This window comes from Plectropomus leopardus, chromosome 5 (genome assembly GCF_008729295.1).
Source record: "Plectropomus leopardus isolate mb chromosome 5, YSFRI_Pleo_2.0, whole genome shotgun sequence".
Lineage (NCBI taxonomy): Eukaryota > Metazoa > Chordata > Actinopteri > Perciformes > Serranidae > Plectropomus > Plectropomus leopardus.
In genome coordinates, this window is record NC_056467.1 from 6,776,613 (window position 1) to 6,848,701 (window position 72,089).

The window sequence follows — 72,089 nt, forward strand, 5'->3', positions numbered from 1 at the left end:
TTAGACTTTGGCCTCTAAATAATTCTGCCACTTCAGTAATTATTGTGGGTGTCCAGGATTTTGTTTTATAAGCAGATATGAGAGTTTGTCGTGCTCAGAAACAATAAGCCAGTCAGACAAGGTAAATTATCATTTTGTAGATGTAATGTGTCAAAGATTTTTCTAACACCAACCAGAAAAGAATTTCATATGAGAACATTTTTTGGCTCTCTTAAACATTTCTCTTACATTTTTTTTTTACTCTAGGGACATAATTTGCATGCATGAAAAATAACCCAGACGATGAAATATGTCTCTGTCAATTGATCAGTCAACTAATATTCTAGCTACACAGGTACACTTTGTTAAAGTATGGATCCAAAACTCTAAATATCTGAAGAAACTAGAGACTAAAGTTATCAACTCATCGTAGCGGAGTAAAAAAAGAATATTTCCCCTGATGTCCTGTGGAGTTGGAGTAGGAAGTGGCATCAAATTAAAATACTTCAAGTAAAGAGAAAGTACCTCAAAATGTATTATTTTACATACTTGAGTAAATGTACTTAATTACATTGGAGCACTGCCATCCAGACAAACAGAACCAAGTTTGCGTGCAGCAACTTCATGCCCGTTCTCTGGTGGCTGCCAAAAGACAAATGTAGGAAAGAAAAGGAAATAAATGCTGCTGACCAAACAGCAACAACATTTCCACCTCCTCCTGCTTATGGATTTTGCATTTTACCAAATAAAAAGAGAAACATATTGAATGTTAAGTTCAAACTAACCTTTATTTGTGTATCTGTCTGTTGCCTCTGCAGGTTGATAGCAGGAGAGGTGAACTAAACTCCTTGGAGAGGTGTTAACCATTCCTTGTTCATGACTATTTTAATAAGCCACTCTCTCCCACAATAAATGCAGCACATGTAAATTATGTTTGTAGAGAACAAACTTAAGTGGTGGTTGTTTGATAAAGGTAGAAAAGGAAACACTGTGCCTTTGTGTCTTCAGCAAAGAAGGAAGTTCGTTTGTCTTTCTCTCTCTCTCTCTCTCTCCCACTTGGTTTCTGTCTTGCTTCATCTCTCTATCACTTCTCAGTCAGCATTCCACACCTTCAGATGGGTTGTACCTGGCACAGTAATGTGGAGAGGCCCTAAATTCCTTCACACATCCTTACACACACTCATATGTACACACATACGGGCTTGGCACGACAAGTTGTGTAAAGAGGAAACAAATCACCGTTACTAAAGGACCAAATGCTGCACTGTGACTGATATTGACGGCAGTAGTTGTCCATTTGTCCATACACACACCTATGCACTCAAACACAACTAATCCTTTCACTCTAAAGGTAGAGAGTCCGCTTTATTTATCTCAGTGTACTGTATAGAGCCTCCTATAGCTATTACAGCATATGAATAATGCTGCCATACTTGTTTGTAACAGCCCTGAGAAAAGTTTCTCTATGTGAAATGTTTAAAATACACCGAGTGTATTGTAGCAACTTTTCATCAACTATTCAGTGCATAGACAGCATGTTGAAAAGACAGAACGACTCACGTTTTTGGCTGAAGGATAATGGTTACATACACTGTCTGGCCCCAACAATTTAAATCACCTTTATTAGTCCCCTCCAGTGTTGACAACAGAAGAACGGGTCTCTTGTTGACCAGAGTCGCCAGAAAGTCAGTAAAAAGGGGGATTCTTCATTGTGGCCGAGATGATTTCGGCTGAAACTGAGACCGCTCGACTGCAACCAGACAGAGAGCCCCTGTATCCACACACACAATACATAAAACAATGTAATGGCCTGTGTGTGTGTGTGTGTGTTGAGTTTATCTCCAACAGAGCACTGGGAGTCGCCATCAAACTCATGCAGATTACATAATGTCATTGCACACAATCCAACACCGTGGAACGCAGAAGTTGTGAAAGCTCCCAGGTAAGGCAAGTCCTTTAACTCAGCATCTATTCAAAAAGCAGAGCCCCTTCCTCTGTGTGGGAACTGTTACATAATACAGTTAACAGATACACTGTGCTTATGAATGGATGTAGGGAGGAGCAAGCCTGTGCCTAACTCTCTCTCTCTACATCCACAGAGATTTGAATTTTTGCAAGAAACATATACACAAAGTACAGCCAGGTAAAAGCATGAAGCAAAAATGTCTATGATGAAATTGCTAGATGTCTGTGTAAAGGTAAACAGTGATAAAACATTGCTTTCGCAATAATAATTTTACACACATTTCATCTTTATGATGCCTGAATCTCACTGTCTGGGCTTTCTCACAGGAATTATCTTCACATGGTTGGCAGTAAATTAAAAATTAGTTCTGCAGTTATACACTGAGAGTAATTTCTGTTTATCGCATGGCAACCCTACATTTCACAGTCACTTATTAGAGAGCCTCTAGATGCTTTTTCATTTTTATTTTTCAAGTTAGGGTACAATGTTTAACATGTGGAATAAACATATTCCTCAGTGATTAACTCTGCATCAAATGTGTTTTGGCTGCAGAATTTGCCTTTTTTCAGAGCACAGATTTTTTGCTCAGGAAATATTTTGTTTTGTATGCATGCCATTATACACTTAACTCCAACTAAAACATCCAGCTATAAAGGTAAGTCTGCTGAGAACTGAATCTGATTATAGTACACATCTGAAACAAACAGGTATTTCAGGGCCCAGAGTAATGGGGTTGCCACAACAAGCACTATAACTATTACCATAACGATTTGAATGTTCTGTAAACAGTGGCACAGGGCACATGCTGCAAAGTGCATACATCTTTTTCAACATAAAAACATACATTTTGTGGTCAAAAGTAGATATTAGGCTCTATGTTGAATATGATGTTTCAATAAGACACATTCTAATTGGCTGTTACTATTTCTATTATTCATGAAATCGCTCTCGGAGTGATCGTTTGCCACTTTCGTTGGCGTTAGTGTGGACTCCACAATCCACTTGAGTTGGAATGATTTTAAAAACTATCTTTTTACAATTACAGTTATTGTTCTTGGCGTGGATGGCTCTTAACAGAGGATGCAACTCTTTTTCGGCCAACACAACTACAGCTTGTTGTCAGGATGGAGGAGATGTTTCTGGCAGACCACATGGATGTAAAGAGTGACAATCCAGACCAAATTAAGGCATAAATACACTTCAAAAGGGGTCTGTATAAACACATAGCAGAGAGATAAAGCATTACACAAGACTGAGACTGAACCAGCAAAGGATAGAAAAACAAATACCGTCTCCCACTAGAGATAATTACATCAGTAAAGACAGGAGATTAGGGACAGGGATAGTGGAGTAATGGACCTAGAAATAGCAGGAGAGTCCCACAAGAGCATCGGTAGTTTTATACAGAAGCTGTCTGGGGAGATGAGGGGAGGACTGGGCCGCAGGCCTCCACATAGAGGGGTCATGAGGGGGATGGAGATGTGTAAAAAGAATGTGTGATATTTTAAAATGGTTTATGTTGACTGCACAGCCCATGCTTTTTTTTATTTTTATATTTTTTAAGATGTGTGTCAATGAGAGTCTCATGCTCTCATGATCAGCGTCATAAGTTCAACTTTGTAACTTACCAACATTATCTTCATAAGCTAATACATAGGAACATTCTTTGCCTAATTATCCTTAAAAGAACTAGTCTATTACCATTATTATTTTATTTTTATTGTTATACTTTGTCCAGTGACATATGATTTAACTATGTTATGGGCTACAGGTTGTTTTTCAAAAAAGGAGTCTATTGTTAATCTCCCTTTCACAAATTTAGCAATTTTATGGGAACTAAGGATTTAAATTATTTATTAGACCTATCTTATAATGGGATATTAAAGTCGTTGAAGTGCTGGGGAAGCAACTTTGAAAGCATAGCTTTTTAAGCTACCATTTACTTCCCACTGAACAGCAGAGCTACCCCAGGGAGAAATCTAGTTTGGTTAAGTAAATGTAGGGAAAGCAGTTCAAACAAGCCTACTTTTTTTTTTTTTTTAAAGAACCTACATGTGATACAAAATTAGAACAAAATATAATTTTAAAAAAGCACACATGCCTGCCACTTAATTGATTTTATTTCAAAAAGTGCTTGTTTACAGGTCATAATAATGAAAGATAAATAATTAATACTTGATTAATAGTGGTAAAAGTGGGTTCTATTAAAGAAGATAAGGTATGGTAAAATAAGACAATAATAATAATTTAAAAAAGTTAATTTAATTTAAAAAGTAATAATAATAATAAAACAATCAATCATTTATATTCATGGCTCAAAATTGTTTGTAATTTCAATAGTTTACAACGCAAAAAAAAGTCACAAAAAAATGAACTTAATTTCTTGAATCACTATGCAAATATAAATTTAGTTTAACTACCACGGAAATGAATGAAATAACCAGTTTAATTACATTCTGGCAACTTCTCCCAAACGCTGAATAGTCTAGTTGATATAGCCTAATATAAAAGTGAGATATAACCTCGCTGATTTATAATCACTGTTCGGTTACTACGGACGTCATAATTGCTATCCTTTCTTTATTTAAACCGAAAATTTAAATGTTGTTTTACTCCCAGTGATCCAGCGGCCACTTCCTGATACACCTGTTTGTCAGGTAGGATAGTCAGCCCGCAGTCTGCAGGCGCAGCGGAGAGACTGAGTCATGACTAAATAGATAATGGACGGAATTTTTCCAAAGCTTTGACGCAATTTGGACGTGTTTTTTGTTTATGGTCATGCGAGTGAACCCGTTTTCACATCTGAAAATGCGTCGACCGCGTCAGGGGAATATCGCTGTGAATGTGGTCTCGTTGCTGTATTTGGTCGGTGTTTTCGGTGAGTACACGGAGCTCCTGTTTCAACACAACAGCGAAACTCTGTATGACTCGATTGTTTGTTTTTGTACTTTTGGCACTGCTGGTAACAGTAACCGGGCTATATTTTTTCGATAACAGTGTCGAAACTCTTAATTTCTTGTCACGTTAACTCGCTGTGAGTAGTGGCCCACGTTTCGTTTCCAGACCTACATGAAAGCAGCTCTGCAAACACTATCAAACGCCATGATAAGACTGCCCATGTTTTATTTTTAGGTGGCTAAGGCAGTTCCCCTGCTTATAGCCTGATGCTAATATCTGGTGCGTTTAAAATGGCAACATAGGCTGCAGCAAATTCCCATGAGAATACTGTAAATATTAGCTCATTAGGGACTGTTCCTTATTTATGAGAGGGGAGCAGGTGAGGCACTTCAGATCACTTTTCAAGCACTGGGAGCAAGGTATGTTTTTTATTGGCTTAAGAGAGGGACGTTCAACTTTAAATGGTAGTATTTTGTATTTATTTCAGTACTATTAGAACTACAAAGCCCACAAGTGAGTTTTAAATGTATCCTGAAAAATAAATCTAAAAAAATCACGCAATTTATCATAGCTGGAAACTTTCAAAAATATGGTTAACATATGTACGATAAAGGGAGGGTTATGCAAACAAACAAACAAACAAAAACAAGCAACACACCAGCCATCCCCCTACTCTGATAAAGTACAATCCCTTATAAAGTTGTGTTCAACTCTACCTCTGACATGTTTATAGTGCGTGCCCATTAAATAATGATCTAATTTTGTAGGAATAAGTCAAAACAACCCATTTAAATCCTAATCTTAAATTTTATGAGAGCTGCCACTGTCGATACAGGATCAGGCCTGTGTAAAACGCCAGGCTCCGAGGGATTCTGACAACTGGTATGCAGTGAGTTAAGAGCACTGTCTTTTTGCCAGTTACATTACAAACATGGCTCTGAACTGGCTGGCTGTTTGCCTCGCTGTGAAATCATCTGACTTGTTTTTGAAGGAATAAAAATGACAGATATGTGCAGCAATGGCAACTGTGTATCTTAGAACTCGGGGGACATAAAGTATCATTATGGTTTGTCTTTATTTGATAAACACTTGAGCACAGTGTCTGCCAGGATGTAGCCAGTTTCTCCTGCCAGGGTCACATCAAGACAGATAGGAAACTCTCACAATGTGATATTGCCTTCTTCTGATTTTTGTTTTTTGTTTTTTCCTATGTTAAAAGTCCAGACTTGTTGTAGAAGCTAGGTGTCAACATGGCCACTGATGAGCTGCCAGCTTTCCCATCCCACCACTAATTACAAGATTGGCACTATCGTGTCTTCAAGTTCAAGAGCTGTTCGGCTTTCAAGGCTCCTCTTCTTGATCTCCACTTTCAGGAAGAGATAGCTTTGTTCATGTTGTGGACTCGCTCACCCCGGGGTCTTTAGTAGATGAATCGGGCTGATTGGACGATATCTTGTACACTCTGTAGTGTAAGATAAAGTTTGTCCTTATCACGGCTTTTGGGGTCTCAGATGGAAACAGTGGTGTCCGTGTGATTTATCAGATGATAGCTGGGCTTCTGTTCTTGCTTCGTCCTCGGAGAAAAGGCTGTTTGAGGCCTTTGCTTTGAAATGGAGGGATGTTTAATTTATGCCCCCAAAACAACTCTGCATTAATGTCACTAATGGGGTGTTTACATGCAAATGTGGCACTTTTCCACAATGGGTTCACTTAAAGGCCAAGGGGACAGGTTCAGGTTACTGGATTTGTACCCGTGGGTAGATTTGGTTTTCAGTGAAAGACAAGGTGTCCATTTTAAAACACTTAACAAATATCACAGATGGTAGCCCTTTTCAAACAGAGATTGCACCCAAGGGCCGACATGAAGTCCCTTCTTTACGCTGCCTTTGCATTTTTATAAACCAAACATATTGGCGTTATGCTTCTATGTTTTTTAGACATCTTGCCAGCATCACAGAAGCAAAAGAGGTGTTACGTTTGTGATGTTTAACACAGCAGCATCCGCCTCTAGTGTGACATTAGCATAGGCATTGGAAACCCTATTTAAACAAAACAGTAGCAAAATGGCGATAGAGAACCTTAGTAATGTGTCCCTAAAATTCAGAAATAAAGCACGCGTGGGGGTGTCAAGTCAAGCACAGCTGCGCAGCCTCCTAGCGAAGGTGATGCAACTGTAGTGTTTGTTTTAGCTTAGCAAAAGCTCTTTACTTTTAGTGATAACATTCAGGCTTCAAAAATCCTGAAAGTAATGTTCATTTGTGGAGATTATCTAAACATGTCAGATATCATAACATTTGTTTACCACAGAGCTTATTTTCTGCAATGATCCAAAATCCAATGGAAAAATCCTGTAGGCTTTTAGACGAGGAAACCAGGGTGATGCACTCTATAACAGTCATTTAACTTTACTGTTCATATGGCGGCTGATCTCATCCTCTGCTCAGAGGGTGACGAGCCCCTTTGGTTCACACTGTAGTGTCTCAACAACTGTAAGATGAATTGTTGTAAACTTTGCTATAGAAAATAAAGGTCCCGAGATGATTCATTCTAATAACACTGATGACCCTCCTGTTTTACCACCAGCAGGTCACAGTTTTGTCTTATTCCTTAAAATAGCTTGATGATGACGACTAGTTGAATTGACTCATTAGTTTGTACAGTAGTTTTTTTGTGCTGTGGAGGAAAGAGAGGTGAATTTGTCCCTGTCAGTTTGTTTTCAGCTGTCCTTCCATGACATAAAATGAACTGAACCCAACATTTATAATTTAGAAATAGTTAGTCATAACTCAGTCTTATTAAATATTTTGAGGTGCTCTCTCAAAAGAAGCAGCAGAATTCATCCCTTTAGTATCATTTGTTGCAGACACTGCTCCGACAGGCCTCCCCTGGTATTCTGAATAAAGTGATAACAATGAAAACACATTTAGAGACACAGGGGTGTAGCTTTATCTGCTGCTGAAGGCCCCTGACAGACAGATGTGCAGCAAGTCTGTGAGATACAACAAGAGAGGCCGGTGAGAAACGTGTATGAGGATGTCTCTCAGTTCAGTGCCTATCAGGACGAATTTGCTGTGCTGGCACTTTCTTGCTAACACAATGTAGGCATATTTGTAGATGCTATCAGGTTGTTTATTCACTATTTTGCTTACAGTAAGCAATTAAAGTATCACTCACAATGTGTCCTACTTTTTCTTTGTCTATTTCCTCTCTGCTCTCTTTTCTTATTCTTTTCACCTAAACATGCCAATCTGCCTTCTTCACATTTTTCCATTTTCTTTTTGACCCCTCTCCTCTGTGACACTCTGTGTTTATCTTTTTTCTGCTCCTCCTTTCTTACTATTTCACATGCAGGCCTGCCCCTAGTCTCCTCCATCACAGTGAGTACCCCAGCAGAACTCCATGCATCTAAAGGGGATATCGTCACACTGTCCTGCACTTTCACTTCCACCAGTAGGCCGACAAGTAAGATGACTGTTGACTGGTCTTACAGGCCCCAGACTGGAGGGCCACCGGTGACAGTAAGTATACCACACATTTATCACATTAACTGTGGGAAAAAATCTGTGGCTGCACTGGATGATATTAATATATCAAACAAGCTGAGAGAATTTGTTGATTTTTTTTTTTTTTTTAGTAAATTGAGAATTATGATGATATTACAAATTAAATGTTTTGGTTATTTTTAAGCAAAAATGAAAACAAAAATCACTGTGTTCAGCCTTTAAAATATGTGTATGTGCTGGGTTTCTTTGCCCACTATGACAGTAAACTGAATATTTTTGGGTGTGGGTCAGATAAAACAAGACAGCTGAAAATGTCACGTTGTGCTCTGGGAAATGGTGATGGACATTTTACACTATTGTCTGACCTGTACTACCATTGTTTTTATGCTTTTTTTGTATTGTCAGACATACAAAACATAATCCAAAAGGGATAATAAAATCCTGCACATACTATACAGTATATCTGCATATATCCGCACAGATTTACATATTTATATATATATAGGTTAAATTGCATTAAAGAAAAGCAAAGGCACGAAAACATAGAAAATACATTAACATAGATTAGATACAAACTATTTCTGGTGAACAGTTTTTTCAAACTTACTTAAGTCATTGCTTTGTACTTTAAATATGTAACTTTCTCTTCTCACCTCTTAAGCTACATAGTTACATACAGTAGTTAAAAACCAAAATACAAAACCATAACTTGTACTTAAAACGAATATAGTAGCTAACAATATAATAAAACATAAAACACTGCTTTATTCTAAAAATCTTTGAAAAGTGCACCTCCCCATGAACAGTGTCATAATGTCCCTTTACCTCTTAACATTTAATACACTGGTTTGAGATATCACTTATAAACAATGTAGATTTTCATTTTTCACCGTTTATATTTTAAAAAGAAATAAAGCTGGTATTAATAGATCATCTTGTTACTGTAAACAAATATTTCATGACATTTTATTCACTAAATGACAAGTCAAACAATCAAGAAAATTATCTGCAGATTGTTAAACATGAAAGCAATCATAAGTGTTGCTCTAGTTAGTTATGAAAAATATAATGTGTATGAAACTTAAGGCTCCACTAAGTTATTTCCTTTTAACTTCTCAGACGTCCTACTTACCATAATTATAGTACATGTATGTGACTTCCTCTGCTCACTCTGTACAATCATGCAATGTTTGAATATCTGGCTGCTTTATTTGCATTCTTGGCCAGCGTGACTTCTGTTGATATCTGAACCTACACCTACCTACCTGCGCCCTCAAGCAAGCTCAGCTCAGTCTCAGTTTCAGTGTAGATACTGTGTGTGCCAATAGAGTCTATCAGGGATGACAATATTTTTCTGGCCAACACAGAAGTCAGCATGACTTTGGTTCTCTTGACGAAAAGAGAGTTCAGATTATTGCGGAAAATAAAGCCCGTGGCAAACAAAAGGTTAAGACACTTACACATTTTGTTCATCAGATTAACACCATTTTTATCATTTTAATGTGTGTATGCAATCGTCAGTAGTAAAAGGCTAATGCTACACTATGAATGAACTTCACTGCAGTTGAATGACTTAACAACGCCCCCACAGTGAGGCTGTAGAGTTGTATGGTGTGGTGATTTTGTTGTATCATTTAACCACTTGTTAGCAATCCCCTTTTTTAGGAAATCTAAAAGCCGCAGAAGTTACGAACTGAGTATTTACTGGCATTTAATGTTGTTGAATAAAACAAGCAAGTCTCTTGTGTTAACCACAGACCATATATTAGGCAATAAAAAAACACCACTGACTTTGAGACACGGGAACCCTGAGTGTTAAAATGCCAACTCATTTCAGGGTTTAGGACCTGCACCACTCTACAACTTTGATTTGTCAGCAGCTGTTGAGGTCCAGGTTTTTTACCCATTCACATTCGAGCCCAGCCTTTCTCTCTTCCCGAGGCCTCTTCAGGAAACCCCGGCTGTTCCGCTCCCATCATACGCCTTTCTCTGTGGTGGTCTCGTGGTCTTGTTCGAAATGCGTTTGGATGTATCCATCTCAACCCATAACTGCACTCAGTCCTCTTACCCCGCACACTCCCGGGTTAAGTTTCAGCGACCAATCCACTAAAAATCCACCACATAATTTAAGCAGTTCCATTTGTACTTGAAGATAGCCATCAAGTGTGGTTCTTTATAACTGCATTTGGACCATGAGAATCCATAGTGTGGTAGGTGCAACCCTATATGCCGTCATTTCCTATAGGAGCACTCAGAGTTAAGTGGAAGCTAATGTTTTGTGGCTCAGCTGATATGGAGTGCTGTTGGTTTAGTCATTAAGATAGAGTTGTCTGGTCTAAAAGTGTGTAGGAGGAGGAGAGGAGGAAGGACTCATTGACAGGGTGTTTATCCACGTGTGTGTCAGTCAGCAGATAGCGTGATATTACCTCACGAAACCGTAGAGGTATTAGTAAAGAGGTGTGCCAGCTGCTAAATGAAGAAAAGCTGTACACCGGTGCCTGCATTTCTTTTGACCCAGCCCGACTAGTTTATTTTCTTTATCACAGATACACATTGTGTGGCAGTTTCCTGATGCTGCCCATAGATGGAACCAAGTCTGGAAGTTTTTCATTTCTATTTCCAAGCCTTCATTTACTTTCCATCCAATTTCATTAGCAGTTTTGGCTGCTTTGTTGGCCTGTGTGTCCCCAGCCGTATATCACACTGGGAAAGACCATGAATAAGCATGTGAAAAGCTCCATCAGAAAATATAATTTTGCAGCCAAAGCTTTAGTGTCAATCTGAATTGCTGCAGTGCTTCAGTGACTTGCATAATTACCTCAGTCCTGATGAGAATTAATTTTGTAGATTGGAGTAGAGAGAGGCTGAATGTTCAGTCAAATATCTGTGAAAGCCGATGGTAATTGGAGGAGTTGGCAATTGAATTCTGCTGAATAATGCTAAAAATAAATCTATTAAGATGATCTAAAACTTCGTTTAGTCACTGTTTTTTAATTTGTCAAGTCAGTGGAAGCTTTTGTCTTGATCATCATATAGATTAGTAGAATGGTTGACCCTAGTTGAAAACAATCCAACATCCTTGGCGGCATTGCTGCATTTCTTATGAGTTAAAAGGATCGGCGGGCCTAATGTTTGATTCCAGACTGAGCAGACTCTTACGTAGTCAGTTACTTGAAGCGGCTCTCGTGTAGGCTGCCAAGTCCTAGAATGATCGGCCAGGCCTGCAATCAAGCCTCCCAGAAAGTTGCAGCTGAAAGACACACTGTTGTAAAACCATAAAACTGTATCAGTGTCAGTGATTGTTCAGGTGATTCTGTGTTTGCTTTTTCCCCCATTCTCGGTTTATTGAAAAGCCATACACAGTTATCCATGTTGACATTGTTCATGGTGTGTAAACCCATAGGCAGTAAATGTACTGTCCTCACATCAGGCATACATTTTTGCATGATTTTGATTTAGGCTGCACTGTTACATCAAGTCTTCTGCAAAACACTTTTACACTTATATACTGTATACGCTACATTGCTATGAGGAGACCCGAATGAACAAACACAGACTTTACATTATTCTAAATAAGACAGAAGTCTACTTATGCATCTGCACCAGCGATAGTTTTTGGGTTTGCCCAAACAATATCTCAAGAATACCTTGAGGGGATTTCTAAAACACAAATGTCCACTTAGACACGAACTGATTGGATTTTTGTGGTCTAAAGTCCAGTGCACTGGGGCATCTAAAAGTCATCTTTTTGGCCATAACTCCAGAATTTATCTTCAAATTATGACAAAGTTTCACAAAAAATGTCTAATAGGATAAAATTATGAGGAGATGAGGTCAGCTTCACTGTGACATCATCATGTTCTGCAAAAACACTTTTCCTGCCATTACTTAACGTCATAACTCAGGAACAGAAGGGGAGACAGTTGGTCAGATTCTAAATTGGTGACACTAAACTTTGGTGTCCGCCTTGAAATTGTGCTATTTGTAAAAATCTGCCAGGGGCAGGATGTGTGTGAAGGATCCACATATTATATAGCGTCTTAGCAACAACATCTATATTTGAAGCATTGTCTACTGTCATGGCTGAGTGTTTACAGACATGGATGTAGACTGCAACTGGCAGGTTTTGCAGAGACATACAACCAAGTGGTTATTCAGATTTTCCCATAGAGATCATTTATGTACAAAATATATTACATTCTGTAAATACATCCTTTCTATGTCTCAGTATGCTCTGTTTTTTGTGCAGCATGTATAGTTCTAGTTAGTGAAGTTTTTTTCTGGCAAATTGGGAATTGGAAACTTGTAAAGCCTATACTATTGATTTTTTTTAGATCTTGTCAAAAATTGTACTCATTTATTCCCTGTAATTAATTCCATGAGACTTGGAAAGCTTGAATATAGGGCGAAGAAGACTTGATTAACTTGGCGGCTATTTGGCAGTAACAGAGATATTCTCTCTTCTGAGTGCCATCTAGTTTTTTTTTTTATGAGAAAACACTGGAAAACATGATTATCTCAAAAATGATGGAAATTAATTTCATTTTAATGCTGTGCAAAGAGCCAGTGGAGTAATATTCATTAGGATATTATCTCAAAGAGGCTCAGCTGCTTTGCTCACCTGCGTCCAAGATATATCACATCCTCTGAATCTGTTAATTGTGTTGATTTTATCTGTGTTACCCAAAATAGTTTGTCCCCCATTTCTGAAACATGCCAGTTGCAGGACCTATTATTTATGTTAGGATAGTCACAGAGGGGCATCCTGAATGGCTTTCCCAGTGCTACCCAAGCTTGTTTCAACATCCACTTATTGGAGGTTGCTTTTTACCTAGAGTTGCTTTTTACCTTTTTGGAAGACTTTGGTTCCCTATTTTGCAGGTGGTGAAATGACCAGCGCAGACAGTTTTTTGACCTTGAAATTTGCTTTGCTAATCTGTGTTTTATTTTGGTTCCCAGCTCAGAGTGCACTGAGCACAGGTGTGAGGAAAGGAGCATTGTGGTGGGAGGTTCATTCAAATGAGGAAGCACAAAGATACTTATTGGTATTTTGGTAGACTGAGTTTGCACTAAGAATAGAGGTCTCAGAACAGCTCGGGGTGGGATTCTCTAGCCTGGTAAAACCATCCTGATGATGTGAGCTCAACACTCTGTTTCTCTTTCTGCATCAGTGTGGACTCTCTGCCTTCCCAAATGATTTCATTCGCCAGTAGTACTTGCTTTTGACGGACAAATACCTACAGCCAATCCTAATGTTAGCATTAGTGTCTGCTCCTTTACAACACAAATACATTGGCAGTTAGACATTGACAGTATAAAATATGCTATTTATTTATATTTACCACTTGTATATGACTTTTACCTTGTAGACAACGATTCCCATGGGGTTTTCGCGATACACTAGTGTTGCCAACAATTTTTTTTTTGTCATTTCGCAGCCAGCTGCCTCTGGACTGCTGAATATCAGCTGACCTCCCTGATGTATGTCCAAAGCATTGTGATCTGCATGGCTGTGATCTCCAGCTCTGATGCTTCTCTTATCTGCTCTGACATCAAAGCAATCAAACACAGCAACAAACATGCATTTCTTGCGGGGAACATCTTCGCCACCAACAGAGTCAGTTAACAAATCAAGGTTTTGCCAAATCCAGTCAGAAAAACAGCAAAAAAATATTGTCCTCAGAGAAACTGTGCAAATGCATCCTTTTGTCCTCGTTTTATTATTGTTATCCACTCAATTACTGTAAAAGCTAATGTTAGATTTAGCACTTACTGTTTTGAGAGCAGTAGCCTGCTATGTCATGAAATATAACAAAGTCCCTGATTAGCTGCAGACTTTTAAATTAAATTAAATTAAATTAAATTAAAAGTGAAATCTTCAACATTATATACAGCAAGTTCCCAGCAACCAATTTTCTTTTTAAAGTCAAGCAAAAATTTAAATAAAAAAATGAATAAATAGAAATAGCTGCATGATGTTTTACAAAGTAAAAGTTCCTTCCCTGTTGACGCTTTCTTTGCACTTTTTAATTAATTCATTTTACCAGCGTTTATTAAAATAAATACTGATATAGATAATCGGCAAAATGCCAAATAAAAGCCCCATTAATCGGCGAGGCTGATAATCTTTTGATCCTTAATCAAGATGGTCTTATCAGGCTGAGAGGCCCAACAATACAATAGCATCACAACACTTAAGTAAAGACACAGAATTATTGTGACTTTAGATGGTTTATAATATGCTGACTAATACATCCTGTGATATATTGTGATTTATCACTTTTTAACTGCAAATTACACCCCTAAAGGGAACCTATGTTAACATAGATTTTATCTAATAAGATAAAACTTTCAATTTTTATCTCACAACAACAACAAAAAGTATCCAGTGGACTGAAAAAGCCACTGATTTCATTATTCTAGTAGGCCACCGAAAGTTTGATTTGTATTTGCAGCTGTCTGCCGCTGATTGAGTCAAAAGCTTCTCCTTCAGTTCATTAAATTCCTGCAGCCATCTGAAGGCAGCGGGACACATATGTTGACAAATCTGCAGCATCCAATTTGAGTTGTGCAGCACTAGAGTCAGTGCCATTACAGACTGCATCTACTGTGGAAATGACACTGCTGCTACAGAATAACCACACACACCTCTGCGCACATATCTGGTCTGTTCCAGCTCGATATTCTCGCCATTTATGGGAGAGACCTTGGATTACTTGAGCTCATTAATATAAGCTGCACAGACGCTCCATTTCTTAAAAAAATCCCAAATCAAAACATAAAAAAGCTGTTCGTGTTTTAGACTAGAGCTGCATTATAAAGCAAATGCTGCTGTGTCACATTTTTCAATATGATGTAACTGAAACAGTGTTGTGTTGATGCCAGCACATAAACTGCCTCCTCAAACAATTTTTTGATTATTTGCTTGTTTCATCATTGCATTAATTTTCTACCTAAAAAACCCCACATCATCTGCCTGCGGCTGCAGATTTGTTGTGCTGTGTGTTCACATTGTTTTGCTCCAGACAGGAACTGATTTCCTGGAGAATAGGTTTTTTTTTTTTATTTATTGAGCTGTTATCATCTGCGTCAGTGTGATTGCTGCAGCTGTTTCAGAGCAATGAGACAAGTGATGTAGCTGGCTGACATTGAATTTATTTATCACTACACCCTCTGATATATATTCACCTTCATTCAGCCCTTTTGCACTTTGCACCGCTGCACCTACATTAGCCAAACTGCAGTTGTGCTTGGAGATGCCTACACAGCCTGTGTCTCTCTGCATTTATTGTTGCGCCTGTGTGATTAAAATAGGGCCCTTCAGGTCTAATATGAAAGGAGCTGCATGAATTGGCTGGATGCAAAAACATCCATAGTGTTTTCTCAGGGAAATCGATAACTCCCTTATGCTGTGCTTTGAGAGCGCAGATGAAGGCCATGCAGTTCTGATCTTATCCTGCAAATAATCTAAAATCCTCTTGATGTCTTCATGTTCCTTATCTGACTCAGCCAGCTCAGAAAATGACATAGTGGAAAGAGTAATGACCAGCCACTCATATTACATTACTGTTTCCTTATCTTAATGTAAAAGTTCCCTTTCTGTTCATGTAACAAGTTTTGTTCCTTTTTACAATTCAAGTGGTTTAAGTCTGAAATATAATTGAAGAAGAAATTCACTGCTGGAAAAATGGTCTCTTCATTTAATTACTGACTGTCTATGCAGTAGAAAGACGTCAATTCCTTTGAAATTGGTGCTATATGACCAGAGAAAACTAATTAGTGGGTCACATAATGTGAGCTGGAATGCTTTTCAACAGGAAACAATCTGGTGGGTGGATGGTAACAAGCAATCTTGTATTACAGTGAAAGAGTCAGATAAAGTTGTTACTGGAAACATTTTTCAGCCTGCATTTTTATAATACAGGAAACGGTGTTGTGTCCACTTCCTGCTCATGGATTCTCATATGTCAACTAAACGGTGCACTAAAATATGTTTCCGAAGACATTTTAGGGCAAGAAATGGGCAATATAGTAAAAAATCAATATATTATAACTATATAATATTGATACATTTATATTTGATCAGCACCGCCTTTTTTCATGGTTTGATTTGAGTTTGATCTACATTAGAGAGAGAGGGAGAGTGACTGAGGGATTGTGCTTTCGCTCAGTTCACTCAATACTTTTTGTATCCACGGTGACGGTTATAAGCTTGATACTCTGGTTACGCTGGGTCAGGTAAAAGATCTAGTCAAAATCCTGACTGATTTTAACTGTGATTGTTTTTAACTTGTTTTAATTGACTCATTGTTGTATTATATTGCTCTATTCTAATTTATGGTTTTCTAAAATTATTTTAGATTATTCTGTTTACAGTGACTGATACTGTACTTTTTAAATTGTTTGATTTATGTTTTTATAATGTACTCAGGTCTCTCTTGATTAAATACAGGTTTACATATATTTAATATAAATAAATGCAGAAGTACAATCACTGGATAACACAAAACTTTTACTAGCTCTAGGATTTGTGTTGAGAGAAGAGCATTACTCGCATTGTTATGATACAAAAGTGGTTGAAAACCAGCAAAGTATTCCCTTAATTCAGCAATTACCATTGAAAAATCAGCTAAAATTTTAACTTTTCATTCTCGGTGTGTATTGGGCATATTAAAAGTCCTTCTGTCCAGATTTTGCATTCATTCATACCAGTTGGGTATATAAACGTAAGTACAGTGTTAAGCTGTTGCCAAACTGTAGGTCGGCTTCACTTGTAATAATTTGTTGGCTTGTCTTTTGCTTTGTCACACTGTTTTCTTTTAACTTTCATTTAGATAAAATGCATAGAAATTAAACAATTGGTAAAACAACAACATGAGAGAAACCACAGAATACAAGCAGTATCTAAGACTAATAGTTAAAAGGTGAAAGCAAATACACTCAAAATCAACCGCTTTGTTTCCTTTTCCCTCCACTTAACCATGTGTCAATTTCATAGGCTTTTATAAGTTTTTACCTTCAGTTTTGTTTCGTCCAACTTGCTGGTTCCTGGTGACTCACCAGGGCATCATAAAAAAACTAACTCTACACTCTTAAGTTTACTCTGTGAAAACATTCTGTAGTATCTCCACATTTCCATTCCCCCTTCTCCACCTGCACACACAGCACACTCGTACTCCTGATGTCATGTTGTGAAGAGCTCTGGGTCAGCTTGACGTGGGAGTCACGACGAGATGGAGTTTGCTGTTGAAAACACACTCATGTGGTAAAGGTTAAATTGTGAGGTCAATTCAGATTTGGAGAACGCTGTGTTTCAGATTTTCTCTCTCAGCGAGACTCACGCACACGCGTGAATTTTCTTGGCCTTGTGCTTGATCAGATTTTTATTCATATTTCTTCGGCTGAACAGGCAGCCCTCTTCACTCTGCTATCGACAATATTGCCAAAAGAAAATGTCCCACTGCCATCTGTCCCACCACCTGTTGCAAGAGACTCTTTCCCTCAGGCAGGGAACTGATAAGTTAGATTTAGGAGTGATGATTCTTCTAAACGCTCTCTGAAGAAGGGAACTGATTGTTAAGTTACAGTTTACTGAGGTGTTTATAAGTGAGAGTGCAATTCAAGTCTGAAACAGTGAATAAGAAATGTATTACTGTGCGTCAGCATTCCTTTCTTCTCACTTGAATCTTACTTTGCCAGTTGCGTTAGTCACCAAGGCCATGCAATTAAATTTTTTCTCCTTCCTCCCAGCACTGCAAGACTTATTTCAATATAATTTTACACCCTTGGCAATGGCACATTCTTTTTTACCACACTCACACGTATTAAACAAATAAAATATACATTTTTTTTACCATCTCCAGTTTTTCCACTTCTCTTCACGGGCGTTCCCTCCGCTCGATGGTCAGTTTGCTGGCCGAATAAAGTGGGAGGGGATCCCAGCACGCGGGGAAGCCTCCATCTTATTGATCAACGCCACGTTGAAAGATAATGGGACCTACACATGCTCCGTCAGAAACCCCCCTGATGTCCACGGGTCCCCGACTTCTTACACTGTACTCACTGTCACACCAAAAGGTAAGATGGTGCACGTGCACAGATGCAATTTTTTTTACCTGCATATTTAGCCTTACAATAGGGCTTACTTCAATTGTTTGCACACTTGAATGCATGTGATGTAGTAGTCAAATCTGGCCTCTTATGACCCCATTTAAATGCATTCTTTGATAAATAATCAGATGTACCTGCTCTTCCTGTATGATTTTTAATCCCTGTCAGTCCTTGTCCTTATTTAACTTCAGGTGTCTGGATTTGGCTTTTCCTAAAATAAATTGTATACTGTGTATGTGCGGAGACGGGGCCGAGAAGAGGAAGTTTAAAATTCCACTGCCAGACACATACTTTTTAGATAGCAGTCGAATCCAAACATCTATTTAGTGTTTATGGAAGCCTGTCATGATGTTACAAATAAGTTTGCTCTGCCGTCAGCAGGCAGTAGATGGTTAGAGGCAGGGACGTAGTGGAGGATAACATCAGATTTAAGTTACTGACTTTTACAGACTGCTCTAAATGTTTATGACCTAAATTTGATTACAAACAAGTCTAAGATAAGAGATGACAGAAGTTTTAAAAGCAACAGTTTGTTTTTTAACAGATTAACATATAAGATAAAGCATGTTATTTTAATGAGCCTTATAGGTGCTTCACCTTTCAGCAGAGCAAGGCTAGCTGTTTCCTTCTGGTTTCAGTGTTATAGGCTGCCGGCTCCAACTTTATATTTACCGTACAGACATGAGGTAATATCAGTGTACCACATTTGCCATTTCTTACAATTTTTTTCTTATAGTTGACCTTAAGAAAGGTCCCCAGAAAAGTCTAAGTCTGATTCACGACAAATTCTTAAACCCCAGAGTTGTCCACACAGGTATCCTCATAAGTTGAAAGCATAAAAGGGCACAAACCTGCAGGACCTTGTAAATACACAGAGACTGAAGATGAAGAAAAGTTGGGAGAATTAATGCTCAACTGACGCCAAACAAGCTGTCATATTTAGTAGCATCAGGAGTGGATATAAAATAACACGAAAACATGCATGGAATGCTGAAACCGCAAACTTCATGCATTATGGTAGCATGTATGTTCTAGCTTATAATGGATATGTCTTGACATGTTAGTGAAATATTGCATGTTATAAAAATATTTCTGTAATATATATCCTATAATATTATACAACAGTAAAATCGATAACCCATTTTTATGCGCAAACTTGTCAGCACAAAGTGTGTGTAAGAGTGCTCTTTTGTGTGTAAATATTCTGTTTTTACCTGAGAACAAAATCTTTGTGAAAATTTTGTAAATGGGTTTTGAGAAGAAATTTCTTCTGAAGAGCGGTTGGTGAACAAGGCCCAGTCTTCTCATTTAACTCTTGGCAAGAGAGCAAAAAAACTTATTTCCCAAAAGGTTGAACCATTGCTTTAAGGGCATGTTGTTGTTTTTTTGCTTTTTTTTAAAAAAATAATAATAGTGTGTCTTGTGTTGGATGTAGACATGTTTTCACCTCTAAATTGGTAAGAAGTGGTTATTTACTGCTAGCATAAAGTGACATATGTAGAACTGCTGTATGTGCTGTATGATCTGTATTTGTGCAGCATGTCTGTGTAATTAATGCGTAAGTGTGGTCATAAACAGCTTGTTAATGCATTTCTAATGACCTCACATCCTCCTCCCCAGCACCCAGCATTCGCTTCTCTGATGTTGCGGTCCTCCTCGCTTTCATCCTCCTCCCTTCCGCCATCATCACCCTCATTCTGATTGGACGGATGCTCTGTCCCAAGAAACAGAACAACCAGTCTAAGGTCTACAGATCGCCTATAGAGGTCACAGAGGGGTGAGTGGATTTAATCAATCAATCAGTGCTGTGGATCTGCAGGGGGTAACAGTAGAGACCGCAGACTGTGATGGTTATAAATGTCTCTGCATTGCAAATTTGATGTAGGTAAAACAAGAGTGTGAGTTTGAGTTAAATGTTTGATTTCAGTTGGGTTGCTTGCTGTAGAAAGGTGCTGTGAATCTGTGAGGAGTCCAGCACTAAAGTCTGTAATTAGCTGATCTGCACGCTGGTGTGTTGTGTAGCGGTGTTACTCCCTGTGGTCTGCAGTCACACAGGAGCTGGTATTTCTCTTTTGCTTGGCGTAATACAGGAATATAAATGTTAAACAAGCCAGTGACACTCTGTAATACATGTCTTAACAGTTTGCATAAATAATGACAGGGTTATGTAAACAGTAGGTAGCAACTAAAGTTCTCTCTAGGCCCAGTATTTATATATATATATATATATTTTTAATTCTATATATTTATATATATATAGACTATTTTGACCATTCTGCAGCTGTCATATCTTTTTCATTTTTTTCTTCTTCTTTTCGTGTGGCAATTTATCAAGGTACTCTGTCTCATCTGCAGCACTGCTTGAACCTCTTCATCATTTTTCTTTCCTTTGTGTTAAACCACAATGAGATGACTGTTAACTGCAAACTGCACTCAGGTTTCCTCTTACAGCAGGGAACAGAACACATCTTTTAAAACAAAATGTGGCATTTTGGGAAACAGGCTTATTTGCTGTCTTGCCGAGAGATTGAAAATAGATATGAAGATGGAGACAACAGCTGTATAGCATAGTTTAGCATAAATAGTGGTCAAGAAATACAACCCATTAAAGAAGAAAAATATCATTTTTAGATACAACATGTTTATTAGTGAGCTTTAGAATGACTGGCAGGCAGGATTTGTTAACCTCATACAGGGCCAGGCTTGCTATTTCCCCCTTGTTTCCATTTTTCCACACTGACTGCTGGTTCAAGCTTATGAAGGCACATGTGAGAGTAGGGCTGGGCAATATGGAGAAAATCAAATACCACACCAAATACTGTAGGGTTGAGTATTGGTGCTTTCACAAAATGTTGACACAATGAGATTTGGGGTAAATAATCATCAGTAATATGGATATAATGACTAAGTGGATTAAAGCAAATATTAGAGCAGCTACCTCAGTCTGGAAAATGACCTCACAGTAATGCTGTTGGTAACTTTTTATGACTTTTTATTACTTTTATCATATTTGCAGTCACTATATTCTTAAAGAACATGAGACTGATAATGTGTGAAAAAGATTATGTCTCTCCTCTTCTAACTGCTTCTAATGGCATGTGAACTATACAAAACAATATCTTTCTGAAAACATTTGAGGTGAGAGATAAGCAATGCAGTAACAGAATCTTAATTAATATTTGGTCACTGTTGCCTAGTTTTACAGTTTGACCAAAGTTTCAGGAGCGTTGACATGATTGACAGCTGTGTTGGAGACTCTTTGGCTCTTATTGGTTATTTTCGTTAATGTGCTGCCACTCCATCCTACAAGGCAAGAGAGTACGTAGAGGAATGTTATTTTTTTCATAGAGTATCCATCTCATGTACCTCTGTGTTGATATAGTGACAGTTTAAGCAAATATGACAAAGTTGTTTTAAAAAAAGAGAAAAAATACAACAACTTTAAAACCAGGAAAAACGACTATTGTCCAACCCCACATGAGAGAAATACCAACTTCTTTTTCATTAAACTCTAAGCAAGAAAATTAACTAGCGAATTTCCCAAAATGTTAAACTGATCTTTCAATATGTAGAAAAAAAAAATTCTGAGTGAGAATCTTTGCACCAAATTCGAATAGTTTTGGTTGTTAATCAGTATGAGAATGATGAATGATGAGCTGTAGCCTGATGAACCTACTATATGTTTTGTATATTGCTGTATATTTACAGCACAGTGTCAAAATGTAACAGACAAGCCCTTTCATGGAAATTGTGAGTGTGATTAGTGTCATTATTAAACATCCATGTTGTTCATTCTGCATTCATTAACAGAGAGGAGTATGGCTTCCACCCACCGGGGGCCAAAGAAAAGAGGGCCTCATGCTGTGACCTATATATGATGGTACAGTACAGAACGTTTCATTATACCACACTGTCATCCAACCCATAAATAACTTAATGAGACATGTCTTCCAGATCCATTTCACGTTTAATTTTACATGCCCTCTATGTCAGACAAAAAGACTTGAGGGTTTATAAAATATTGATTTTTCCATTTTAGTTGTCTTGTGTCTGGCTCTGTATTTGTTTGTCTGTCTGAAGCCTTAGCTGACTGACTTGTTTTCTGGTCTGTCCAGGACTCGGAGGATGAAGATGGGTATTACAGCCTAAAAAAGAGGCCTCCTCAGGATGAAGGGTATGCTGAGTCTCAGTGCTAGAGAACCCTGCTGGTGGGGAGATGGAACTGCAACATGTAGACAGGTGCCTCGTAGTGTGGGAGGTACTGAATGGAAGTGCTGGATTCATGTCTTCGTTGCCACATTCAACCCCTTACCAAGTCACTTTGGTGATGTTTACTTTTTGTGCTTACCCCTTTGGAATAATACTTTTTGTCTTGACATGATTTGAATTATGCATCTCCAGCACTATATTTACACTATAAATTGTGTCAATAATTTGATTTTCCTTTTGCCTACAAGCTGCTACATTTTCAAGGCCGAGGTTAGAGGTCTAAATCCCTAAATTTTAGAGCTTGTAGTCTTGATGAGATATTATTTGTTTATTCTGTCTTTACAGGTAAGCAGCTGCTGATTCTGTCAGCTACCAACTGTGCATGCAATCACAAACAGATGAGCACTATGTATATTTATATCTTGATGATTTATATGTGTCAGGTTCTTATTGTGAAGGAGATAGATATGTTTTGTCTAATTTATTGCCTGTGTCAATGTCTTTTTTTGAGCTGCAGTGGAACATTTCTGATATCCTTAATATTTGGACAGAAAATAAAATATGGTTTCATTTTGAATGTAAAATACACCCACCTAGTACTATTTAAACAGTATTTCCTATTTTTTTAAGTGCCTGTACATTGCTGTACCGTGTCATCAACATCAGCAGTAAATGTGTGTCACCTTACTGCTCAGCATATTTTGGGGGTGTCTGAGTTTGTATGTGGTCTTTCATGGATGTGTTTATTACATGTAATTCTGTCTTTGTTTGAAGTGCATAGCTTTCCTTTGTTAATTATTTTTTGGCAACATTTTTGCCTAAATAAATAGTTGAAGAGCAGTTTTTTGAGGGAAATAATTTCTTTTTTTTTGTTTTTTTTGTTTTTTTTGAAGGTGCTTCCAGAGATTTGATAAAAATTATTTTTTATTATGTCAATGCATCTCTGTTCACAAACAGACAATTTCTAAAGATAATGGCATACGGCCACCATTTTCTCTTCTCTCTTTGTTTGGTCCTTTGCACTATTCATGAATGCTCTTGAATATTCCTTTAAAAACTCTAAGGACAGGCTGGAGCCTCAGTGCTTCACTCACAAATTGCGGCAGCATCTGTTTCATCCACGCAGTCGTGGGACTCGAGAGTCAGAAAAAGACCTAATAAAAACCCACCAATGAAACACACAGAAAACAATAAGTCCTCATTCTGTCTCATTTTTTGCTTTTCTATTTCTCATTCAGCTCATTCATGCCCTCTAGGTTTTAATAATTCACACACTGCTATGGTGAAACAATTATCATTCCTGCTTCATCTGAACTACCATGGCAACAGCTTACTCATGTCAGGCAGGGAAAAAAAAGATTTTTAAAAAATGATTGAAGATAGAAAATATGCAGCTGACAGCCTGGACTTAATTTTCTGGACAAATGTTAGGGAATGGGTCAGTTAGATTTCCTAATTCCCAGGCTGAAGGGATTTATCACTGCCAAACATCATCAGTCACATTTAGAGATTTGTAGATCGACTTAACTTTTCTAAATGCTCCACTGATCCAGAATTTTTGTGAAATATTAGTTTTATCAACCTAAATTCTCTTTTTTAATCCTCTTTGGGTTTAGTAGAGAAGAGTATGCAGTCCTCCTCACGGTAAAGTGCTGCATTTGCCTTATTTATCCAAATTTATTTCATCTGTCTGGTTTTGTTACTGAGGGGGGAAATCTTGGCATACAGAAAATGTTAGTGCAAATCTTAACTGTGAAATACAAAACTCTCCTGAACAGCAGCATCCAGAGGAAAAAAGACCCCGCAACAATGGCTGAACCTGAAACCAGCTCCACCCTGCCCAGAGGAAGTGCACAGATCAGTGATCCCAACATGTGCATAAAAACTAGGTAAGATGCGTCATATTCTGACTGAGTGACCATTAGTTTCACACATCTTTTCAGTAATGTACTCAAGTTGGTGATTACCATTATGGTCCAAATCATTCCTTAACCAGCATATTCTCATTCCAGGTCATCAAAAAGCGACACACTCTCATGTCCCTGGCATGTGTTATTGAAGCCAAAGGCACCCCTTGACGTTTCTAGGACATCCACCCTTTGGGCTCAACTATACTCAAGGTTAGATCATATTTGGACACAGATGGGGCCTTCTGTCCGTACTTGTCGTTCCTTTTATCCTGAAGAAGATATTTTTAAAAAAGGTTAGACGGAACAAATCCGTAATATAGTGAAAAGAATTATCCGCCCACATACAGTTATGTACTTAATGGCCTTGTCTATAATGCTGCATCTTTTAAAAGGTACATTGTTACGACCTCCTGTACCAAAGCCTTTTTTGTTGTCTAAAACTAAGACTTCACCCTCTACTGCCATCTGTTGGCTGTATCTCTGCTATCATAAAGGATGTATAGAAGTATAGGGGCAGTGATGTTTACATTGTTTGAAACAGATGTATCTATTTCTGTATGTAAAGGGAGTACAAATGAGCCATTGATGTCTGTATATGATGGATAGCTGTCTCCTGGGTGAAACTCGTGACACGTGATTACAGTTGTCAGACTGTTGCAGTAAGGTTTGGGCAACAAAGCTACTTGGTTAGGTTTATAATGTTTTGGGTTACATAATGTGTTGTAAGTACATAACCTGAGGGATGCAAGATACTGACATTATGTTAAAACAGCTCTGACTTTGGTTTCACACAGGACACAAACACTGGTCTCCTGGCTGAAAGTCTGTGTTTGTTTGATTCACTCACCCTTCAACAACTTTCTTGGTCTTTGTACTACGTTAGCTGCTTTTATTGTGAAATATTGCTGCAGAAGGATTTACATTGGAACTAAATCAAAGCTCAATGCGTTGCATGGAGATGCCAATGGGCAACTTTAGTGTCTCTATCACATGCTATGGGCTGTGACAAAGTGTCGGTTTTTGGCCTGGTAATGAGAACAGGCTGGCCTTAACCCAGTGGTTCCTAACCTGTGGTTCCTAACCTGGCAATCAGGACACTGTGAGGGACCCCAGGATCCATCTATCTGAGGGTCCACCAGTTAATTTGAAATATTTCCAGCTTTTATTTGTTTTCTCACCACACTTTGGTTGAACTGTTCTCAACTTGGGCACAGGTAAACTTAGCTTTTTTTTAAGGGTCAAAAAGGTTGGGAACGTTTGCCTTAACCCTACAAAGTCCCAGATATAACCCTGTAAAGTTAATAAATAAGCAATAGATATCACCACCTTGAAAATGTGAATATCAAAAAGCGCAAATCATTATGAAGTGAACCTATGATAGTGGAGCTGTGAATGTTTCTTTTGCTGCACTGCAAGTTTGCCACTTTTTTTAATGTTATTATTGACTAAAATTCTCCCTCTTTTTTGTGTCATTATATGCCGCAATACAAAAAAGAAACATTGAGAGAAAGTTGAGGCTATAAAGAAGTCACTCTACTTTCTCCCGAGTCAGTATTTTGTGTCTTCGTGGATGAACACCTGTGTGACATTGTGTGAGTGCAGCTGTCAGTCACTCAGAAGTGGACACCTGCTATACTTTTATTTCATTACAGCTGCTGGAGAAAGCCTTTGATTTTCCTCCTCTAGGTCAGTGTCCTCTGCTGTCTGGAATCATACTGAGGGGAGAGAGGAGAGAGAGCAAGGGAGCAACTAAAGTGAATTTAAGTTTGTTCATTGCTAAACTAAATGTTCAAAACTTTGTAGACCTGGCCAAAGTTAAAAAAAATATTCAAGTTACTAAGGTAAATTACAATTTTTGCATTATGGATAATTGGGCTATACACTTGATCACATGCATGCATTGCAAAAAAAGCTATTTAAAATGATATGCATCTGTCAATTTATGTTACTTTGCATCTATACATAGATATTATGTATATTGTGAAGCAAATACCCCTAAAATGATAACAGAACATAACACAATTTATCTGCTGCCTGGTGACTCAGTAAATACAGGAGTTTTGAATTTTAGTTGCATTTTTTACAGCTTTAATGAACGATGTAGACAGTACATAAAGTATCTTGGTGCTATCATTGCCTATCAGATGATTTATTTTGTTGTTTTTTTAAAGCATTGAACACTGGTGTAGCACACAATACCTTACAACAGGAGGGAGCAGTGAGGATATTCATCCAGAGAACTGAGACATTTTGGAGTATTGAGGGGAGAATAAATACTTGACACTAAAATCTCATGGACAATCAGACTTAATCTACATATCTAGGATATTAAATATAGATTTCACAATAAGTAAAGATTGCTAAGACAGAAAAAAAGTTTTAAAAAAGACATGGATGGAATAGACCCATGAATATTTCACTGTAAATTACTCATTTTATTGTGTTCCTGGTTAGATGGCCAGTTGAGTTCTTCAGTTGTACTAAACGCTGTGACTTCTGGCTTTGGACAGAGTTGACTGGGAATTGGTGTATTACACAAATCCTGGTGGTGTGAGAAAACAAACAAACAAAAGAAAAATGTAGTAGAGGCAGTAAGCATTAGGGATTTTGCATAAGTAGAAAACATTTGGCTACAGCAAAAGAAAAAAAGCCCCCTGCTGTTTTTAATGTTGTTGCTTTAAGTGCCTCTTTGTGGTTAACACTTACTGCAACATATTCACAGAAATTGATTCTCTCTACATGAATAAGTACATACTTCATATATGAGTAATTTTACAGGTTTTTTTTTTTACAGTAAATTCACTGTAGTTGTAATTGTTGTCTGTCTATCTGTTCTTTTACACTCAACTGGCGATGGTTTCATTGTCATATTTAACCACCCAAGCATCGACGTCTTAACAATGACTCATTGTGTTGCTTAATTTTTGACATTTGGTCTTATCAAACTCCTGCTCATTGACTGAAAGTTGTAGTCTCCAGTGATGCTCATCAAAATCTGCTCAACAGTGTGTCATCTTATGGGTGACGTTTTCAGCTTAATTTTTCCCTCCACGTTGGTTTTGGTGTTAAGCTATACTAACACCCATTATGTATCACCTGTGTTACTTATAGTAACAGTCATTAAACACCCAGACAGCTGCAACTTCTGAGGTTTTCAAAACAGGTGCTTGCCGCTATAATACCATTTTAGCATTTTGTGTTACATTTTCGTACGTCTTCTACAGATGTTTGGGTTTGATCTCGGCACAAATGAGGTGGTTTGCTGTGAGGGATATTTAATGTCAGATACAGGATCTGTGTTGAAGACCTTTGATGCTCCTGCAATTATCTGCCCACCTAAAGGGTTTGAAAATTCAATTTTTTTGTTCATTGAAGATCACATATCAGGCAGTTCGTTACATCTATGGAGGAATAACTCACCTACAGAATAGTGTACATAAGCTATTTAAGTGTTCAGGTGCTGTTCAGTGATTTAAATTTTGGCACTTGAGGGAGGATTATTTTAAACATTTGGTTATGATTCTAGTTCACACCATCTTCCTATTCCTAATTAATTGTATTTAATTAATGGAATTGTATGTGGCTTTTGCCTGAATATTTCCAGATGAGTTACAGTAGGTAGACTGCATGTGAATTGTCTTTCACAGATACAGTGACCTTTCATGTTGCAAATGAAGAGCTTCATCTCTGTCAGTCTGAAAGGACAGACTGCATTGTTGATGTAGAACACAACAAATAACAGTGTAGTCAAAGGTGGACCGAGCAGGAAATACATGTAAAAATAGGGTTGTCTCACAGTTGGCAGTGGCACAATACTTGATAAGCAACATTTACTGTGATTTATTTAAAGGTCATCCGTGTAGGATTTAGGGGGATATATGGGCAGAAATGGAATATATTATATAAAGTATGTTTTCTTCTGCAGGAGACCAGCTAAACTGGAGAACATCCTTCCAAACAATCCTGTCAGAGAGAAGGTTCAGATGGCGGCATGATCACGTGCTGGCCCAGCTGGCCGATGGATTGGCCATTTTTATATACAGTCTATGGTCTATATAGATTTCAAAAGTAGGACAACTAACAGTGCTCCAAAGGGAAGTACACCAAAGTAAATTTGAAAACAAATAATCTTGCTTTAGGTGATAATGTGACAAAGTATTGTGGGTATAATTGAAATACACAAGCAGTAACAAATTTTAGACTGTGTCCTAGTTTTAACTAAAGTCAAAATGACTTTATAATCACGTTAAGCATCAGCAACCTACAGTAAAGCGTTGCCAATACATACCTCATGACTGCATCTCAGCACTGACAAGACAGTGTGACATTATTGATCCCTTGTGGTCAGTGCAACAGCAGATTCAGCTGCTTAACAGAACAATCAAATAATTGGACACAGATTAGCATACTGGGCCGTTTGCATGAGTAGCAGCTACTTTAGGCTGGGTCAGTCTGCAGTCAACTGCTGGCCAATCTGCTGCAATTGCAGATGGATTGTTTTCAAAGCCAGTCCCACACACACACACACACACTCTCACTCTGTTTCTTTAGCTCCCACCGCCCCGGCATCAGCTTGATTTGGCTCTTGGGGATTTAAGTGTTCAGATTTGTTTGTTTTTTTTTCATTCAGACAACCCCATTCATTTGTTACAGAAATATGTTGCTGTATTTCTCTCTTAAAGGACTTATTGTTCCCAATGTGGGGTTTGATTTGAAGGGATTTGCCATTTGATGTTTAAATGTTGATGCTGTAAACCTTTTCATTTGTAGAAATGGATGAAAATCTCCAAGTAAATAGGATGGCATAATATGTGCTTGCAGGTGAAGTGTCATGGTTAGGTGTTGGGCCTGTGGGAGCTGTCAGAACAGCTCCATTGCTTCTTGGCATAGATTCTCCAAATCTTTCAAGCTTATTTGATATAATTCTACTTAATATAATAGAAGTCGATGAAAACCAGCAAATATTCACATTTTAGAAGCAGATGAGGCCTGGATATTTTTTGGCTTGATAGGTTGACAGTAACAGTGCATATTGTATCTTCATGGTGCTGGTCCTGATCGTTACTTGGAATGGGTGGAGTTTGAACTGGAAGTTGGTATGGCTTAAACTCATATAAAAGTATATGCCTCTATCTGAATTGGATGCTCATTTCATCCAAGTACTCGGCTCCAACCCCAGCATCTAGCAGGGAGTTTGCAGAACTGAAACTTCTCCCATAAGCCAAGCATAGAACGTGGCCAAAGCAAATATGTGAATGGCCCTATCTAGGAGAGCTGACCAGAGTACTCAGTACAGATAATGTATTTTTTATGTGTACAAGTATTATCTCAGTGAAATGTGTCAATATCCATACTCCTAATGAAGGAAAACCCTAATTTGGGTAGTTGTGTACAATCTCTTACCATATCAATATGATTCCTATGTTCAGCCCCAACAAAACATACCAAAACACTTCTTTGAACAGAGACTGTGGTGCATTATTGTGTTACGCAGGTGCACTGCTTTTTAATATGGCAGGGTTTACTTCAGTACTTCAAGGGCCTTTTTTTGCACGGGAAACATAAATTTTGAAAAAAGTGTGAAATAGAAACCAAAAACTTCAATGAGTAAATATCTACTTGACATGTATTTTTATACAACTCACTGCTGATTGAGTAATCCCTCTTACACACATACCAAACCAGAGATAATGTACCTAAAATCTTGTTGCATACCGTTTTTCCAACATGGTCTCACTCCTAAGTCGTCACATGGTGGCGGTTGGTTCCTGACCTTCCATGTCAACCGAGGACATTTTAGGTATCCTTGCTGCGTCAACCCATGACGTTATGAGTTGGAATTGAGAACAGGTTGGGTAACCACGTAATAAGGAGTGCAGATGTGCTTATAGTGTGGATGGGTGAATCCCAAGTCCGAAGTCCAGAGTCTGCGTCCCATGTGGATGTGTGTGTTTGTGTGTGTTTTCTACACCTCACCATCTGCCTCTTTTGTCTAAACTTTACCATACATGACTTTGGTGGCTAATCCCAACCATTGTGACACTCCACGCTGTTGTGTGAGCAAAGGGGCCGTTCGGTGTCATCCCACCACACATGCATTTGTTGACATCACTGTAGCGGCAGCCTGGAACGCCATAGGGTTGATGTGGAAGGTCACTGACCGACTGTCACCCTGTGTCAAGTTTGTAGTGAGACTATGTTAGTTTTGTACCATTTCAAGGAGACATGTTGTTTAATCCAGCAACTGTAGAAACATGCTGCACAACATGATGTTTTGAGATTGAACATGCTCAAGATTTAAAATGACAACTTCTAGTTTGGTCACACCCATTTCCACTTTAAACCACATCCACTTCCAAATTATATTCTGCCAATTATTGCATTTGCTCCCCCTACTATCTAGAGCCAGTGTTTGGTTTGTCTGCTCTGGGCTTCTGTAGAAACAACATGGTGGACTCTGCGGGAGAGGACCTGCTCTGGATGTAGATATAAACATGATTCTTAGTTTCAGGTGATCGTGAGCAATGACAACATAGCCACAAACATTATTTAGGCTACCATTATATACAGTATATACTACATATGCCAATAGATGTCCCTAAATCCTACACACTAGACCTTTTAATGGCAAACCAATTATTAAAACAGGTTCCTTTCCTTATCCTAATCAATTGACTAATCATTTCCTCTCTAATCTGGTAATTTGTGAGAACCATAGCATATAATTTGCATCGTTTTCACACTCATCAAATGATTTTCAACTTGTGTATTCAGGTTGTTCCTTTAATTGTTCAACTTTTTGTTAATTTGAAGCTTGGAAGTGGGATCTCAGACAACTTTGTAAAAGTCAGTCTGCTCCCTTGAGCATGACACTTATCTCCTAGTTATTCCAGTGAAGTCACCCAGCAAGGGACCATGAACTGGCAGCTGTATGAATGTGCATAGCTGTAAAAAAGTAAAGCAGGCCAGTGCTGAGAAAGACCATGCGTGCTCAGCAGAACCCTGCATTATTACAGCGTCTGTGTCACGCGCTCCGTTATAGAGCATGATGACACATAGCGATGATGTAGTACAGCTAAGTAACGGTGCTAGATTTCCCTGTGTGGCAACAGCGACCACCGGGAAGGCTGTGGCTCAGGTTAATGATTTCCCCTCAGTGAACTGGATGTGGAATAATCCTGTAAGAGGGAAGAATAGCAGAGTACAACCCCTCAGGACTCTTCCTCCTCCTCCACTCCTCCACTCCTCCATCCATCCCTCTCTCCCTGTCTATCCTCCTGCTCTCCATCCCTCCCTCCATCCTCATTGTCTGTAGCATCTGCTGGTGCTCGCCAGTGTCAGAGCGGGGGTGGGGACTTTTCTGACACCACAGTGTGTGTGTGTGTGTGTGTATTATGAAAGACAAATACAGAGTGTGGGTGTTTGCATGAGCATGCGCCTGCAAACCTCACTTTAATGGTTATAAATGTAGTTGTGGGGATAATGCATGCCCGCTCATTAAACCAGACTGTGCAAATGTGGGCACAGAAGGAGAAAAAAAGCAGAGGGAAAGAAAGGCAGTTTTGCCTTGTCTGCCACACCCGGCCCTCTTGCTTTCTCCTCCTACCTTCATCCTTTTCTCTCCCTCCATCTCTCTCTCTCATACACACACTCCTCCTCCTCCTCTGCTCTTCTAGTCTATCTGCTGGTGTTTCCATGAGAACAGAGCGCGCTGGGTATGGGGGGGTGGGTGGGTTGCGGGTGACGTGTCCTAAGAGCACAGTGTGTGTGCGTGTGTGTGTGTGTGTGTGTGTGTGTGTGTGTGTGCGTGTGTGTGTGTGCATGCATGCGATCATCACTGCTCTCTTTCACACGTCTGTCCTGGCAAGAGATGTTCCCGGCTGTGCCAGAAAACATGCTTTTGGCATCGCCGTGGCAATTTGGACGCAAAGCCCACAGGCTCATATCACTGATCAGAGATCCAGAGAGTGTATAACACAGTCTGAGAGGGAGCCTGAGCAATCAGAGGAGGCGACTTCCATTTGGAAGAAAAAAGACACCTCCCTATGTGGAACGGGAGGGGGTAAAACAGAGGGTTAGTTTTGGGAGGGAAAAAAAAGCAGAATAAAAAAAAATGTATTAGAGCGAAAAATTGGAGGTATCCAGTCAGTCATTAAACAAGAGCCTTTTTAGGGTGGGGCCGCAGCTTTTGCTTGAGCCAGGCTGGAAGAGAAGAGGAGGAGAAAGAGGAGGGGGATAGTGTGAAGAGAGGAGGGGAGGAAAGAGGGATGGATGGAGGGAGAGAGGGGAAGGGAGGGGTTTAAAGGGTGGGCTTGTAGTCATTGTCAGGCAGCAAGTAAGAGAGGGAGAGAGAGAGAGAGAGAGTGAGGTGCACCCAGGCAGACCGACTGAAGAGCGTGTGTGTGCAAACTGGGATGAGTAAATGCACTGGGCGGCTTAGCTGTTGATACAGCCATAGTGCGAGCGAGCGAGAGAGAGAGTGTGTGTGTGCAAGAAAGCGAGAGAGTGAGAGAGCGCGAGCGCGCGAGCGAGAGAGAGAGGGTGAGAGAGAAGAAGTGAAAGGGAGGAAAAAAAGGGAAGAAAGAAGCAGAGAAGAAAAAGGGAGGATACAACAACTACAACTATGCTGTGCTGCATAAGAAGAACCAAACCGGTAAACTGCTCTGATTTGCTTTTATCAATATTTCTTTTACAAATGATCAACTCTGAACTTTGGGACTGTTGGTTGGTAGTCAGATCCGGGTGCTTGAGGAGAGAATAGAGCAAAAATGTTGGTGTAATTTGCTTAGACTCGGGGCCTGGCGTGTCTTTATAGAAGTCTATCCACAGAGCCCAGACACGCCTAGTTAATGTGATTATCCCGCATGAATGGATGTTGCCACAATGCCTCCTCAGACCTCACACTGTACTTGCAGAGAGGCATAAGACTGTAACTCGATCTCGGTCAGCCCGGCATCCCCTCATATTGATCATGCACTTGAAAAAAAATAGTGATAGATTATTGGAAGGCACTTGGTAGATTCTGTATTGTCTCTGAAACACTCCCTGATTTGTTCAGGAGCTCCACCATCAAATCCACCATTGTTAATGAAGATTCATAGTAATTAAACCAACCTGTGTGCTTTTAATTCAGCCTAAAATGGGTATCTTAGTGTCTTTTGTACTTCTGTTATCTTGAGCAAAAATGGGTGACACAGGAAAGTAAATTTCCACAGAGAGGAAAAAAAGGGTGGGGTACGGATTGAGAGAGCAGCACCATCATGTCAGTGGCCTCAGGGGAATACAATGGGAATAAATGAGACTAAATGGATTATCACAGCCCTCCAGCTTTATAAGTGGATGCTGTCAATTGAGGGTACTATGAAGTGTGCACTCATTTAAAGGGTGTGAAAGGCTGGCGTTGGGTAGTTTGTAAAAACCCATGGCTGTTCTCTGTGGCAGTTAAAAAAAAGAAGGTGTTGCATGGAAGCGGGTGGGTCTGGACAGTGATGAAGAAGGTAGCATGTGCTTGTAACTCAGCAGCTATCATGGTGGTTTTGTGTGTGTGATCACGGCTGCTTTCCGGCAGCTATCTCAAACCGATTGTGATTTTATCAGACTCAGAGCACATTGGATTCCAGTGATTGCTTCTTAAACGTTAGCCGGGATGAGTCATATTGGCTCTGGCAGGGAGGAGAGAGAGAAAGGAAGCAAGGCTTGCCAGTTGAGAGACATGCGGGAAGAGCTGGGAGAGAACAAGCAGCGGGGTGGGAGTGGAGCTGGTGCACATGGAGGTAGATGGGGGAAGAGATGCAAGAGGAGGTAGAGAGCAGAGGGAACCTGGTGGGGGAAAAGAGGTGAAAAAATACAGGGAGGGAGGTTGCAAGGTATGGGGGAAGGTAGGGAGAGGCAGCAAAGCAGAAAGGAATAGAGGGAACTTGCTATGATAGGCAGGGAATGTGGTGGTGACAGAGCAAGGGATGATGGTTTGAGGGAGGTGAGCAGGCACAAAGGTGGGAACGATCAAAAGAAAGGAAACCGGCATGCTGAACACTGCAGCCATGTGGGTGAGGCGCCGGCTTTTTCTTACCATCGCTGCCTCAATCGTGTGCGCCTCACCACGGGGGAAAATATCCTCCCGGCCTACAAGCACTTATCCTCCTGCCTCCTGCTTTTGAGGAGCACAGGCATAAATTAATCCGGACAGTCTAGGCAGTCGTCATGGATGGATGAGCAAAGAGCACCGTTTGCCGCTTTAAACATGGCAGGATTGCTGAGGGTGCTGCCATTGTGGAGTGTTAAGTGCTGTTGCAACATCTTCACCATGGGAGTGGCTAGCAGCACTTCATTTGAGTGCTGTCGATAGTCCCAGCCCTTTGCTAAATCTTTAGTTTTATGCAGTTTTAGAACCAAATTCTCCATCAGAGAAGATGCTTCTTGTCCTCACTTAAAGGTTTAGATCAAGTTTTTCCAGGACCATCTTGAACTCAGGTCTTCATCCATCACCAGGCCTACCCCAAGCTGCCATTTACCCCATAAACTAATACTTCATCCCTTGCCCTTGCCCTAGCCCTAACCCTAACTTTCCATGCATTCAATGCTTCTCTTCAGCCAAAGCAGCAGCCACAGCAATTATTTCAAATTCCTACTTCCACTATGTTCAGCCCTAGTCCCTTTTCTCCATCCCCTCTCCACTTACCCCTCTCCTCAGCACCACTGTCCCTCTCCCCATCCTCACCCCATCCCCTATGAGATCAGTGGCGATTGTGGAGCCTTTGTTCAGGCAGAGAGTCAGTGTAATTGAATTAAAGGCTGCTCCAGAGGATGTAATGACGCTGGCATATGGCCGCTTATTAGTTGCCGCGGAGCATCTTTTCCCGGGCCGTCGTAAAAAGAAACAGTGCATCCTTTAACATCGCTCATCAATTCACCGTCAAAGGAGAGAGAGAGAGGGGAGAGAGAAAGAGAAAGAGAAAGAGAAAGAGAGAGAGAGAGAGAGAGAGAGAGAGAGAGAGAGAGAGGGATGGCGAGGGGGGCCGTGGCAGTCACCACCTGAGCCCCCCTCTCCTCATCTGCAGGAGATAGCTGGCTAAAAGGGTGTGGTGCTCCGCTGTGTCTGTATGCGTGTGTGAGAGGGAGAATGAGTGGGTAGCAGTTTGCTCACTGAGAAAGAGAGTGAAAGACGACAGAAAGAAGGAGAGGGAGATATTCAGCAGACAGCAGCTCATCTTGGCTCTTTAGTGTCTGGATGGTTCCTTGCAGAAAGGCAGTCAGCCATTGAAATCAGGCTCGGCTTTTCAGGAGAAAGGTGTCATTGCAGGAAGTGTACGTGCCACTGGCAAGGTGGCTAATGTTACCTTGCTGCTTGCTTTGGAACTGTTGTATGAGAAATGTTTGGGGAGTTCATTTTTTTATGTAAAATAGCAGATGTACTATATGTTTAAGCACTTACACATATCTTCAATAATTACATATTAAAGTGACTTGGGTTACATCATTTCAGCCGCTGCACCTGTTGGGTTTGTGATAAAAGGGCCTCTGCAAATCTCCACCATTATAAATGCAAATATTACCATAGATATATCTCTCCCCTCTTGCTAGCGGCATTCGATCCAAACAGCGAGGTGAAAAGGGAGTCTCCCGCTTGAATGGATCAGAATAAAAAAAAAACATGATTATATGCACGCCTGGTGTATGCATTAGCGTGAGCTGTGGTTCTGTGGTAAATCAACCAGCATAAACCCCACTGCTCCGCTATGTCTTCCCCTGCCCACCCCCTCCTCCTGAAACAAGTCCCTAATGGCACTGGCAATGAGGCAATGGGAAGGTGGCGGATTGTTACTGTGTGTCACCATTGGGGGATGGTGTGTGTGTGTGTGTGTGTGTGTGTGTGTGGTTATGGATCTGTCGGTAAAGCCATTGACTCTGGGGTGTGGTTCTCACGACAGCCGGTGCCCACCCAAGGACAGACACAGACAGGGAGAGGCTGCAGCTGATAGGCAAAGCTGTAATAGACACATCCAGCCGCCAGACTGAACATATTTAAGAATCTTTAAGAGAAATTAACCTGTGAGCTATTGTACTGTACATTTAGGTTCTGAGCGTGAAGATTGGTGTAATTATTTGTCACCTACACATAGCCTAGTATAGTGTCCTACAGCAGGCTGTTAATGCTCCTGTAGCTTTTATAATTGCATGATTGCATAATTCGTTTTACAGTCGTGCAAGAAAATCACCTTTATATTGCAAACATTTTTTGCTGGGTAATAAAAACAGTTTTAAGTGGTTAATGTAATGTATCTATGGCAACCAGAAAGACCAAAGAGGAAACACTGCGGGGTAATTGTAAGAAGTCATTTGATTAACCTGATAATGCAAATATGTTGCTTCTTTGCAAATTAATCTGATTAAACGGTCGTGGAGTCTTGGTGTGCAGGCAAAGGGAGTGCACCTTGTGGCGCGTCGTACCTTTGGGAGGGTGCTGCCGTATTTATGAATGAAAATGTGTGCCGCACAGACACCAAGTGCAATAGTGCCTGCAGGAGGCTACGTGACCAGGGTTCAGTTAACAGTCAAGAGGCAATTCTTAAAGGATTTGCAATAATGTTTCTGTTTGGACAATACAAGATTTTAATGCAGCAACAATTTCGGTCATTGAACACTTGTATAACAGAGCATAATTGCTTTAATATGGTAGCTCAGTGAATCTTATGGCCCACGGAAAGAGACTACAGAAAATCACAGCGCAGCACTTTTGAATGTGATGCACAGACAGATATCAATAATTCAAATGATGACGCTATAATTGTGGTCAAACTATGATGGTGGTCTTTCTTTCCTGTCTTCATATGAGATCACCTGGCACTCTGCTATGTTATTACATTTGCGCCCAGATCTCTGAGGTGAATGACATACCCTCCGTTCCAACAATGATGTCATACCACCATATTCCCAAACACCCTCTTTCTCTCTGTGTGTCTGACTCACTGTATGCAGCCGGTAAGTAATTCTATTTAGAGTTAAGTGCTTAGGTCAAATTTTTGGCAATTGTAAGCACCCATGAGATCAGACATTGTAAAAGCGCAATAAGTCACCAGAGACCTACATATTATTAAGAGCAGAGGGTGTGCCGGTGGTGCTTTGGCTTTCTCAATGCTGTCTATCTTTTCTAATAGCAGGAAACTTGCAGAAGTTCATTTCAAGACTTAACAGCTGTTGTTAAGTGAACAGCATTGGCTCATTTTTTAAAATGCATAACATAGGAGCAGTATAAATAAAGTTGCTGAAAATCTACTATCCCTCTCACAACCAATAGTATCAGGGTGTTTTTCTTAAATATTGCATTGCACAAAATTGCTTTGGAAAGATGGTGTATATTAAGAATTGCAGGAAGGCCCTTGGCAGGATTTACACCCTGAACCCTGGGAATGGCATGTGAATAAAGTTGGAGGAGGTGAATATACCAACACAGCTGCACCTTGGCCTCCCTGCTCCAATATTGGACTGACACACTGACCCTGAAGAAGACATGTTGGTTTAGGGCCTCTGGCTCTTAAATCATGTCGCACAGATGCAATTCCTCGCACAGGCAGCTGTTTAAGTCAAACCTCATATTCAACATTATGACCCTATTAGAGACAGTGGGTTATCAAGAGATACACTGATGGAGAGTCACATCTTGATACCATTTCCACCCAAATTCACTGACTTTACAGAAGAAGCTCAGTGACACACACCACCAGCAATGATACAGATAACCCCTTTCGCCCCCCCCCCCGCCGGCCCTACACCGCACCCTACCGCATCACACACAACCCCTCCTTAACCATGCCGATTGCTCCGCCTGATTTACGAGTTCCTATTGGCCCGCTCCCCTGAGGGGTCAGGTGCACTGCCAATCAGGGTGACATATAGTCTTTCATAGCACCAACCAGCAGACAGCGCCGTGATGAGTTAGCACTCTGGTTGTCAAGGTAACCTTTGATGGTTGGGAGGGGTATGGCAGTGAATGCTGAGGAGATTCTCGCAGGCAGCTCGTTCCCTAGCAGCCAGTTATGGAGACGTAGAAAGCTACTGTACCTAGAGGAAGAGATCATCTCATTATTTTGTATAGAGAGCCTCAATTTTGAATGCTCATATTTTACTGCCTACAATTTTGAAGATGTCATTAGCGGTGAATCCAGGCAGTGGACATTAATGAATACCAGGGAGAGGTACTGCATTTAGGTTTAATTATTCACCAAATCCATTTCAGCACCATTTTCAAGAGGACAATAATCAACCTCGTGTCTGGATTGAATAATAACCGCAATAAATGCCAAGAGTCATTTGTAGTGCCCAGATCCCACTGTATCCGATTTATTATGTGGAGACAATCGACCCACACACACATCTGTTATTCTCATTATTCACAGTGGAACCAAATCTCCTCTTTGCAGCACATAAAATGATCAGATTCTACAAATCCATTATTGTCTTGAATGTATCACTGGATCCTGACAAAGACTTTATACCTAACAAAAGGACAAAAAAAAAACAACAAAAAAAAAACACACATTCTGGACTTTTCACATCTTAATCATTTGGCTAACTGATGCTGCGCTGCCTGCATGCTCTTTGACAGTTTGTGTTTTGCTTCATGTTGCTTATTCACATTCATTTAAGGTGCACTTTTAAAGCTTTTGATTGGTTGAATTTTGTCTATAGAGAGTACTTTACCTTGATTTCTTTGCCTATTCATTTTGAATGTACTGATTCATTTTGTTTGCCACTTTCAGTGCTCATCATTCATTCCTTTATTTGATTTGGTTTCTTTTTATTAGATTTATATGACTCATAGCACAACCCACTATTTGATGGACAGCTATGGATCCAGTTACAGAAGGTAATATCATGGAACCCCTTTCAATATTACATTGTGTACTTTCCTATTCCTAACCCTGTTCCTCATTCAGTCCTACATCTTTACTCAATTTTAAACCAGTCCTGAAACCCTAACCCAACTTTTCCCAGTCTATAATTCTCTAGTAATGGCTATAAATACATAAACTCATAAATTTACTCATAAAGCCTCTCTCATAGAAGATACTTTTGTCTTTTTCTGACTTCTGACCTTTCAGCTCATGACATTTTGTACCTTTTTTGCCAGCATGATATTTTCGGATGATCATCATCAAGCTACATAACCCCAAATAGAGGGATTCTTTTCAAATTTAAGCATCACAACTAGTACATTATCTTGCTGGTTTCCAGTGGACCTGCTTGATCACTCTCAGTAGATGTTAACTTGCTGGTTTTTCTCTTGGTACCAGGTGGAGAAGAATGATGAGGCGGACCAGAAGATTGAACAGGATGGCACCACCAACAAACCTGAGGACAAGGCCCACAAGGCTGCCACCAAAATACAGGCCAGCTTCCGTGGACACATAACTCGGAAAAAGATGAAAGATGGAGAGGAAGAGAAGGAGGGAGACAGTCCTGCTGCTGCAGAGGAGGCAACAGAGGGAGGAGAGGAGGTAAAGAAAGCAGAGGGAGAGGAGGCACCTGCAAAGGAGGAGGAAGCTGCAGGAGAGGAGGCCAAGAAGGAGGAGGAGACAAGCCAAGCCAAAAGCCCAGTGGCGGACAAGCCAGCTAACTCTCCGGCAGCTGCTGCTGCCTCTCCTGTAGGCGCTGCAACGTCTCCTGTAGCAGCAGCACCGGCTGCTGCCTCTCCCATGGCTGCCACGGCGCCCTCTGAGCCCCAGAAAGAGGAGCCAAAGGTGGAGGAGAAAGCTGAGGAAAAGCCCAAAGAAGTGGAAGCCCCAGCGGTAGCCAAGACTCCCACCATGGCCACAGCTGAGGAGAAGAAGGAGGAGAGTGAAGAAAAAAAGGAGGAGGCCAGACAAGCCGATGTGCCTGCTGCTGTCAGCCCGACAGCTGAGAAGGAGGAGCCTAACCAAACAAAAGATAAACAAGGTACATACTATGTGGGGGCCAAGTGGATAGTAAATCGGTTGCATGATGGGCCCATGCCAATTACCACACAAGTGGGTTTACCTGTGGGCCCCAGATAAGATGCCCATTTTGGGATCATACCTACTTGGTACCAGGTATCCTTTGCCTAAGCAATTTGGGTTAACTTATCCATGCTGGCAATTTGCATGGGGTCATTATGGAACCAGTGGACAATTCCATATAGGGCACATTTTTCAGCACATTTACTACCAACAGGGACCCCACATACAAATGTTTGTTACGTTAGGTAGGCTCTCGAAATCTCTAAATTGGAACACTTGGTGTGCACGTTTGCAAGGGCACTGAGTTCAGAGACAAAAATATTTCCAGACACAACAATTAAAAAGCAATTACTTACTGTAAAAAACTAATAAGGAATAGGTAAGCTTTCCCGTTGTGTGCTTGGCAGGAGCGGCAGGAAATAACTGCTTGTTGAGTCTTTGGGATTTAAAGATCTTTGGCAGTGCTCCACCATTCACTGGTTAACACAGAGACACAGCTCAATATTAGATTAGACAGCCTTGTATCTCAGCCGCTGCAAGATGGAAACTCCATACTGATGAGGCGGAGATTGGGATAGAAATGCAGTGTTTTAAATGATGTGTGGCTAGGTTATGATGTTGTGCAATAGGCATGGGAACGATCAGAGTTATTGTTAAGGAGCCACATTGTTTTGTTTGTAATGAGAAAGCATCATGTTTCGTCGGTCATAAAGGTTCATGAACCTCTCAGATGGGTTCATATGAGTTTCATGACATCAGGGCCATTGCATTGACGTGGAAGCTACAGTCATTTATTGAAATCTAACACAATTTTGGTGAAAATGGATAGCCCCATTACATTACAGCAGGTAGAAAATATTTCATAGGATCTTTGCTGTCTAGTCCTTCAACGACAGCTAATAGACATGAAAATAAACTACCATTTGACATCCAATTATGGTGGAAACATATAGAGGAAACTGGAAGGCTATGAAATTACATTATAACATTGAAACAACAAAATCTTGACATGAACTCATATTTCTGGTCCAAGGACTCTCAGACTGGGTCAGACAGGTAGTTAATGGAGCATGCTCAGTCTGGAGTAGGTGGGGGTGTGAAGTGGGAAACACACACACACCAACTGGAGAACTACACGGAAACTAGGTCACCTAGGCAGCACTGTCTCCCTGTTGTCATAGCTACCACCTCAATGGGATAGCTGCCCTGTATGGAGCAGAGTGGGGATAACAGGTGCTCTGATTTCAATGAATGATTAATGATCCCTACTGGTCACGATCTGCACCGGGGAAGCCTGTCACAAACAAACACTGCTTGACAAAGAACTGCTAATTAAGAATACACTGATGGCCGCAACCTGCTTTACCAACTGCTAATTAATATTCATAACTAAGTCACTTGGTTAAGGTTTGTCAGCACACTGACCAGAAGGACGCCAGGTACTCTGAGCTGACTGAATGATTTATGAGGGTTTGATCCAGATTATCCCCCAAGGATAGGCTGTGTCACTGGCTTCACTTAGTTACACCTGACCAAGTTGCTAACTGTCACAGCATGATGACATTGCAGTGCACATTCACACATTATAATAAACTTTATTCATGTAGCTCCTTTTATACACCAAAGGCCTAGTGTGTAGGATTTAATAGCATCTAGCAAGTAAGGCTGTGAAACTAAAACTTCTACTCAATGCCTAGTAGGTAGGGGAATTATGATTTTTTCATTCATTCATTCATTTTCTGTAACTGCTTGTCCTGGCAAGGACAGGTCGCCAGACTATCGCAGGGCCAACACGTATAGACAGACAACCTTTCACGCTTACAGTCACACCTAAGGGCAATTTAGAGTCACCAATCAACCTGACCTGCATCTCTTTGGAATGGAGGAAGCCAGAGACACTATGATTTTTTAAATGTTAAAATTTTAAAATTCCATAATATGACTGGCCCTTTCTAGAGCCGTTATTATTCATGTCCACTCTGTGCTACTGTAAAAAACAGCTTAGCAGACTCTGTGGAAGAGAACCCTCTCTATATAGATATAATCAGCTCATTCTAAGGTAACAAAAACAAGTGAATTCTTATTTTCATGTGATTATACACTAATGAAAACATAGGTATGATTATTTATTCCATTTATGTTGATAGATGCTCCTAAATCCTACATACTGGACTTTCTAATGCAGCTCAAAGTTAAAATCATAAGAAATAAAAAAAAACAACACAACAACAACAGGGAAATATATAATGGTGAATGAGAACAACATAAATATCAACAATGATCATTACAATAACCACTTTTACCATCATCTGCATTAGTAGTTGTCTAAGATTGAGCAGCGTTTGACTTCTAAGGGACAGAGAATATGACAGTTTGGATCTTAAACTACAGAAAGCAGCTTCACCACAGATCTTTAGTGTTTGGTGAGCAGCAGAGAGTGTGTGAATCTCAGGAATCTACCAGGGGCATATATTTCCATTATATCATATCACATTCTCATGAGAAAGTCTATCCATATATTTATAGACAGGTACAATAATCTTGAAGTTTAACCAACAACTAACTGAGAGCCAGTGCAGAGTCAAGAGTGGTGGGATCTCTTTTCTTTCAACCAGTGAAAACTCTGACAGCAGCATTATGTGTGAGGGTACTTGAAATAAAAGCATGCATAAGCTTCTGTGATAAAACTTATATGCAGAAGGAAAGTTAGATCAGAGTTGACAGTAACACGCAGATTTTTGCCTTAGGTGGAAAGTGCTGGAAAAGTGTAGCAAAGAGCATTTTTTTCCCTCTGCACCTTTGTACCAATGTAAAGAACATCTATTTTGTTGTGACATTTAGTTTGAGGACATTTTGGGACATCTGTAAATTAATGAGATGTCACTTTCAAATAAGTAAATAGGGCTCAGTATCAACATGTTTAGTGAACTAAGTGCCATCTGCATAGCAGTGAAAATCAGTGCAAACACTGGGGGTCAGCATAGCATTATGCTGAACCTGAACGATAACATAGACAAAGAAATGTAGCGGATCCAGAGCAATGCCTTGTGGCTCTCCTAATGGGAGGCCCCTTTTTTTCAATTGAGAGAAAAAGGCTTATGTTAAAAACAAATCCAGGAATGGCTCAGTCTGAGGTGTTGAAAACAAACTGATTATTATTTCCAGGCAATTAGAAACTAATAAAAACATAGTTATGAATATTATATTCCATTCATGCGAATGAATGCCCCCAAATCCTACACACTGGACCTTTAAATGCAAGCCTTTAAGTGTAGACAAGTTAGAATATTTAAAACACAGTAAAACAAAATGAAACAAAACAAAACATCCAACCAAACAAACAAAACAAAAAAACAACAGAGAAACAAAAAATATATCAGAACAGCATGAACAACAGCAGCGATCACTACTATAACCACTTACCATCATCTGCTCAGTGATTGTAGTCACATACGATTGAGCAGCAATGTTGGAAAAAATAGATAAGGTAAGCAGGCGACCATCAGGTGATGGCTGATGCCAGCCCCAGTGCTTTATTCCACTTTAGCTCAACTTGATATTGGAGTTACAAGTTTCACAAACTATGTGTCATGCTCTCATTAACATTGTTTACTAAAAACATCAGGGAAAACCGTGGGCAAGATTGGCACACCAAAACAAAGATCAGCACAGTTTGGGTGTTTGTTTTCCCATCTCCAGCTCTCATGTGCAAATGCATCAGCAGAACTAAACCAGCATTTTTAGTAACCATCATTGGTGTAGATAACTGAGGTGCCACTGTTGACAAAATACCAGAAATGATGGGCTTTGGCTCTCTGAATTGGGTGAAATTGTATTTGCATCATGCAGTTCACTGGCTGCAGAGAAATGACATTCTCAAGTCTGTCATACTGGCTAACAAGCTAATTACCTCTTACCTGGAACATCATGATGTCTTGTCACACACACACTTACACATTAGTGCAAGCACTGACACAGACATGATCGCCCCACTTCTGTGCCTTTCTCTCTGCCTCAGCCTCACACACACTCACTCACATACACACACGCCTACACACATGCACTCCATCACCCCAATCTCCAATGCAATGATGTCATTCTTTGATGTCTCCTCCTTCTATTATAAGAGTATGAGGTCATTGTTGTATGAGATCACCGCTCTCAGGGCACTTGGATAAAAGGCTCGGTCAGAAACAATAAAATGAAGGTCCCAAAATCATTGTAGCCCTGAAAGTGTATGACATAGTCTTATCAGGAAATGTAATAACTAAATAATAATAATAATAATAATAATAATAATAAATAATAATAATAATAATAATGTATTAGCAGCAAACAAGCATTCAGCACCTGGATTAAAAAAAGCACAATAGAATAAATAAAGAGAATATAAATCAGCATGGCAATATTATGCAACGAATTTGATTAGTAATGGCTTTGTGATGTATCATGGATTGTTATTCAGCAGTATTCACCTCTTAGTAAGCCACCACTAGATGTTGTTACAGAGCAGTACACTGTGGCATCACGCAGTATTCGATGTGACAGGCTGAGATGCTGCTGTTAGCGTTGTGATGTCAGTTCAAATGTTTCATGCGTCCATTAGGAGCACTCTCCTTCTTTATTATTTACACAGCCAAAGTTGGAATTCAGACATTAGGTTGCGTCTTCTGACTGACTTGTTCTCAGTTTTAGTAGAGTTGACATCATGTGCGCAACACAGAATTACACAGTGTCCTTTGTGTATTTTTTACCAACATTTTCATGATTTTTGAATGTTACCTTATGCTTTTTTATACAGAGACCCTTCTGATGTGCAATATTTAAAACATCAAAAGTAGCAGCTGATATGTGAAATCTTTGATGCTCAGTATCTCAGAAGCCCCAGATAGGGCTTTATTATCCCAACCCCACAATGTAATACCTCCTCTCCACAGGCTAATTTTCTCCCTTCCTCTCTCCTCTCCCCAACCTACCTTTTATCTATCATGTCCCCCTTCTTTCAACCTGCCCATCTCATTTTCCTCCTCTCGCTTTGCCTTTTTTTTTCTCTGTCTTTACCCTTCAACCTTCTAGATGCTGCAGAGGAGTCTAAAGAAGAGGAGGCCACCCCGGCAGATGCAGCAGCGGAGGGTACCGAGTCCAAGGATGACTAAGGCATAGTCTAACCTTAAAGAAAGCAGAATTAAGAGTATGAAGAATAACACAAAAACAAAAATCTAAAAAGGTTGCTCTTTGCCTTCCCAATGTGAAGGCAGTCCGTTTCTATTTGTTTGTCATTTTTTGTGTGGCAATGATTTTCTCATGTTGGGGGAGTTTCCAGCGTTAAGTTTTTTGGCTCAAGCTAACACTATGAGGAAGTGGTGATGGTGATGATGATGATGTTGATGATGATGATTATGGAAATTGATTGCTACCTTGATGATGAAGATGTTGATGATGATGATGATGATGATTATGATGATGAGGTGGAGGAGGAGGAGGAGCAGGAGGATTTGATTTGATCTTCACTATGTATTGTAAGTGAATCTCTAGTGGAATCAACATGCCCAACTGGATGTTAACACATTTAAATTGCATTGTGAATGCACCATACTTTATTTGCATTGCAATGCACTTTCTTGAAACACATTTTGCAAATAAAATCTGTACTTCTGCAAATGCACGCACAAAAACAAGCTGGTTATGAAATGCAACTCGAGTTTTCAATGCAGTACAAGTGTATTGAAAACACAGCAAATAGTTAATGTATACACATACACATCGGATGGAGAATAGAATGTATAACTAAATGTGTGACATTTCCAGTTGGGCAGCTTTATCCTGAATCCAAAAACCACATATAGGACAAGACTATTACTCTCTCTCTATTCTGCTTGAGTCATTCAAGCTTGGTTTACACCCCTTTTACAAACTCCCTGTCTACTCACATTTATAATAAAGGACCTGTTGCCATTTAAATGACATGAGCATATAATAACTTTAGAAGTCAGCTATAGTATAATGTATTAGCAGCAAACAAGCATTCAGTACTGGATTAAAAAAAGCACAATAGAATAAATAAAGAGAATATAAATCAGCATGGCAATATTATGCAACGAATTTGATTAGTAATGGCTTTGTGATGTATCATGGATTGTTATTCAGCAGTATTCACCTCTTAGTAAGCCACCACTAGATGTTGTTACAGAGCAGTACACTGTGGGCATCACGCAGTATTCGATGTGACAGGCTGAGATGCTGCTGTTAGCGTTGTGATGTCAGTTCAAATGTTTCATGCGTCCATTAGGAGCACTCTCCTTCTTTATTATTTACACAGCCAAAGTTGGAATTCAGACATTAGGTTGCGTCTTCTGACTGACTTGTTCTCAGTTTTAGTAGAGTTGACATCATGTGCGCAACACAGAATTACACAGTGTCCTTTGTGTATTTTTTACCAACATTTTCATGATTTTTGAATGTTACCTTATGCTTTTTTATACAGAGACCCTTCTGATGTGCAATATTTAAAACATCAAAAGTAGCAGCTGATATGTGAAATCTTTGATGCTCAGTATCTCAGAAGCCCCAGATAGGGCTTTATTATCCCAACCCCACAATGTAATACCTCCTCTCCACAGGCTAATTTTCTCCCTTCCTCTCTCCTCTCCCCAACCTACCTTTTATCTATCATGTCCCCCTTCTTTCAACCTGCCCATCTCATTTTCCTCCTCTCGCTTTGCCTTTTTTTTCTCTGTCTTTACCCTTCAACCTTCTAGATGCTGCAGAGGAGTCTAAAGAAGAGGAGGCCACCCCGGCAGATGCAGCAGCGGAGGGTACCGAGTCCAAGGATGACTAAGGCATAGTCTAACCTTAAAGAAAGCAGAATTAAGAGTATGAAGAATAACACAAAAACAAAAATCTAAAAAGGTTGCTCTTTGCCTTCCCAATGTGAAGGCAGTCCGTTTCTATTTGTTTGTCATTTTTTGTGTGGCAATGATTTTCTCATGTTGGGGGAGTTTCCAGCGTTAAGTTTTTTGGCTCAAGCTAACACTATGAGGAAGTGGTGATGGTGATGATGATGATGTTGATGATGATGATTATGGAAATTGATTGCTACCTTGATGATGAAGATGTTGATGATGATGATGATGATGATTATGATGATGAGGTGGAGGAGGAGGAGGAGCAGGAGGATTTGATTTGATCTTCACTATGTATTGTAAGTGAATCTCTAGTGGAATCAACATGCCCAACTGGATGTTAACACATTTAAATTGCATTGTGAATGCACCATACTTTATTTGCATTGCAATGCACTTTCTTGAAACACATTTTGCAAATAAAATCTGTACTTCTGCAAATGCACGCACAAAAACAAGCTGGTTATGAAATGCAACTCGAGTTTTCAATGCAGTACAAGTGTATTGAAAACACAGCAAATAGTTAATGTATACACATACACATCGGATGGAGAATAGAATGTATAACTAAATGTGTGACATTTCCAGTTGGGCAGCTTTATCCTGAATCCAAAAACCACATATAGGACAAGACTATTACTCTCTCTCTATTCTGCTTGAGTCATTCAAGCTTGGTTTACACCCCTTTTACAAACTCCCTGTCTACTCACATTTATAATAAAGGACCTGTTGCCATTTAAATGACATGAGCATATAATAACTTTAGAAGTCAGCTATAGTATTGATTTAACTGGCTCTTACATGACGATTTGTGTTCTGCCAACCAAACGTGAGAACAGTAGCATGAACCATCGAACCAGATGCATGATGGGAACTCTCCCTCTGAGAGGAACTTTTTCGCAGTCACAAAAACTTAAGAGGTGTGGCGGCTTCTTTTTGATGTCTTTGGTGTTGTTATGACAGTTTATATGAATTGGAAAAATACTCTTGCACTGATGTTACGCAAAAAAAGGTAAAAAGAAAAATCAAACAAACGAGCAAACAAAAAATACTTTTCCCATGTTCCAGTGAGTGCAATGTCCAGTTTCAACTTATCAAGGAGTTCAATCTTGTGAAAAAAAAACATATGAAAAAAATAAAAAATGGTTTCAATGTCTGTTTTCAAAATAAAGCAAATGTGCCAATTACTATCATAAAGTGTGGAGTTTGTTTTAAGCTGTGTTTAAAGTTGCCGTTTCTTTAGATGGTATAATACATGCAGGCAAGACTGATCAAATGATTTGGCAATAAAAAGGAATATGTGATTTTCCAAAAATCCAAAAGGTTTTTTTTTACATCAGAGGTTGATATCGTGCGGAAGACTTTCTGAAAAGCCTCTGCCTTTAAGTAGTTACTAAGGGATGATAGCAAATAATTTGCAAAACCCTAGGAAGCACTACTTTATTCTTATTTTTCAATAGCTTGGGCAACACCTCACTTGCATGTGATGCAACATGCACATTAGCATCTTTGCTTCTGAGTTCTTAACATCGTTTTGATCTTAGTGGGGAGAATATATAAACATGGCTGTAACTTAGTAGGCAGCGTGGGTCGTCCACTTCTCAGAGGGTCAGCGAATCCATCCCTGGCACCTCCAGTCTGCATTTTGAGGTATCCTTTGGCAAGATACTGAACCCAAAATTGCTCCCTTTGGCTGTTCCATGGGTGTCTAAATGTGCATGAATAATTGATTAGCAGGTGGCACCTTGTATTGTAGTCTCAAACAACTATAAAAGCACAATACAAGTGTAAGTCCATTTACCATATGTTTACATGAAACATGAGATTCCTGTTTATACCCAGATTAGATAAAATAGATTTAGACTGACTTTACTGTCCACCAAACACACACACACACACACACACACACACACACGCCCCCCCCCCAAAAAAGTCATAAAACATAAAATGGAGAAAAAAAAATTCAGAAGTCCAAATAAGGCATTAACTCGCCACAATTTGCCAATTTCTAGCTAAGAACAAACCAGGATACTAGTGCACACTGTCTTACATCTTAACCCTATATATCAGAGAACTATATTCTGGTGAAGATCCTGAAGACTGGACGCAGGACATCATGCAAGAGAATATCTTCTTCTGTCAAGAAAGCATGGTCCAGTTAAAAAAAAAACACAATCTCATTAATTAAGCTGGTTTTCTAAACAGGGAACCCTGGAATGAGGATATCTCCCAAAAGTTTCTTTCATTGCCCTCTCCCCTGTGAGTCATAATCTCTCCCAGGCTTTTCTACTAATTTACTACTTTCAGTTTCTTTGCCAAACCCCCTCTGTTTGACATCGTCAATATACAGGTCAAAACAAGAGGCTATAAAAAAGTTTCCTTGGGGAATCATTGCCCCCCAGTCATATTTTGACATTTTTCGTCATACTATAGTATGGCATTTTCGGTCATTTTTTCGAAATGTTGTATTATGATGTTTTTTTGGCTGTTGTAGGGGCCGCATTTGTGCTTATTCTTATCAACGTGACTCATTTATATCTTTGTTCTTTATTTTCAAGCATGCACCCTCCAGGTGCAGTGAGGGCGCTAGTCGTTAGGTTGGTGTGCATGGTGGGAGGAAGACGGGTGACAGCAGATACCGTCATTGACCTCAGCCCCAGCTCATCCATAACCACAAACCTCAGCGTCGCTCGTGATGACAAACGCCTCAGCCAAATTACAAAAAGTTCACTAAAATCACTGCACCATGTTTGTTGGTAACCCTAAACAATAAGCAAACTGAAGGATCTTTATTGGAAAGACGGCTTGGCGTCTGACACACTGCACCCGCATTCTCCATGTGGCAAGAACAAAAGAAACGTGAAACAGGGGTTAAAAGAAAAACAAATTGCAATGTTTTTGGCACTACAAAGCGTTAATGACGAGCTGTGGATTGACACTAGAGGATCTGTGCAGCTTGCACCGAAACAAAAGGAAAAGGAGACGACGGCTGGCATGTGGCAACACAAACAAAGCAGCACTTCAGAGAAGGTATGTGTTCACAAAACAAACTATCAAGGAGGATTTTTCGTTTGTAAATATTATCTGAAGTATTTTGAAACGATTTTCGTGACAGATTTTTTTTGTTGACGGACTGTCATTTTTGTTTTTCAACTCCGCGACAAAGTCGCCAAACAATTATATGTGGTGAAGTCATGGCCTGCGGTGCATGATACTGTGACAAAAAATGCCCTACGTTGAGAGCGGAATGAAAAGGCACTACTTCTACACTTTTTTTGGATGTTTTTCTGAGAAAAATGTTTAGTTCCGACAAAGCAGAAATGACTCCTGTTTAAGATTTGGATGACACCGCGGCGCGTCTGCGCGCAGCCAGAGCAGGAAAAATGTCACATTTAACGTGGAGGATGAACATTGCAGCTTGATGGCTGAAACGGATTATTTGGATGAAGTTAAAGGAAATATGGTCAAGTTTAATGAACTCCTATAAGATTTTAAAGCCCCGAATGCCTCTTATGTGGAAATACTGGATGAAGACTCAAAAAAAGGAAGATGATGAAAAATGGCATCAGCCCACACTGTAAACCTTTGCTGTAAATTTACAGTAGATTTTCAACAGTGTTAATATGTTATATTTAAATACAGTGGTTTATTGTTAATATACAAGAAAATCTGTTAAATAATGGTCCAATGACCATTTTTTTTATCAGAACTGCAATGCATTCCTAAAATACAGCACTTTACTGCTACTGTTCAAGGTATCTAAAGTAACAGTATCATGCAGTACTTTTTTAATTTGGGGAGGAGCCATTCACCCAAACTGCACATGTGAAGCTGGATCCGTTCTTTTCTTCATCTATCTCCATCTTATTAATTATTTGGTGAGTAGCAATTTTATTTTTTTCACAAACCAGTGTAAAGTTTATCAGTTTTGTGTCCAATTTGTTTGTATTTCTGAATATGTGCAGGTGACGACAGAAGGATGAAGCAGCTAGCTAGAATATCAAAGGTGATTTCCTGTTTATCAGACAACACATGGATCTCATTTAAATTTATATCTAATTTATTGTGTGAGCACACATTTTGTCAGTGAATTTATGAAGCACATGACTTTGTAAACCTTTTAGGGTACAGCCTATGGAAGTTACTTGAAACAGTTGAAAAGAGAGTAAGACTTCAGTGCACACTGGTTTTTGGATGGTAATTCAGCAGCAAAGATTTCACTATGTATTTTGAATTACATATTTTTGAGGACATGCTATTGCACATCAATACATGTGCTGCATTCAATTGTGTTGTTAAGTTACAGAACTTGATTTCTACTCAATGTCTGAAAAATATCTCTACTATAATCTTTCAGGCTCTTCATAGGAGTAAACTCAAAGAGGCACAAGGCTGGACAGAGCAAAATCATTTCAAGGAAAACTGCCAAAGTCACCAGTTGGCAACAGTCAATCCCCATGCATCCTCTCTGCTGAGGAGTCTTGTGGACTTTGAGTAGGACTTAAGATGGTGAGTTTACCCAATGCAATTACTCACATATATTCAACAAAACACCAGCTTGTCTCATTCCAGGTGTTTTGAAACTCATCTCTCTCTCTCTCTCTCTCTCTCTCTGTTTCTGTCTCCTGCAGTGAAAGGGGTTACCCATGCTGGACTGAGAGAATGAGTGCCTTCGAGTAGGCCATAAGTCAGTCAGAAACTATACTTTAATTAAGAATTGTTCTGCATGTGCAGTTTCAAACTCTGAATTAAAATAAAAAGTTAAGTGCATCAAGAGGCTGTGCATTATTTTCTTTCACATTATAATTGCATGATTGAAAAATCAAGGATTTAAGTGGTTCTTTACTCCCAAAGAATATATTGTTTTAGTTTGCATTCTGTGCTTGGAGCCAGCTTTTGACAGAGCTTTTGGTTAGAGTGAGACCAAATAATGTTTGTTACAGCCTTTTCCTTAACTAAAGTCTCTTAAATCCTATGTAATGTGAATAGTCATGTGTAAAACTTGACAAGCCAGTATTAATTTAGGTAAAAATAACAGGTTTGTTTAAGTATGTAAAAAAAAAAAATACTAAGTAATTGGCGAATAAAAACAGATAAGTAAACTGTAAGATACTGTAAATAAAAAAAACAGGAAAAAAAACAGCTATGTAATGTATTTTTGAACAAGTTAACTGTAAAATACAGTTGAAAATACAGCTCATACTGTTTTTTCATTAACAGTAACAAACTGTAAAATTTGGTAACAGTAAGAGAATGTCAATTTTATGGTAATATAATGGCAACCCTGCTGCCAGCACTTTACTGTTTTTTTACAGTGAAAAGTTTTACAGATGCGCTTAGATAATAGCCTTTCTTGCCAACATAACGAAATGTATTTCATATATGGAACTCCTCGGCTTGGAAGTTTTCTACCTGAGGAGCCAGAGAATAAAAATGCAAATACTTGCCCAAGCGATATCGATGCGCAATCAGTGAGGTCAGTGAAATCCAGCCCATCCTCTTCATCCATACGCATCAGTGCAGAGGCGGAGAGGGCAGCTTTAATGGCCAAGGTTTCTAAGCTGCAAAAAAGCATGCCACTGAAGAGCAAGAACAATTGCTAAGAAAAATAAGAGAAACATTGGAACTACAGACCGAAATAGCAATTACAACAGCCAAAATTAACCATCTAAAGGACGCTGTAATGTATAACCCCCTTACAGCCTGATGCAACCCCAGTTAGAAACCTGTATTAGGGGCAGGGGTAGCAGAGTTCACAGCTGGTGCATCAGCAGCTTCAGATGAAAATCTTGGGTCTTCCCTTTCTCTACGTCACAACAACAACAGACCTCAGTGCATAGCATTCCCTCCATCACTCCCTCTGTGATTACTGTCATTTGTCAGGTCAGTCCAAGATGTATGGACAACAGCTCTGTCAATCCCTTCCACACCCAATTCAACACAGGAAAATCACATGTATCACATGGAAAATCACAATTCTGGAGAAACAAAATAACTTGCCTGGGATTCTCGTGAAACAGCAACTTCTGTCTACACCTCCACAAGGTTACATTCCACTCTTTGATGGACAAATTCTGGAGTTCAAATCATTCATCCACATGTTTGAAAATATGATTGAAAATAAAACAGACAACAACAGGGACAGATTGCAGTTCATTATGCAGTTTACAAAAGGCCAAGCTCAAAGGCCGGTCAAAAGTTGTGGGTACATGTCTCCAATAAGAGGCTACCGGAAAGCAAAGGAGCTCCTTAAGGAAAACTTTAGAAAAGGCTCTGTCCTGGTTCCAAATTAAGTCTGAAGATTCAAAGTCACTGCAGGATTATGCCATGTTCCTTAGGACCCTCTGTAATGCTATGAAGGAAATTAAATATATGAAGGAACTCGACACAGTATCCAACATGAGAAGAAGACAGTATCCTGAAGATACTGTACAAACTTTGAGAGAAATGGCGCGGCAAAACCGATGAACTGCAAGAAGAGCACCACTGTAAGGTCAGAATTTTGGACCTTGTCTGTTTTATCGAAAAGCAAGCCTGCATAGCTGCCGACCCACTCTTTGGTGACCTTCAAGACCATTCAGCTAGCAGAGGAAAGGCCAAACCCCCTCCAAAGTCACAGGTCTCAAAGTCAACTGGCAACAGCCTCACTATGAGTGTTGCAATCGCCCAAAAGGAGCCCGAACCCCCTTGTCCCTTTTGTAGCTGCAGCCACACACTGGATTGGTGTAAGCAATTCATAAAGCAAATGCACAGAAACAAGCTCAACTCTTTAAAGACTAAAGGCGAGTGCTTTGGCTGTCTGTCCACAGGCCACATAAGCAGAGACAGAGCACATCGATACCAAGGTTGGCACAACCAAGGAAACTGAACTTCTGGTGAAATCAGTGCTGCATCGGCAGAGTTATGTGGTCATATAAGGGCCGAAGAACAAGAGAGTGTATTATCCATTGTCCCAGTACAGGATAAAGCAGCAAAAGGCAGCCAGGTCTTGCAAGTTTATGCTCGACTGGATCCTGGGTTCACTGCAACCTTCTGCTCCAAGTCACTCAGGTCTCAACTCAACGTGAAAGGAAGAAAAAGGCACATACTGCGAAGCGCGATAAATCAGATATACGTCATATATGTCCCATCTCATGTCATATGAGGACTTTGGGTTTCAGCACTGGACAGCAACAATTTATTGTCTCTTCCTGAAGTCTTCACTCAGCAACAAATACCAGTCACCACAGATAGCAATCCCAGGAAGAAGCGACCTGGTGCTGTGGCCTTATCTGAGCATAGTAAAACTTCCCAGTATCAGAGCTGGGGTGGAGTTGTTGATAGGCACAAAGGCTCCAAAACCTGGGAATAGCAGTGCAATGGGTGTGACTGTGAACAGAATATTAGTTGCAAGTTTGGAGCAATTCTGATCTCACAGTACAACCAAGACTTTAATGAGGTAGCGTCTGAGAAAAAAACTGAGATGTCAATCGACAAAAAGTTTTTAAAGATAACCAGTGAAGCCATCCGACAAGATGGACATTACAGTCTGAAGACACCTTTCACAAGAGCTGATGTCAGCATGCCAAACAACTGCCAGATTGCAAAAAGCACATGCAGAGTTTAAAAAGGAAAATTAAAAAAGATCATCGGTTCAAGCAGGATTACCTTGCATTTCTCGATGACATTTTGGAGACCAATTATGCACAGGAAGTCCCACAGGAAGAACTGACAGTCACATGGCCAGGTATGGTATATACGGTTTATATATGGTTTTTGACTGTACAGCTTATTAACAAGGTGTGTCCCTTAACACAGAACTACTGCAGGGTCTGGATCTGACCAATTGCTTGGTGGGAGTCATTCCGAGATTCCGCAAGGAGCCCATCGGAATTATGGCCAACATCAGATCGAAGTTCCAAAAGGTAAGAGTGCAGAAGTTGGACGTGAGTAGTGCATCTTAAGGTCGCCACAAGGTGACAGCCGTCGATCCCCCCTGCTATATATTATAGTGTTTTTGGACCTTTTTGCAACATTCTATGCTATGACGAGTCTCCCCAAGCTATTTTATGCTGTTTTGAGGTGATTTCAGCTGTTTTTGGGACTTTACCTTTAATGTCCATTACCATTACCTTACCTTTTCGGCCATTTTTTCAACATCCCATATTTTGGTGTTTTGAGCCATTTTTGAGAGATTCTATGTGATGGTGTCTCTTGGCACGCTATCTAATGCTGTTTGAAGGTGTTTTCAGCTGTTTTTGGGACATGTCCTATTTTGACATTTTTCCATACTATAGCCTTGCCTTTTCTGTAATTTTTTCAACATCCCAAATTATGGTGTTTTAGGCCGTTTTTGAAAGATTCTTTGCTATGGCGTGTCTCGGCAGGCTAGTTTATGCTATTTTAAAGTGTTTTCAGCTGTTTTTGGGACATGTCCTATTTTGACATTTTTCCATACTATAGCCTTGCCTTTTCGGTCATTTTTTCAACATCCCAAATTATGGTGTTTTAGGCCGTTTTTGAAAGATTCTTTGCTATGGCGTGTCTCGGCAGGCTAGTTTATGCTGTTTTAAAGTGTTTTCAGCTGTTTTTGGGACATGTCCTATTTTGACATTTTTCCATACTATAGCCTTGCCTTTTCGGTCATTTTTTCAACATCCCAAATTATGGTGTTTTAGGCCGTTTTTGAAAGATTCTTTGCTATGGCGTGTCTCGGCAGGCTAGTTTATGCTGTTTTAAAGTGTTTTCAGCTGTTTTTGGGACATGTCCTATTTTGACATTTTTCCATACTATAGCCTTGCCTTTTCGGTCATTTTTTCAACATCCCAAATTATGGTGTTTTAGGCCGTTTTTGAAAGATTCTTTGCTATGGCGTGTCTCGGCAGGCTAGTTTATGCTGTTTTAAAGTGTTTTCAGCTGTTTTTGGGACATGTCCTATTTTGACATTTTTCCATACTATAGCCTTGCCTTTTCGGTCATTTTTTCAACATCCCAAATTATGGTGTTTTAGGCCGTTTTTGAAAGATTCTTTGCTATGGCGTGTCTCGGCAGGCTAGTTTATGCTGTTTTAAAGTGTTTTCAGCTGTTTTTGGGACATGTCCTATTTTGACATTTTTCCATACTATAGCCTTGCCTTTTCGGTCATTTTTTCAACATCCCAAATTATGGTGTTTTAGGCCGTTTTTGAAAGATTCTTTGCTATGGCGTGTCTCGGCAGGCTAGTTTATGCTGTTTTAAAGTGTTTTCAGCTGTTTTTGGGACATGTCCTATTTTGACATTTTTCCATACTATAGCCTTGCCTTTTCGGTCATTTTTTCAACATCCCAAATTATGGTGTTTTAGGCCGTTTTTGAAAGATTCTTTGCTATGGCGTGTCTCGGCAGGCTAGTTTATGCTGTTTTAAAGTGTTTTCAGCTGTTTTTGGGACATGTCCTATTTTGACATTTTTCCATACTATAGCCTTGCCTTTTCGGTCATTTTTTCAACATCCCAAATTATGGTGTTTTAGGCCGTTTTTGAAAGATTCTTTGCTATGGCGTGTCTCGGCAGGCTAGTTTATGCTGTTTTAAAGTGTTTTCAGCTGTTTTTGGGACATGTCCTATTTTGACATTTTTCCATACTATAGCCTTGCCTTTTCGGTCATTTTTTCAACATCCCAAATTATGGTGTTTTAGGCCGTTTTTGAAAGATTCTTTGCTATGGCGTGTCTCGGCAGGCTAGTTTATGCTGTTTTAAAGTGTTTTCAGCTGTTTTTGGGACATGTCCTATTTTGACATTTTTCCATACTATAGCCTTGCCTTTTCGGTCATTTTTTCAACATCCCAAATTATGGTGTTTTAGGCCGTTTTTGAAAGATTCTTTGCTATGGCGTGTCTCGGCAGGCTAGTTTATGCTGTTTTAAAGTGTTTTCAGCTGTTTTTGGGACATGTCCTATTTTGACATTTTTCCATACTATAGCCTTGCCTTTTCGGTCATTTTTTCAACATCCCAAATTATGGTGTTTTAGGCCGTTTTTGAAAGATTCTTTGCTATGGCGTGTCTCGGCAGGCTAGTTTATGCTGTTTTAAAGTGTTTTCAGCTGTTTTTGGGACATGTCCTATTTTGACATTTTTCCATACTATAGCCTTGCCTCTTGGGTCATTTTTTCAACATCCCAAATTATGTTTTTTTGGGCTGTTTTTGAAAGATTCTTTGCTATGGCGTGTCTTGGCAGGCTAATTTATGCTGTTTTAAAGTGTTTTCAGCTGTTTTTGGGACATGTCCTATTTTGACATTTTTCCATACTATAGCCTTGCCTCTTCGGTCATTTTTTCAACATCCCAAATTATGGTGTTTTGGGCTGGTTTTGAAAGATTCAATGCAATGGCGTGTCTCGGCAGGCTAGTTTATGCTGTTTTGAGGTGTTACAGCTGTTTTTCGGACATGTGATAATTTGACATTTTTTCCATACTATAGCCTTGCCTTTTCGGTCATTTTTTCAACATGCTACAAAATGTCGTTTTTGGCCATTTTTGAAAGATTCTATGCTATGGCGCATTTCGGCATGCTATTTCATGCTGTTTTGAGGTGTTTTCAGCTGTTTTTAAGATATGTCATATTTTGGCATTTTTGCCATACTATAGCCTTTCCTTTTCCGTGATTTTTTCAACATGCTATAGGTTGTGCTTTTAGCCGTGTTTGCAAGATCCTGTGCTATGGCGTGTTTCTGCACGCTATTTCATACTGTTTTGAGGTGTTTTCAGCTGTTTTTAAGACATGTCATATTTTGACATTTTTGCCATACTATAGCCTTGCTTTTTCCGTCACTTTTTCCAACATGCGTTATTATGGTGTTTTAGGCCGTTTTTGAAAGATTCTATGCTATGGCGTTTCTCGGCAGGCTAGTTTATGCTGTTTAGAGGTGTTTTCAGCTGTTTTTGGAACATGTCATATTTTAACATTGCCTTTTCATCCATTTTTTTGCATGCATTATTATGGTGTTTTTGGCCGTATTTGAAAGATTCTTTGCTTTGGCGTTTCTCTGCTAACTATTTCATGTGTTTTTCAACTTTTTTGAGGGCATGTTATATTTTGTCATTTTTTGCCATACTGAAGTATTGTTTTTTCAGTTGTTTTTGCAACTGCAAATGCTATTTTAAGGTGTCTTGGGAGGTTTTTGCAATATTCTATGCTATCTTATGCGTTTTTCAGCTTTTTTTGGGACATGTCATATTTTGACATTTTTGGCCATACTATTGTATGATGTTTATGGTATTTTTTTCAACATGCTATATTGTGATATTTTTGAATGTTTTTTCGACATTCTATACTTGTATCTATGCCCAACCCTTACCCAAGATTCAGCAAATCTATGAAACAGAGAAGGACAAAGACTGTAGAGAAGAAGCCAAGTTAGTTATGCGGAAATAGGACATGAGTGTTTGCACATGAAGAGAGAAAGAGAATCAGAGAGGATCTCAATGAATCACACGAAGTCCCATGGCCGACTAAGTCTATATCAACCTCACTAGGGGCTGGCCCAAAGAAAGCCTAAGCCATCACTTAACTATGGAAAGTCATATATCTACTTTTAAATGTGGAGACAGTCAAACCAGAGGGCAGAAACAAAACCGAAAGCGCCGGGTGAAGGAAAGGAAGAGAGCCGGCATCAGGGTGAGGCTTACCTGACTTGGACCGAGAGCTGTTCCTCTGTCAAGCCTTCCTCTGGCTAATGCCCAGTCTCGAGAGTGGACTGGATGGGATGCGATCCGGACTCGCTCAGCTGCAGGAAAGTGGAGACTGCCCTGCAAACATCTTTGCGGAGACATGGTTGGCCCCTGGCATCTTGGATTGGACTGTTGCACTGGATAGATGGACCTTGTTGGGAGCCAAAAGAACACAAAACTGGTGCAAATTAAAAAATGCACCACAGGAATTGAATGATACCACCAGCAGCAACATGCCAAAAGAACCAGATGGACTCTTCACAGTAGCTGCTTTAATCCTTCAACTCATCCTTCAAATCCAAAGATGAAGCAGGATCAAGGACAAAAGAAATTTTGTTTTTTGAAATTTGTTTAAAAAATAAATGATAAATATCCCCTCTACCTTCAAACTATACCAGGGGTATACCAGGTTTGATGAATTTAGGGAATCAGCTTATTACTGAAGATTGTCAATGGAAAGTGCAAACATTTAAACATATTTTATACATACATATTTTATTTAAAAGGAAATAAAATCCATATCCAAGTACTGCAATTTAGGATAATATTTTTCATGGGCCCCTTGGTTTTGTAAAATTGCTTTAACTCATCCTGTGGTTCTGATAATTAGCGGCAGGTCATGTCGTATTATCTTTCCACCTTACCTTACCTTTTTTCAAGTGTCTGAAGTCAGTCTGTTTTTGTTAATCAAATGTTTAAATCAATATGTTATTTGATGGGGGCCAGCTTCTTTTCCTGAATATTGAAGAGGTAACGACCCCATAAGTGTATTGTGATTATATCTGAGGTTTCATTGGTCTAACCCCTTGCTTTTTAATGTTTTGTGCAACAAAAATTAGTAGTGTTTACCATTGCAGTCTCTCTGAAAACAGTTATGGTATATCTATCTTTATAATGTCTACTTATAGTCACTGAAGAGCCCCCATTGATCAAACAAGCTCTTCTCATTTGCTTTTTTCTTGCCCACATTTTCCAAGTTAGCATGGTTGTTCAAGCATCTGGAAATTGTGAAGCTACAGGCATTTTTCTGGCCTATGACACAGCTACATTCCTTGTTTATTTTCTATGGTCAGGGGCTAATAATAATACAATCCGTGTTTCTTTACTCTCTCTGCTCCACTCCACATCACACTGGGGGGATAATTTGGTTTGTTGTGACCTCTTGTGGTGAAACATTTTACTGCAGTGGCTCCCATAGCAGTAGATGTGCTGTGATGTTGAGTGAAGAGCAATGGCAGTAATGTGTGTGTGTCCATGAGTGGGAATAACATTGCTCTTACCTGGCACAAAAAATGACACTGGAACATTTGCTTGGTGATGAGCTGAATCTCAGTTGAATTTCTCACACTTTCTAAGGGGAAAGAAATGTCTTCCAGAGAGAATACAACAATACATATATTATTTTATTTGCATGTTACATGGTGATAAACACAATTGTACCATTAGGATTCTGTGTGTTCCAAGCTATCTCCAAAAAAAGAGGTTGCTTATCCCGACATCTCAAGTCACATTCCACATTGAATTCGAACAACTTTATTTTGTGTTATGAACATTTTCTCATATATCTTTATTACATATCATTTTTTAGAAACTGACTGCAATTACCTTATGCCATAATAAAGTAAAGTAAAACAGAAAAAAATGGGACATTGCTGTGTCATAATCCATGACTGAACCCTAATTTCCCATGACAAAGGGAAGGGAAGTACAAACGTGATAGATACATTTGTTTAAATCTTTAAATGTTGAGTTGTATAAACACGATCTTATGGATTTGCTGACTTTACAACATTCTAGTGTAGAAACATCACACTGTATATACAGGAGGAAAAGAAAAAAAACTTTGAAGGTTACTACTGTAACCAATGCTCAATGGAAAGTAGAAGGTTTGCCACTTGGCGAACTTGTCATGTATCACATGCCCCATATTAACTTCTCAGGTAGGTTAATAATAATGAACAGAATCAGAATCAGAGTACACACGCGCACATACATAAGCCAGTTTTGTACAGTGAAGCAATGGTCATGTTTTGAGGCAATGCTCAATAGTAAACTAGCTGTATCTACAGTCTTCAGTAGATATCCAGGTCTGTCTACAGGGGGGTTGGTGCTGTGTCCATAGGCTGGCTTTTGGTCTCTATTAGCAATGGAAAGACTATTCTTTTCTGCTGTATTGATAAGACAGAGCTCCATGGCTTTTACTTCTGTGGTCTTAGTATCAGTCAGTGCTTATTGGCTGGTTTTAACCTGCATCGAATATACACATGAAAATCCCCTGAATAATCAAAAGTTTAGGTAATGACAGTACATTTACTGTAGCATCCTTATCACACCATTTGACTTTATGCAGTGAACTCTATGTGCAATGCATTCCAAGCAGGTTAAAATAAATGCCAAACAGAATTTGGAGATATTCGACCCTGCTAGTAGTTTGTCAGGGTCAGCTCCAGCAAAAAAAGCAAAAGAACATTTTGTCTGAGAGTCTGCCCAAGGCCAGCCTTGCTCTGCCCTGAGGTTTCTTTTTTCTATGACACAAAGTGAGACAGACAGACTTACTGAAATAGACATGTAGCACAGATCACTCTCATGCAAACTGATCATAAAGAACTATTTTCACCACAGCGTCCAGATCATTCGCTTCTTACTACAGTAGGGAGATAACAGCTGCTGACAAACAGGCATTCCTCAAGTAGCCAGAGGCTAAAAAGTGGTTAGAGAGTCAGCAGAAATACCAGTGTAGTAGAAAAACATCATGAGTCAAGTTAATTCACGTTAAAGTGAATACAGCAGTCGCTCAGTTGTAGAAAATCAAAAAAGCAAGATGATGACAGAATAAAGCAGCTTTCTTATCTCTTCCTAGACTGAGATGTCTGATTGCAAGATATTGTTGTGTAGTGACTGATAGAAATGACAGCATTGTTCTTTGAACTGTTTAAATGCTTCACCTTAGATTGAAATTTTGGCAGGTTTCAGTCTCTGTTTCTACCATTTTGCCCCACATGAAAATTAGACTAGATCAGATGGCGTCACCAACACTACAAAACGTCACACAACCATGGCCTCAGAAGCATTTACAATGAAAACACTTGGGACAATTTATTTTATGTTTGACAAGAATGACATTAATTACACGTGTCTTACAGTACTATCTCGGCTTGGTTGTTAGAGGAGCGGAGACATGATTACACATCCAGTCAAGGAGCCGAGCTGGGCACTTGAGTCTGTTAATCACCTCACAGCAGGTCAAAAGAAATGGGGAGGAAAAAAAGCAGCTAAAAGTGCACCAGTTTCAACAATTCTTATCATGACAGGAATGACCTCTGAGATGTTTCCTGAAAGAATCACACTGTTTGAAAGGTCTTCTTCTTTTACAAAATACTGACATTTAACCTCCATGAAGAAACAAATTAATTGATTGGCAGGGTTTTATGAGAAAATCTGCTGTTGGACATGTAATATAATGGTTGTTAAAGATCAGCACAGTGGCCTTGTTGGCCATAGAGGGGAATAAGCTGCTCTCAAATTGAATTCCTGGTATGGCAGAGCATTACAAGCTTAAAATAATATTACACTCCCTCTAAGCCAGCACTTGTATCATCTCAAGGATAGGTACAATAATAACTGCACAAAACTATTATTGTTTTTTTTTTTTTTTTAAAACAACAAAATTTTCTAATGGGCTTCGGTTCACATGATAGAGTAGGGTTGCCAGTTTAAGAGATCTACAAGTTATCATCCTCAACAAATAGCTACCCTATTCAGAAACATGGACACATAAAGTTTGCCTTTTCATATAGTATAAGGACATTGGATTCAAGTATATATACACATACGAACTAAAATTAATGAGGTAAAAGACAGAAAAAAAATAACCTCAATATAATATGAATTTTTCTGTATCATTTCATATTAAAACACGCATACTTCTTTGAAAGAGAAAAACTAAAAAGTAAGTCATTCATTGGTGTCATACATTTTTTATCCAAATTCCAGCAGTATAGAAGAATGATCCTAAAACTCATAACCTAAAAGCTGTAGGTGGTACAGTATATGCAGCTTAATGAGCCCGCTGTGGAGCAGAGGCAAACTGCACAGTATGGTTGGTTGGTCATCAAACAAGCAACATACACTGCAACAGTTTTCTCTGTTTTCTGTTGTTACAGTGGCAAAAGCAAGTTGCCTTATCATAGAGAAATACAAAATTTTTTACTATGTACAGTACGCATCATTACAACCTACTGTGTGTTTTTTTTCCTGCTGCAAAAGAAAAGAGGAATTGTTTTGGAATAAAGGCGAGTGGTTGCAAAGCCACGGAATGAAGGTTATCCAGATGAACCAGATAAATTAATTTCCTCAAGTTTGTACTCCACATGGTTCAGCTCAGTGGGGCCATGTCAATTCTATTCACTGCTTCCTTGGTTTCTGGGCTCATCTAGAGACAATGTCATTGATTGGATCTGTCTAATGCTCTGTGTTTCAGTTTAGTAGCATCAGATTATGGTAGACTTTAATATCAACCTTTAATCTCATGACACAATCAGCTGCAATATTTTCCCTTTGTTTTCTGTATTTGTTAGTGTCAAATCTATATGGATATTTGGCAAAGACTTTGCATGTTGCTCTTTAATGCACTGGTTAAACACTCGGTTAAATCTACAATTTCAGTTAACATAATGCATATATGGGAGAAAGAAGAGATACACCTTATGTCTTCAGTACTTCTAGAGACAAATGATTGTAGGCATCCCTGTAAGTGGGTGCCTCTGCTTTCCCATGAAGACAAAAAATACAACACACCCCGATCCAGACCCCAAAGACAAGATATAGCAGAAAACAAAGAAGTGCATACGAATTAAAAAGAACAATTCTTCAAAAGAGCACTGTTTGCTTGTTCTGTCCTTCATTTCACTTTTTTTCATGGTTCTTATAACATTTTACTCATAACCCATCGTAATATCTGTAAGCAGTGCTCGAAAGCACATAAGGTTTTCGTATCATGATGCAAACAGTCTGGGGGAGGGGGCGGTAAAGTTAAGGTAGCAATAAGGATGTCGGTGAGTTGGAGAGAAGGAGGATGAGGGGGAGGGAAAGAAGGCCAGGAAGGGGGAAGAAGAGGAAGAGGAGGGCAGTGGTATTAACACTTGAAGAAAAGGCAGGCGAAACAGGCCATTAGGAGCCACAGTGATTGAGATACACAGACTGAGCCGTTGATATCTCGACCTGTCCCAGGTCCTGCACAGAGAAAGAGAAGAAAAGGAAGTGATAATGTAGCTAGAGAGCCCACTGGCACACACAGCACCTGCAGTAAAAAAATCATGCAGTGCAGTAAAAGTAAAAAAAAAAAAAATCTATTGCCACTAGTTAGATTTTTTTTAAATGTCAAAATAGGATGGAAAACATTTGGATATTCATCAGTTTGTTTTTCTTGAACATTCATGGAACAATATTATATTTTTTTAGTATATAAGAAGAGAATACATAATGAATCCTGAAGTTTGACAGAAGAGTAACTCAGCTGACAAATAATTTTTTGGGGGGTGCTATAGAGCAGTGGTTCCCAACTGGTGGGTCCTGGTCCAAAAGTGGGTGGGGAATCAAATCTGAGTGGACTGTGAACATGGCAAGTTTGTAACCCCCCCCCCCCCAAAAAAAAAAAAAACAAATACTTTTTTATCATACAAGCCAATATATTGTTTACATTTTGTAAATAAAATCAAATATGGTGTAATTTATCTAATGAGTGGGCCTCGAACTAATGACTAAGGAGAAGTCAGGACCCCATGGACGGACAAGTTGGAAATCACTGCTATATAGTACATCACCCGTATGCCAGATGTCACCTTCCCTCTCTAGCAATATTCTGGGATTTCCATGAGGGTTCAGTTAAATTACACCCCTGCAGAGTTTAGTACACTGTTTACCACATGGCAAAAAAAATACTACACAGCGAATTTCAGTTCTCATATTCCAATTCTTCAGCTCTTGCAGCGAAGCTTAAAGAACAGCACACAAAGCTACAGTGAGTTTCCTCCCCACTGATTTTCAATGATTCACAAGGGAAGTGGGCTAATAGAATTAACACATCAAAGTCATTCAATCTAACCTTGAAACTCTCAATGATTTCAATCATGGTTTGGTTCAGAAGTCACACTGCAACCTTGCTGTGATATTTCATACTCTGTATCTCTGTATCTCTGTAATACTATCTGCTGTGAGGTATAAAGCCCCTTGAGGTGTAAAAGGAAGAGCTGTGATTTTTTTCCCAGTAAAAACAAGAATGCTCAGTTTCTAATTCAAACTGTGAATCAAATGGCAGTAGTTTGTACTCACTATAGAGGAAAAGACTGGCATTCTGGACACCCAGTCGGTTTGAGGCCACACAGGTATAGTTCCCATAATCCTCTTCGGTGACGTTGCTAATCATGAGAATAGTGGTAGTGCCAAGAATCTGGATATTGATGCCCTGGGTATTGGACAGCCTGGAGAGGAGAGACAGACAAGAGTGAAACCATTTGAAGTAAAATGCAAACTGATAAAAATCAGAGCACTTTAGGGAGTCAGTGACATTTTGGGTAAAATAATAGAGACTATAGTGTCTGTGTGGGTAAAGAAGATGGGAAACTTCATTAGAGCGTAATAATTATCTAACGTAATATACAGATTTTTTTTTTTTTTTTTACCAAACAAGAAAAATGATACTTCTAGCTTACAAATAGGATAGATTATCAGCCTCTCACCAACATGGCACTTTTCACAACATGGCTGATAGGATTCAGCTGTTTTCTGATTACAGTATGACATCCCAGAGGCACAATACAGCTGCTATCAAATTATCTTGATTCCTGTGAGTTTCTTCACAAAATTACTTAATGACACATTTGTTTTGTTGACACCTTAAATATCTGTTATATATCCCCACGTACAAAATATGTTTTATTTAACTTACTTTAATGTGATAACTTCTGGGAAAACGACTGAAAGCTGTGAAGTAGATGATTGAAACAAGTAGCAACCTATGAGGCTGAGAAATAAAGTAAAAAAAACAACTTTTGGATCATTATGCAGTTCTGACCATCTGCTACATTATGACTCATCCAGACGTCTCAGGTCGCCTGGGACAGATCTGCTTTTTGTCTCCAGAGATACCATTAAATATGGGGAAGGTTTATTTATTTTCTGTTATTATTATTTTGTTTTTATGCGCCACACAGGTCTGCCCCAACTCTCAGTTCTTTTAAATCAAGGCTGAAGACTTTCCTTTCTGCTGATGCCTTTTATTAAATCAAATATTTATTGATTTCTTACACTGCACTGTAACTTTTATTCTTGTATTTATGTCCTGTCTATGCATAGCTTATGTTTATTGTCTATTCTCTAACTCTTTGAGTGTGTTTTTAATTGGATATAATGTCTATGTATTACATGTTTCTTTGCACTTTGCCATTATGTTTTTGATGTTTTATGTAAAGCACTTTCCTTGTTGACAAAATGTGCTGTTGCAGCATAATATGCAAAAACTAGAATTACTGCCTCATGATTACATGCCTTCACGAACGAAGTTACAAGTCAAGTTACACCTACAGTTTACATCCATGTCTGTGAAAACATGGATGCTTCACACACATCTTCCCCTCTGCAGCACAGAAGATCCATACAGTCAGCACAGTTTCAAGGTGGGCACCTGACATTAGTGTCACCAATCCAGTATCTAAACAAGTCTCGCTCTCTGTTCCTGAGTTATGACATAATGGCCAAAAAAGTGTTTTTGCAGAACATTATGATGTCACAGTGAAGTTGACCTTTGACCTTTTGGATATAAAATGTAACTGATTCATCCTTATATCCTATCAGATATCTGTATGACATTTTGTCATAATTAGTGTACTAAATCTGAAGATATGGCCAAAAGCATGCTTTGTTAGGTCACAGTAGGTCACAGATCTTTGACATCCACCCTCAAAATTCTAAACAGTTCATTCTTGAGTTCATGTGGGTATTTGGACAAAATTTAAGGAAATTCCCTCAGGGTGTTCCTGAGATATTGCCTTCATGAGAATGTGACAGATGGGATCAAAGCAACCATGACCTAGGGTGTCGGTGGCTGAGTGGATAAAGCAAGTGCACCTTGAATAAAGGCAGTGTTCTTGCCACAGCAGCCTCGGGTTTGACTCCCACTCAAGGCCCTTTGCTGCATGTCCTCCCTACTCTCTCTCCCACTTTCACTCTACTGATCTGTCCTATCTCATAAAGGCTAAAATGCCAAAAAAAAAATCATCTCTAAAAAAATATATTATCAGTTCATCACAGAGTTCAGGTGGACTTATGTGCTAAATTTTTTTAAAAAAAAGAAAAACTTCCCTAAGGTGCTCTTGAGATAATGCGTTCCCAAGAATGGGATGGATGGATGTACAGACGGAGAGAGGGGTATGAACATATGGACATAAGAACATACAGACAGAGACAACCAGAAACTCCAGCCACGGCTATCACCAGCACAGAGGCATACAAATCATATTGCAATTATTTTGACGGATGTTGCAATTGCAACATGGATTGCGAATTTAGGGGGAATAGTAATTTTTGCATTTTTTTCTCACTGAAATCATGATAATGCGATTGTTGCAGGGGTCTGTGCCAAACAAGCATGTCTCCTTGTATCTCATATATGATTTGTAGGCCTGAGCATCTCTCTTTCGTTATCATGGTATGTTGTGACACATTTTATCAAAAGAAAATTGCAGCTCCTGCAATTTAGATATTGCACTTAGCCATATTGTGATTTTGATATTATTTTTGAATGATTGTGCTGCTGTATTAATAAACCTTATCTCAGACCTCAATCACAAAATCTCAGCAACTGCATAATGAATGTAAAAGTCCTCACATAGCTAATAACATTAATGGTATTCTATGAAGATGGTTATACTTCATGCTGGCAATCATTTTGCAGCAGCAGGCATCAGTGTCATGTCAGTGAACTGTCTGAGCGTAGGCAGTGCGGTTGTTAAGAGGTGAGATCAGCCTCTCTCATTTTGAAACAAACCTCTTTCATTAACAGTCTGACACTGAATTTACCAAACAGCAATCCTCGACCTTTGGATTATGTTTTGAGCAAAGAAGTTTTTTCTTGTTTTTTTTATTTATTTATTTTTTATTTTAAGTTTGCAGAAATGTAACAACTTGTAAGCGTGAAAAATACAGAGTGTGAATGTGAGATAAACATTGCTTAGGAAATATGTCTGTGCAGATAATTACTTTGCAATATGTACATCCATTGTTCTCTTTTCTTTCTTTCGTTGTCATAAATCCCTTTTTTTTGGGATGAAAGATTAGTATTCTGCTCAAGTCCTTTCCCTGCACTTCTGGGAGTCTTAATGACCACCAAACTTCTGCCAATCAATTATGTCAACCTTGAACCCTTTTCAGTACAAATTAATCAATACAATTTGCTGACTCAGACTGTGTACCTCGCTGATGAACTGTTCCTTACATCATCACAACCAAATAAAACTCCTTTAATAACATGCCGCGCATAATGAATTCTGCTTGTTCTGGGCTGATTGAGCCCTTTCGTATCATGAATGAGGTGAAGTTCATTTAAGGCACTCTAACTTAATCCTGCTTAAGTCTGGGTTATGTGGTAATCGCAATGGGAGCAGGGTGGGGGAGCAAGAAGTTTGTGCTGACACACACTTGGCTGATAAAAAGTATTAACATAAAAAGAAGGAAAAAAATGCACATCATGGCACAGCATAATTTGGCTCACTGGGGAGCGGGGGACTTGATAAAGTGCTGAGGCCCTTCCCATAGGGACACCTTGGGAATGGTAGCAGTGTGTGTGTGTGTGACAGCGAAAGAGCTAAGGGAGGGCACCAGTCATGTCCCCACTTCATCTCAAAGCAAACCCCCCTCCCACGATAAGGCCAGCAGCAGATATATTCTCCAGTGTGTCTTCATGAGAGGTGACTGCACTATTAAATAGGCCTGCCTGCCCAGAGAGCATGCTGAGAGACCCAGATAATACACAGCACTACAGGGAGCTGAAAGCAAACAGCTTTTTTTACTATAGATTACAGAGCATGATTGTAATGCAGTAGCAGGGGAATAAACTGACCTAAACAGGTCAAAACAGATAGAACTCTCCTTTGTTTTCACAATGGACTTTTATTTTGTGTTTTTTTGCAAATACTAGCTTGATGTTTAAACACCCAGCAGCATAAAACTGAAATACTAGGCGCAAGAAACTGGATCTTTGGCCCCCAAAGTGCGTCTTCTTTTTCTATCAGCATTTATGGAGCTCGACATTTCTGCTGCCCATTTTAACTTTTAACGCGTTTGGCACGCACAGATCTGCAGCCAGCGACTTCACTCACTTTTGATTTCAAGTTCATCCTCAAATATGCCTGTTTCTCTGCCAGCTCCCTTCATCTGGCATAATAGACTAGAATACATTATCAGAGAGGTTGGCAGATATCGTGCACCTTTTTTTTTTTTTTTGAGTTTTTCAACTCATCATCACAATATCGTTCCTCGCAGGCAGAGGGCAGCAGTGCTCCAGGGGATATCTCCATTCATCCTGTCCTGCTGCACAGAGCCACTCTGTTACATTACACCCTAGATTGAAATGATTTGACCCCTCTGTTTGGCAGAGGGCGTGCAGTGTGTGCGTGCAGGGCCACGGTCGCAGGCCGGCAGAGATGAAAGACCAGAACAAATCATCAGATGGACGGATTTGATTCTGTGGCGTGTGGGAGCATCTAAAGTAGGTTATCGCTGCCGGAGAAAGTGACAGGCCTGTTATGATTCAAGGCCGATGATAAATGAAATCGAGTGGAGAGTCCTGCTGAGACTTGTAACCCGGAGATGATTGAAAACGGCTCGGCGTCTGCGGCAGTCATGTATCAGCTGACAAAACAACAAACATATCTGTCTATCATGATAGCTAACAGCTCACGTTCGATTTTGTCATGTTATAAACATGGGGGAGTGGTGATTAACTGCACAGAAAGCAGAGGCAAGCTACTGAAGAAGATGCTCGGGGGATAGGCAACACCTCTCAACATTTCAGTGCACTCATGAATTACAGGGTTCATAAGAGAAACTGAATTGAAGTAGACAGATTTTCTCTGTGAAGCATTAGATCTTTAATTCCCCTTTAACTCTTTGAAACCTTAGTAAACCGATTCATTTTGTGTAAAAACATGGGAAGAAAGCCATGAGCAACTTAAAAACACATGGCCCAAAAAACAGTAAGAAATTAGTAAAAAGTTACAAGAACATTACCTGAAAATAGGCACAAAAAAGAAAAGTAAAAACAACAAAACACAAGAAAATGAGTATATACATAGTCATAATGATTATTATTATATTTTCTGGACATTTTTCCCTACTTTTTGACAATTTTCTGGTACCCCCCCCCCCCCCTTCCTCTTCTTAAACACATTTTCAGGTCATTTCATTTCTTGTAATTTGTGAGTCATTTCTTGCCAAGTTGGTTATCACACCAATTTGCTGAGGTTTCAAAGGGTTAAATAGCGTCTGAGAGGTGTTTGAATGCAGCACAAGAAAACTGATGCCAACCAGGTTTTAAAGAGTAAAGGTTAACATTGTGGGATTGTCCAGGCTGAAGGGGGCAACTTTTTACAACTTCATCCAAATTCCATGATGGCCCATGATGGACCACCAGTGAGAAGAGCCAAAAGGAGCAGGGAGAGTCATGACAGCCAGGTAGTAATATTTTTTCAGTCATGAACTTGTGGCCAGCTGCTCTTGGATCATAATGCATTGGTCTCCACAGAGGCTAATGGAGACTCAGATCCTGGTGTTAGTAAGAGATGTGGGGAAGCAATGATTCATTTATGTTTCAGAGGATGAGCTCCACGTTCCATGTGGGTATTAAGACTGACAGAGGGTGGATATGCGATGCACAAGGTTAGGTGAGTTAAGCCTCTGCAGTCAGTGGAGGAGAGAGGAGCGAGTTGTGCAGCCCGGTTTGTGTTTGCCAGCTTGTGCCAAGCAGTTTGTTCAAACTCTGAAGTGTTTACTCCTTCAGTTTGGTTTGTTTGGGCAGGTGAGAGCGATGCTTTTCAAACTTGGCACTAGATAACTGGAGCAAAAAAGTAAAAAAAAAAAAAAAAAAAAGTGTTACCTCGCTTCTATTCCAAGAGAGCTGCTATGTGATTTGTTTGGGGTAACATAACCCACATAGTGGAAATGAAAAGTTGGAAGCTGATGACTGATCAGGTCTGGACCAAGAGGCAAGGATGTGTTGGGTTCTCATACAATAAAAAAACATTGACATACTTGCCATATAGGAACAGTTTGAACAGTATTGCTGTGTTCCCATGGACTCAGGAGGTGGTAGATGGCGAATCCTATACCATTTTGGGAGCAGGTTGATAAAAATGAGGTGAGGCCAGCACAGAGTGTCGACAACAATGGACAGCATCGCTATTCAGAGTTAAAGTATTTGAACTTTTTGTCCTCATCTGACAGCATTTACAACTTGATGTTATGTAGCTCCTTCACACAAGGAAAACACACGGGCGATCTGGACAATAACTGGACATTACCAGAAAAATGTAACAAAATAACAAATACAAAATTATAGTGAATATATTTGTGTTTCCGGTGCTGTGCAGAAGGTGTTGTTCATTTGCCCTCTACTGTGTATCTTATTCCATGTGAACTCAATATAACTTATTTCCCCTTATCAACAAATCAGAAACAATAGATGAAGATTAAATATACAGATAAAATAGCAGGGGATTAAGGAAAACAACAGTGTCAAATACAGTGAGACTATGCAATGATAACTCCTGCATCTGACGGGGAATCAGTAATTAAAAAAATGAAACATGACCATTTTGATTGTCAAAACACCATCAAAGGAAGGGATTAAGAAATGTTTAATTCTACCAAAGCTAATCAGAAAACTTCAGTAAAAGTTTACAG

General features: G+C 39.5%; 3 protein-coding genes and 1 long non-coding RNA gene across 5 annotated transcripts in view; 3 read left to right on the top strand and 1 right to left on the bottom strand.

Annotated features, from left to right (window-relative positions):
- Positions 1-4,616: 4,616 nt before the first annotated feature.
- On the top strand, positions 4,617-23,505 carry mpzl3 (myelin protein zero-like 3). Its single transcript, XM_042487286.1, has 6 exons — positions 4,617-4,823; positions 8,195-8,361; positions 18,210-18,423; positions 20,077-20,233; positions 22,267-22,336; positions 22,572-23,505. Exons 1-6 carry the CDS (start codon positions 4,718-4,720, stop codon positions 22,650-22,652), a joined length of 795 nt encoding a protein of 264 aa, XP_042343220.1. The 5' UTR covers positions 4,617-4,717; the 3' UTR covers positions 22,653-23,505.
- Positions 23,506-33,126: 9,621 nt separating this feature from the next.
- gap43 (growth associated protein 43) lies at positions 33,127-45,972 on the top strand. Its single transcript, XM_042486081.1, has 3 exons — positions 33,127-33,228; positions 39,866-40,508; positions 45,626-45,972. Exons 1-3 carry the CDS (start codon positions 33,199-33,201, stop codon positions 45,703-45,705), a joined length of 753 nt encoding a protein of 250 aa, XP_042342015.1. The 5' UTR covers positions 33,127-33,198; the 3' UTR covers positions 45,706-45,972.
- Positions 45,973-51,171: 5,199 nt separating this feature from the next.
- Positions 51,172-51,954, top strand: LOC121942840. Its single transcript, XR_006105832.1, has 3 exons — positions 51,172-51,329; positions 51,417-51,457; positions 51,809-51,954. It is a non-coding gene; the product is annotated as an uncharacterized LOC121942840 (long non-coding RNA).
- An 11,150-nt stretch (positions 51,955-63,104) lies between these two features.
- LOC121942933 (limbic system associated membrane protein) overlaps positions 63,105-72,089 on the bottom strand; it is a 491,834-nt gene continuing 482,849 nt past the window's right edge. For both annotated transcript variants that reach the window (XM_042486243.1, XM_042486242.1), the window contains 2 exons: positions 65,466-65,614; positions 63,105-64,367 (listed from right to left, as the gene is read on the bottom strand). In XM_042486243.1, the coding sequence (XP_042342177.1) occupies positions 64,270-64,367; positions 65,466-65,614 (247 nt within the window). In that variant the 3' untranslated portion in view covers positions 63,105-64,269. The remainder of the gene's footprint in view (positions 64,368-65,465; positions 65,615-72,089) is intronic.

Excerpts from the sequence above, each read along its gene's own strand:
- gap43 (XM_042486081.1), top strand. The coding sequence starts at position 33,199 with ATGCTGTGCTGCATAAGAAGAACCAAACCG. Across the intron at positions 33,229-39,865 it reads GCATAAGAAGAACCAAACCG|GTGGAGAAGAATGATGAGGC; the intron begins GTAAACTGCTCT and ends TCTTGGTACCAG. Across the intron at positions 40,509-45,625 it reads CCAAACAAAAGATAAACAAG|ATGCTGCAGAGGAGTCTAAA; the intron begins GTACATACTATG and ends TCAACCTTCTAG.
- mpzl3 (XM_042487286.1), top strand. The coding sequence starts at position 4,718 with ATGGTCATGCGAGTGAACCCGTTTTCACATCTGAAAATGCGTCGACCG. Across the intron at positions 8,362-18,209 it reads CTGGAGGGCCACCGGTGACA|TTTTTCCACTTCTCTTCACG; the intron begins GTAAGTATACCA and ends TACCATCTCCAG. Across the intron at positions 22,337-22,571 it reads GCTGTGACCTATATATGATG|GACTCGGAGGATGAAGATGG; the intron begins GTACAGTACAGA and ends TGGTCTGTCCAG.